General features: G+C 45.5%; 1 protein-coding gene and 1 long non-coding RNA gene across 6 annotated transcripts; one reads left to right on the top strand and one right to left on the bottom strand.

Annotated features, from left to right (window-relative positions):
• Positions 1–4,880: 4,880 nt before the first annotated feature.
• On the bottom strand, positions 4,881–10,656 carry LOC103102120 (uncharacterized). Its single transcript, XR_008911958.1, has 2 exons — positions 5,956–10,656; positions 4,881–5,341 (listed from the first exon to the last, which is right to left on the bottom strand). It is a non-coding gene; the product is annotated as an uncharacterized LOC103102120 (long non-coding RNA).
• Positions 10,657–10,660: 4 nt separating this feature from the next.
• Positions 10,661–58,743, top strand: ZBED4 (zinc finger BED-type containing 4). Of its 5 annotated transcripts, XM_056797596.1 has the most exons (4): positions 10,661–11,331; positions 12,317–12,391; positions 17,392–17,450; positions 53,514–53,854. In XM_056797596.1, the coding sequence occupies exons 1-4, from the start codon at positions 10,676–10,678 to the stop codon at positions 53,579–53,581; spliced, it is 858 nt and encodes a 285-aa protein (XP_056653574.1). In that variant the 5' UTR covers positions 10,661–10,675; the 3' UTR covers positions 53,582–53,854. The 5 variants fall into 5 exon arrangements, with proteins under 5 accessions (XP_056653574.1, XP_056653573.1, XP_056653575.1 ...); XM_056797595.1 differs by lacking the exons at positions 17,392–17,450; positions 53,514–53,854 and adding an exon at positions 13,132–17,369; XM_056797597.1 differs by lacking the exons at positions 17,392–17,450; positions 53,514–53,854 and adding an exon at positions 13,094–17,369.
• Positions 58,744–60,948: the final 2,205 nt, after the last annotated feature.

Raw genomic sequence — 60,948 nt, 5'->3', positions numbered from 1 at the left:
TGGGTAGGAAGAATTATCATGATGAAGAAGGCATTCATGATCTTGAGCTAGAGTTTCCAGCTGATGGAGGTTGGGAGAGAGTAATAATAAGGACAATAATATTCTACCCTTCAATTATCTGTGATTTTTTTTTTCTGGGTGAGAACTCTTATCTCTCCCTCCCTACAGTACACTTCTATGCAGACAATCTTTGACAGTGGTTGCAACCCAACTATTCATTCCCTCTAGTCAATGTGAGTCACATCTTCTCCACTGGCCCAGCTGGACCTCAGAGAGTAGAGATTCAATTTGCTGCTATATTACCCAATTTGGCAAACTGAATCATATGGTCCACTCCCAGGACTCAGGGTCATGTCCATGCCATTCACCTGAAGAGGAATGAATTTATCATTTATCAAGTATTTTCAGGTCTGAATGGAGATAGGAAAATTCAACTTCTACAGGGTCAGGAAGACTTGCTCTTTGTGGGGTGAGAGGGAATACAAATATATTGGGGGGGGAGTGTAGCCCCAGTGTAGAAGAGAAGAATTCCTGGGTTTCATAAAATTACACAAGAGAGGTCTGAGATATAGAGCCAGAAGGGATCTCAAAGACCAACTGGTCCAAAGGTTCTTAACCTTTTGGGGGTCTTAAACTTTGGCTGTCTGATAATACTGAGGGCCCCTTTTCAAATCATGTTTTTAAATTATACAGCAAAATATATAGGGTTACAAAGGAAACATGTTGAAATATAGTTTATTAAAATATTAAAACATATTAAAATATGTGTACCAAGTTCATAGACCCCAGCTAGTACAACCCCTTATTTAAGAAGGGAGAAAAGTGAGGGAGGCCAGGTGACTTGCACAAGGTCATGAGGTTATTGTCAGAGGTGGAATTTGAACTCGGGTCCTTTAATTTCAGAGCTAGTGTTCTCCTTGTGTGAAGATGACCTCACATGGTCAGTGCTTCTGGCTGAGGGCAGCATCTGTATGAAAGATATCTAGATAAGCTGCTGCCATACATGGGATACCCAGGCCCCAGCATCCTTTGGTAAGTGAGTGTAAATACTTACCTTTTTCAGTCCAGAATATGATCTTGGTTCAGTCAGATTCTAGCCATCTGGTCAGTCTATCAATGCTGTGGGATTGATTGGTGGGGAAGTACTGGTGCAGGACAGAAGCCGAGAGTCTGCTAGAAATAAAGTCGGGAACCTGCAGCATCAGAGAGGAGAGGGGACCCTATGAGGATGGCCTGGAGGTGATTCTGTCTGTGGAAAAGGGTGCTGGGTTCTCCCTCCCTGCCCCTTTCTGCCTCTTACTCCCCCCCCCCAGGGCACACCGTATCTGCTAAGGACCACCTGGGGCACTTTGAGCAGCCCTTGGGTGTTCTGCTGCCCAGTCAGTTTGACCTGAGCCACCCCATTCCAGACGACTGAGGAGCAGTCTCAGGGTAGTCCCTGCCACATCACACTGTGCGAGTCTGCATGGTTAAAGGTTGGCAAGACCTGGGGAGACCATGCTTTGATTCCATGTTAGGATTTTTATGTTTCAGCCTCTCGGGAGGCTTCTCTCCCTGACCTGGCTTTTCCAATGCAAATCAGATCCTGCTTGGCACATAAAGTTCAGGGTTGGAGGTTGGATGTGTCCCAGGAACGACCTGAACCCAGAATGTCTTCCTGCCTCTGAGACTAGCTCTCTATTGGCTGCCCCTTCTACCACCTGGATGGCACTAGAAGTTCATGGGAATCAGTTGTGCTAATATCTAGGTCCCAGCCTGGGTAGTTTGTCATGAATATGAATGAGCTCCTTAGAAGGAGTGATGGAAGGCCTTGTAATCTTATGAAAGGCTTGTCTGGGAAAGAGGGGGAAAAGGGAATTGGCATGTTTCTTCCACCTAACCATGGCCCCTGCAACTAGGTTTTTAATAATACTGGTATTTCTATAGTGCTTTAAAGTTTGCAAAATACTTTGCATAGCTCACTTGACCCTTTGGGATAGATGCTATTATTATCCCTATTTTACAGATGGGGAAACTGAGACACGCAATGGTTAAATGACTTGCCCAGGGTCACACTGCTAGTAAGTATCTGAAGCAAGATTTGAGCTCTGATCCTCATTTGGGGTCCAGCACTGTATCCAGTAAGCACCTAGCTGCTTCTAAAATGGGAAAAAAAAAGAGTAAGGGAAGAAGACAAAAGTGAAAGAAGATAGGAGGAGGGGGATGAGGAGAGGACATTGAAGAGAAATGGAGGGGTAGTCTTGGCTCACCTTCTGAGGGGCACTGGATCCTGCCTGCCCCACTGCCTCCCTCCCAGGAATGCTGGCCTTATTGACATGTCCCCTTACCATCATTGCTGGTACAATGGGGATCACCTAAGTGGGAGATGCCAGGGACCTGCTTCAGAGCAGTCACTGACACTGAAATGACTAGTGTGAATTTTAGATTTACTCCACCCTGCTTAGTCTTCAGAATTTTAGCAACAAGGAATGTAGACACCCCCACTTAAGGATTAAGTGTGGGGGAGGAAGATCTATGACCCCTGTGTGCTAGCAAGTGGCAAATCAAAAACAACTGACTGACCCCCTGGGCTGTCTAAAGCCAAGTTTAAGCCACCATTGGTACATGTAAGGCACAGGAAGTGATGTAAAGAACTGCCTTTATATTTTGTGCCACTTCCTGTGAGAGGGAAATTGGGCAGTGGAACTTGACTTGGAGGAGCTCTAGCATGAGGCCTGAGATTGCTTCCCTGAGACAATCACATGGTGAGTGTTAAGGCTGACTCCCCCTTTCCTTGACCTTTCTGGAGGCACCAGCCTCCAAGGAGGCCCCTCATCTTGGAGGAGGCCTCACGGCTGGAAGCCGAGCTAGATTTAATCTTCTGGGAAGGCCTTTTGGCTGAGGCCTCTGAACTCCCCCTGGCTCAGGCAGGGTCAGAGCAGATCTTCTTCCCCTTTCCCTCTCTCTCCCTCATTCTTAATTTCTTCCTTCTATTATAAATAAACCACCATAAAATTCCATTCTGACTTGAGTATTTCATTGGGATTTAAATCCCTGGTGACCAACTAAAAAATATATTCAGTCTCAACCCTAAATTTTACCCTTTTACACTAGGGATCATCAGCAATCGTTTGGGATCTCAGAAGGGCAATGGGAGCACCGAGGGTGAGGAGCAAGAGCCAGAGACATCAGAAAAATCATTGTCCAGGCTGTGTGATGGGGAAATCTTATGCTGGTAATTAGGTGAGAGATGAGCAGTCCAAGTGTCAAACTAGCAGCAAGACATTAGGAGCAGCAAGGAAGGACCCTAATGTGTGAATTCTCTGTGGATTTATGGAAGCCTGAGGCCCTCCCCATTGAGCCTGTCCTCATGACAAGTAGGGTTCAATAAAACAATAACCACCATTGCTCCACCTGTGTAAGTCCAGGCCCACCTGCTCTGCACCCAATCCTTTGGAGAGGTGTCAGGGCATCTGGCCAAGATTTGTCTGCTAGAGGCAAAACTTGAACTTTGGTTTTCCTGACTCGGAGACCAACTCTTTTATTGCTTCCATGGGCCAGTTGATAGCAAACCCTCCTCCTCCCCCAAATGTGGGACTTACTCTCCCACAGATAGACACAGCTTTCATGAGAAGCTCCATCCTTTATAGGGCAATTATCAGCACTTCCCTACCCAAATGACCTTGTATTGATTCTGCCCGTGCTTCTTAGGTAACATGGGTCCTGTCCTGAGAAAATGTAGATAAGACGTGCTCCTTAGAGCCCAGTGGTAAGTCTGAGCTGCCTTTCCCCATTGGCCCTCTAGCTATTTGTGAGAGTGGGCTTGGGGATGGAATGTTTCTACCATTCCACCTTAGTAAACACCTTTGCTATGAGCTAAGTATGCTGTTAATAGGGACAGCTACTCTCTGAGGACCCAACCTGCAAGTTTGGGTGTAAAGTTGGGGGAGTAGCCCAGAAGGATGCCTACCAGGGGTCTGGCACCCTTTGGTGGTGGGCATAACACTATAGAAAAGACAGAATCAAACCCCTCTCTGGAGCTTTCTGTCAATGACACCATCATTGTCACCTTTTCCCAGCTAGGGCTGAAGTGCTTCTCCTGAATGCCATGCAAGAGCCCCTGGATAGTCTACATCTACTATACCTGCTAAAGGCAGGGTGCTACCCCCCTCACATGCCCAAGGGGGGAAGCCCAAGCAAAGGCATGGAACTGAGAGATGAGAGGATGATAGTCTAGTTTGGCTGGCACCCAGACTGAGTGAACCCTGCTGTGTGATGAGGCTGGCAAGGTTGGGAGGAGGGAGATTGCTACAAGTTCTCTAGATTTGTTGGAAATCTATAGAGATGCTGATGATTTATGTGGGTTTATTTTGTATCCTCTCACTTTGCTAAAGTTATGGCCATTAGCTTTATAGATGATTTTCTATGATTCTCTAAGTATTCCATCCTGAAAGAGTGAGTTGTTTCCTTATTGCCTTCTTTAATTCCTTCAATCTCTTTTTCTTCTCTAATTGCTAAAGCTAGCATTTCTAGTACAATGTCAAATAGTAGAGGTGATAATGGGCATCCTTGCTTCACTCCTGGTCTTACTGGGAAGGCTTCTAACTTATCCCCATTGCAGATGGTACTTGCTGATGTTTTTAGATAAATACTACTTATTATTTTGAGTAAAGGCCCTTTTATTCCTATGCTTTCTAGTGTTTTCAATAGGAATGAGTGTTGTGTTATATTTTGTCAAAGACTTTTTCTGCATCTATTGAGATAATCATATGATTTCTGTTAGCTTGGTTGTTGATATGGTTAATTATGCAGATGGTTTTCCTAATATTAAATCAGCTTTGCATTCCTACTATAAATCCCACCTGGTCATTGTGGATAATCCTTGTCATATATTGCTGTAGTCTCTTTGCTGGTATTTTATTTAAGATTTTTGCATCTATGTACATTAAAGAAATTGGACTATAATTTTCTGTTTTTAGTCTTCCTGGCTTAGGTATCAGTACCATATTTGTGTCATAAAAAGAATTTGGTAAAACTCCTTCATTTCTTACTTTGTCAAATAGCTTGTACAGTATTGGGATTAATTATTCTTTAAAAGTTTGAAAGAATTCACTTGTGAATCTGTCTGGCCCTTGCTGAAAGTTCACGATACTGTAATCAGCAGTTGTTTGGTTCAGGAAGCCATGGGGAACCAGAAGGTTTTCCAGGAACACAAAGATGTATTCAGAGCTGTGGAAGATTGTATGTAGAATTGGAGCCAATGATGACAGAGCTACAAGGTCAGTCATCAGAGGCTGCTCATCTAGTCCAAGTCCCTTGGTTTTACAGAGGAGAAATTTGGGGCCTGCAGACTTTTTCGTACCTGCAAAGGACAAAGCAAAGATAGTTTGAGTAGCTCACACTTAAGATATGTAAGGGTCTTTGGTGTAGTCAGACATGTAGGAGAACTATGATGGAGCAGTGTCCCAAAAAACCCAAGGAGGAGAGATTCCAGAAGGACGGAAGCGCCAGTGTCAAAGGCTGCAGAGGAATCTGCCAATAGGGGCCTGAGGTGATCAACAAGTGATCTCAGAGGGGATAATTTCAGTCTAGGGGTAACAAGTAGAACCCCATGGGAGGTGTGTGTGTGTATGTGTGTATGTGTGTGTGTGTAAATGCAGGAAACAGAAGCACCAACAGAGTTTTTCTCATGATTTTAGATGTGGAAGGGAGGAGCTGGAGCTGGAGAGGACCATAAGATCTGCTTCCCAAGTGGCCTGGTTCTAAGTTTCTCCCTTCCCTAATCCATCCTTTACAGGAAAACCAAACTAACCTTTCTTATCCAGAGACTCAAACTGTCCATTGCCTCCTGTAGTTTACAGGACAAAATATGAACTCCCCTTTGCACAATCCACATTCCTGTCAAACAGGACTGCAGGCTGTCCCTTGATTTCCCCTCCAACTCCACTGCCTCCCTACATTCCTCTAGGGCCTTACCTAGGCTGGAGATTTGGCATCCCAGGCTGTCCAGATAGTCCTTTGCCTTGAAAGTCCACATCAGGATATCTCCAGGAAACCTTCCGCTCTTGCCTTTCTGCTACCTCTCCCTCCTGGAGTTTTCTCATCTATCTAGTTGCCCCATCACTTTCTGCCTAGGATCCTGAGTGGGTTCCATCCATATCCCTAGTGCCTAAGATACGGACCAACCCTGTGTTAGTGAACCTATGGCACACGTGGTGGAGGAGGCTGCTCCCCTCCCCCTTTCCACACTCAGCTTGACGACATTTCTCCCATCACCCACCCCTCTGCCTAGAAACCCAATAAGAATGCTTCTTCACCACTCTTCTGCCTTGGCTCCAAGACAGAAGGTAAGGGTTTTATTTAAAAAAAAAAAAAGAATGCTTCTTCCCTCCCCTGTCTGAGGCAAGACAGGGGACTCAGATGCAGTGTTAAGTTTGCAGTTTGGGTACTTGGACTCTAAAAGGTTTGCCATCACTGGTCTAGCCCATAGTAGACATTTAATTAAGCTTTCTGTTATTTAAATCCTTTGATATTTGAAATGACTGGGCTATAGAATAGGCCTGGACAATTCTGTTACTGTATAGGAAACTTTTTCCTTTCATAGTACTGGAGTTGAATTATTAGGTGAAAGTCAGAGAATTTTAGGGGCGAAGGGCCCTTTTCATCCCCCCATTCCTGGTACAAAGCGTGCTCTAGAAAGGGGACACTCAAATATTATGAAGTGACAGATACATTCATGCATGAAGTCTTTATTGAGCACCTAGAGGGTACACGACCTGTTCTTAATGCCCTATGGAGTAGGGAGTTCTAGGGAGGCAGAAAACATGGCAGAATTTGGGGCCTTCTCCCCAGTGGTGGGGGGCATCCATGGAAAGATGTTTCTCTGTTTAACTGGTCAGAGGTCAGGGTCCTTGCCTGTAAGAGCCTACAAAGGATGTGTGAGGAGTCGTCCCTTTCTTCTCAATCTCCTAGGTTGATATCTTGCAAAGAGATATGCCATCCAGCTTAATTTCTGTCACTCTCCATGCACTTTCCACCCTGGGCTGAACTGTTCTGCACTCTCAGCCCTCCAGGTTCCCAGACAGACAAGGTCCCCTTGTATGGAGTTAGGTGGCCAAGAGAGTCAAGCTTGAGGAAATGTGCATCAACATGGTTGTGTAAGGCCCCCTGCATAGCTGCATTAGATGGCATGTTGGTTTGCAAAGGAATTGTTCTGGGTCTACAAGAACATCCCTTAGAGCAACTCAAGAAGGCTAAGCTTGAAATCAAAACAACTGAGGTATCACCTCACACCCAGAAGATTGGCTAATGTGACAGCAAAGGAAAGTAATGAATGCTGGAGGGGATGTGGCAAAGTTGGGACATTAATGCACTGCTGGTGGAGTTGTGAATTGATCCAACCATTCTGGAGGGCAATCTGGAACTATGCACAAAGGGCAATAAAAGACTATCTGCCCTTTGATCCAGCCATAACACTGCTGGGTTTGTACCCCAAAGAAATGAGAAAGACTTGTACAAGAATATTCACAGCTGCGCTCTTTGTGGTGGCCAAAAATTGGACAATGAGGGGATGCCCTTCAGTTGGGGAATGGCTGAACAAATTGTGGTGGTATATGTTGGTGATGGGATACTATTGTGCTCAAAGGAATAATAAAGTGGAGGAATTCCATGAAGACTGGAACAACCTCCAGGAAGTGATACAGAGTGAGAGGAGCAGAACTACACTGTGGTACAATCGAACGTAATGGACTTCTCCATTAGTGGCAATGCAGTGATCCAAACAACTTGGAGGGATCTACGAGATCACTATCCACATTCAGAGGAAAAACTGTGGGAGTAGAAACACAGAAGAAAAACAACTGCTTGAATACATGTGTTGAAGGCATATTATTGGGGATGTAGATTCTAAATGAACATCTTGGTGTAAACAACAACATGGAGATGGGTTCTGATCAAGGACACATGTAATACCCAATGAAATTGTGTTTTGGCTGTGGGAAGAGTGGGTGGAGGGGAAGGAGGGAAATAATGTGATTATTGTAACCAAGGAATAATGTTCTAAATTGACTAAATAAACTTATTCAAATGGGAAAAAAATAAACCTTAAAAAAAAAAGGCTAAGCTTGACTGAGGCTTTGAGGGGCATCTTAAAGAGGGCCAGGAGGACTTTCTTCCCCCAAAAGGACCTTCCACTGGTTTTGTAGAGGTGTGTTACAATCCTCCAGGTGTTAGAATACACAAACTCATTAGTTTGAACTACATTCACACAAGCCAATAACCTCTTCTCTGAAACACAGTTTATTAAGAGTTGTTATCAGAGATTTGATTAGTTTTTTAAAAAGACTTCTTTTCCCTCCTTAAAATCTAGACATAAATGAACACTTCCTTGCACCATCATTGCCTATTCTGACTATTCCAGGATATCTATCCTTCTATGAAGGAAGGTATGTTGATGCACTTTGAGGACACCTAGGATCTAATAGGAAAGTTTACTTTTTTCAGTTCTCTCCTCAAAATTCATCAAATATCTCCCCAATAAAAAAGTTGGCAAATCAAAGGGAGAGTTTCAAGATATTTCTTAGACTTCTCTTCATTATCCACTTTTTCTTCTAGTGCCCTTCTTGGCCAATGACAGGGGCCCAGAGGTTTCCTCCTCTGAGGGTACTCTTTAAATCAATGGTTCATTTTGTGGCCATTCTTATGGCACTCTCTCCTCCAGTGGCCTTCTTGACCACACATTAGACAAGGGCCCAGAAGATTCCTCTTTTGTGGGCACTCTTCAAACCAATGACATTTAAAGCAGAAGCCCCCCTTTTGGGCATTAGATATGAGGGTAGCCAAAATTTAAGCCTGTTCTCTGTTCCTTGCTCTACTAAGGTTCAGCCCCTGTTATTAAACACCCTGAAAGTGGTCTCTAAAAGTTGAAATTGTAGAATCTGAGGTCCCATAGGCAATTTTCAAGTTATTTTCTGATATCTGGGGCAAATTGGCCAATTAAGCACATGCCCAGGATGGTGGCACCTTCAGGGGATTTGAGATCTAAGTTAGAACATCTTTTAATTTTTTTAACTAGTCTTCTTTGGAAAAGGGCAGAATTTTCTTGTTCGGGCAGTAAGCTCTTTAAGTTTTTCTTGTTTCTTCACTCCTTTTTCATTTCCTCCATGAGACAGGTAAGCCAATGATTTCTTTTGCCCCTGCCATGGTGGTTTCCCACAGACTAATTCTGGATTAGCCACAAAATCCCTACTGCCTCAGGCAGGTATAGACCAGCTTGATGGTCTCGGCCATGTCAATCCCAATTTTTTGAACCAAGACCTATATCTTTTTTCTTCTTCTTCTCTATAGTACCACAGGATGAAAGAATGTTAACATTGCCCCAAGGTTGGTCAAATTATAAGACCACCCATCACCTTAAAATTCTCAACAAATTTAGTGGAGTTCTCTGAATATCTCCCCAATTTCTCTTTGATTTGGGAGAGGTTGGTCATGGAGAAAGGAACTTGTACTTCTAATTCCATGGTTCTGAGGAAGGTTAAGGGCTTCTACTTCTATTCCAGGGGCTCAAAATTGGGCCTAGATAGGAAGAACAGGGCAGCAGTGGGTTCACTAAGATATAACAGGCTCCAGCCTCAGATACGAGTGATAGGGTTGGAGGGGCCATGGGAGCGCTAGGCTGGTTAGAAAGGAATCAGTCATCAAGTAAGTGAGGAGCCTCATCAGGCTCAAATTTCACCAAACACATGCAGAAATAACCCAAAAGGAATTCCCAGGGAATTGAGGGATACTGACCTATAGAAAAGCCAATAAAGCCTAGTTCCTATGTCTTTCCTCCCAGCTCTTCTCCCAACCTTCCTGGGTACTGGGAGGCACCAGTCACAAGAAAGAACAAGGAAGGCTTACCTTTCCTTTTCCTTCCTCAGGACTAACTCTAGCACAGGGTCCCGTGGCAAAACACACAGAATGTCCTCTGGCTCGAGCAACTTACCAGTCGTAGAGGCCAGTGAAGAACTTGCCAGCCATAGAGGCCAAATCCTCCCCACCCCTCCCCCAAGAGTGCGCGGTATTGGAAGGTGGCAGGCATGAGAGGAAAGAAAGGGGGTCAGAAGGAAATGGATTAAGTCTGAGCCGAAAACAGTGTCCTTATGGGCCACCAAATAAATGATGTGGGATAATAGTTGATCCTGGGTCGTTCTCGGAAGACTCAGCCTCAGATCTTCTGTAAAATGGGGTTTTATTGTGGGTCTGGGGGCAACACACCGCATGGGCTCCTCTAGGGTGTAAATGTGTGCTGGGAGTGTGCCCCGTCCCCTAAAGCTAACCCGCCGGGGCGTGGGGAGGTAATTAGGAGAAGACGGCGGTGAAGCGGTCTGGACTTTGACAGCTAAACCCATTTCCGGGATGGAGAAGCTGAGGATCCGATGGAGAACCGCTCCGGACTCAGGAATTTGCGTGTATGCCCACATCTTCCCCAACCAATCATGGCCCTGGGTGGGGCAGCTATCCCATGACGTCACGCGACGGCCGTTTCTAACCCTTCTCCCGCCCCTACGCGAGGATGAGAAATGCGCATGCGCACGTCGTAGGTCCTGGGCGTCGCATGACGACACGCCGGCCCTCTCCAGACGCCTCTTCCCGTCATTCTCCGCCACAGAAAGGGCGGGGGGAAGGGGGGGTAAGCGTGGGGCGGCCTGACGACATGTACGTCATTTACGTCACGTTAGCGTTTCTTGACGGTCCCCAAAGCTGCTGTGACCCTCACCTAAGCAGCCTTTGGGTCTGTGGCTGGCTTCACGTCTCCCCGTGTTTCTCCCGCCCTTGCCATGGCAGAGAGTTATGGAGGAGGACGGGCCGAGCTGAGCCCCGCAGCAGGCCCCGGCAGAGGCTGCTAGCGGCCATCTTGAGGCGGCCGGAGCCCTGCGCGCGCTCCTGCCCGAGCTCCCATCTCGGGCCCCGCCCCCTAACCCCTCCCCCGAGGCCAGGCGTGCGCGCCCCTACTATGGCCTTTTCCGCCTCGGCCCAATCGTGCGCGCCCCCGAAGACGGCCGGCTCCTGGCCCCGGCTGGACGCGGCCGGGCGTGCGCGTTCCCGGGCCTCCTCCCCCGCCCTCCCCCACCGTGGTTGGCCGCCGGAGCTGGAGCCGCGGGCGCCCCGCGCGCTGTGGGAGCGGAGCGGGAGGGGCGGGGGAGGAGGCGGAGGAGGGAGGGAGGGAGCGGGGAGGGAGGGGGAGGGGGCCGAGACAAAGCGGCCGCTAATGAATGGGGACCGGGATCCGGATCCGGCTGCTCCTCCTCCTCCTCCGCCTCCTGCAGCCGGGCCGCCGGGCCGAGGCCGGGGCCGGAGACCGCCGCGGAGGTGAGTGGGGGAGGGGCGGGGGGTGGGGGGGGCTTCCAACCCCCCTCCCCCGGGGCCCCGGGCCCCCATTGTTTGCGGCTTCGACCCGGCCCGGCCCGGCCGCCACGCGGCCCGGCGCCTTGACAGCTGCCCTGGGCCGCGGGGAGGTGGCGCCCGCTGGGGGGGGTGGGTCGGGACCCCGTGGGCAGTCCCCCACCGAGCCCGCTCGGACCCAGACTCGGCCCGACCCGTTCGGCGTCCGGGGTAGGGGTGGGGGAGGGGGCGTCCTTCCGTCGGTCGGTCCGGCAGTCCGACGGTGCCGGGCACCCCGCAGTGGGCCCCAGGGCAGCCGGCAGGGGTTGGTGCATCCCTTGGGGTCCCCTGCCCCGGGGGAGCTCGCCCGCCTGGGCCAGGCTGGGGTCCGGGGGCCCGGGAGAAAGGAAGTGAGTGAGTGTGGTGAATGGGGGCAGCAAGTGGAGTTCTCTCTGGTCGCTTCTACTCGGGAAATACAGAAATACTGGTCCTTGGGTGGGGGGCGGGGGGGGGTTCCTGAGCCGGGCTTCGTGACCCGGGCATGTCCTGGAGTCTTTAACCACCCCCAACGCCCCCCCCCCCCAAACAATCTCCCATCCGGAACAAACTTCAGCGACATTGATCGCTGCCTCTTGTGGAAAGAGAAGAGGCTGGGCACGCTCTGCTGGTCCCCGGGGGGCAGGTGCATGGGGATGAGGCGGGGCGAGCGCCATAAAGACCCAAGAGCGGGGCTCTCCTGTGGGGGGAGAAAGTGTCCGCCGGGCTGCGAGGCAGTGGGACTGACCCCAGTCTCAACTAGTTGGGTCTGGGCTTGGGGGTGGGGCCTCGCCCACCCGAGGGAGGAAGTTAGCTGCCACCGGAGGGATGGTCCCCCGAAGGGCACAGAGGATTCCCAGGCGGCTGGAGCCTGCGCTCCCCTGCCCGCAGGCCTGACTTCCCCTGCTAACACCGCCGTCCCGTCTCGGTGTTTCAGATCCTGTGCGGACATATGGTCGGGAAAGTGGAGAAGTGTGGGCGATGAAGCCGAGGCACCGGGAGAAGATGCTGAGTAAGTGTTCCTGCCCTTTGTTTGGGGAGCCGCCGGGCATCGCCAGGTGGGAAGGCCCAGAGCTGCCCAAGTTTTGTAATGGCCTAGACTCTGACCCCTGAAGCTGGCGAGCCCACGTGCTTCCTGGCTGCCCTGCCCGGACCCCTGTGCCAGTGAAGCGCATGCGCTCTCGTGTTGTCCCAGGCCTCTCCGGGTAGGATCCTTCTCCCAGAATGGTGCCCAGTATGCAGTGTTCTGCCCCAGGAGGCCCCCACCTGTGCAGCCAGGAGGGCGTGGCGGTTCTCAGACCATTCCTGCTTCTTCCCTGGGAGGTCCTGGCCCCTTCATGCCTCTTCATTGGCCCCGCCAGAGTCTGGTTTTTGCGCAGTTGTGTTTTAGGAGGCTCCACTTGGGGACTCTCCTTGGTGAAGGCGGCTAAACAAAGCACAGAATCTTCTAACGTTTGGTGGCCATGCCTGCCAAACACTATAGAACAGGCTGGAAAAACCTGTTGGTGTGGCCACCTATAGAAACCGTTGATAGAGCATCCACACTTGATTCTCACGCTTTTGAACCTGTGCAGCTCGGTTCCCCTTCTTTGTCCCCCTTTCTGGTGCTCCCCTCGGAAGGGCCGGGGTCCCTGGCTTAGTTCCAGGCCTGCTCTGGGCCGCTCCCCTTGGGGGGAGAGGACTCCAAGAAAACCTCCCTCTCCTGCCTCCACAGCCGCTGCGCTGACATTGCTCCCTGCGCCTGTCCCTTAGGTGGACCCTCTTTTTCGCTGCTATTCCGTCTAAATCCACAGAATTGGGTTTGAAGCCTTCTGACCAGGCGAGAGAGGATTTGAGTCTGTCTTTGTTTGGCTGGGACTGGGAGCGGGTGTGCTCCGATAGACGGTCACTTATTCTACCAGCCAGTTTGGATGGCTGAAATGGAAAAACCTGGGCCCAGCTTCCCGCGCAGGGGGAGGAGAGGGCCCGGGAACACCTTTCTGGCCCCTCTTGGCCCGACGCCGTCCCTGGGGGAGTGGAGGCCTGCCTCGATTTGGGGAACAAGAAGAAAAATGGACGGCACCATCCCGAGGCCTGGTATTTGACCCAGAACATGCCCAGGGCAGAACAGGGACCGAATGACCTTCCCTGGGCACTGTTTGCTTGCTTTGGAATGCACTTTGTTACTAAGGTAGCCTTATCAGACTCTGAACGAGCTCCTCTCCTCTCCTGTTCCAGAAGGCCGGGCTTGCATTGGGTCCTCACTGCTCTGAGGGCTCGGGCTAGCGGACCTCGGGTTGGGCTCCTTCCTGGCTCTGGCCCTGGGCCGACCCTCCCTCACCAGGGAAGATAGGAAGGGGCAGCGGTCAGCTCGTTGACTTCTCTGCCCGTAAACAAGGCCTGAGTTTGCGTTCACCTCACTAGGAAAGAATGTGATCTACCAGTTTGAACCAGGCTGGCCAGGGGCAGGCAAACTCAGCCGGGTTTGTGTCAGAAGGCTCTCATTTGCTGGGCGCTTGGACCGAGGCAGCCCAGGCTTGGATGCTCCGGCTGCGAAGTGGACCAGAAAAGGAAACTGCCAGAAAGTGTGTTTGGGGAGATTCGTTTAACATTCCTAAAGTATTTTGGTTGGGAAAAAACATGGAAAGAAAACTTTTTTACCCAGGATCTCTTGAGAGAAGATAAACCTTGAGGGAGCAGAAGGGATTTCATTGGTTGTTGGTGCAGGGAAACTTCTTCTATAGGGCTAGTCTGGACTGGACTCCTTTTGACTCCTGATTGCATGGCGTTCCCTGGGCACAAGCTCTTCAGCAGCAAGGCTACAGGTCTGAGGCTGCAGAGGCCGATAGGAATTAAAGGCCTGCGTGCGTGGTCTCTGCTCAGGAGAATGCTGGCTTTGGGACTTCCACGGGGGAATTATTTGGAACGCGCATTCTTAAGACCAATGTGTGAAAAGGTACATTCTCCTCCACCAATGTGCATACAGCCTGGGGCCCCCAGTGCCACGGTCCCTGTGGCTGGCCAGAGGCTGCAATCTGGGCTGTCTACGACATGGACCCGTAAAGGGGCGGCAGGCTCCTGGTCCACTTGGGCTGGGACAGGTGGAAGGAACACTTCATGAAATACGAATGCCTGAGACTTCCCTTTCCCCAGGATGCAAGGATTTTGTTGGCTTCTTCAACTTGGAATTTTAAAAAGTTATTGATGACTTTTTGTGCTTGGGATCAAGTTTGATAGACTTTATTTCATTTTTTGTGGTTTCAGTTTGCCCCCTTTTTGTCCCCTTGGCCGTCATTGAAGAGCAGAAAATGATCTGAGGGTGTCTGGTCTGGTTTATGTGTTTAATGCTTCCCTCCCCCTGCTTTAGGAAGGCTATCCCAGGGATTATATCCCCGAGCAGGCCCGGCTGATGACCTGTAAACGGGGTCACACTGTGTTTGAGGGGGCTCTTCATCTTGATTTTTTCCCCTTTGTTTACTGATACGTGTTATTCCAAGGAGATCCCTTTACCAGCTCCCGGCACTGACCCCAACAAAACAGACCTGGTCTTGGGGGCCGGGGGGAGAGGGGGGGCTTGGAATAGTGAGAGAATGGGAATTCTCAGTCTAAGCTCCAGGCCCTGGAAAGCAGGTGTCCTTTTGTGCCAGGACAGTCTTGCAAACCCTTTCCAGAATTAGGGTTTGTTTTGTTTTAGTAAATACAGGAAATGTTACATTTCAGGGAGAGTTTGATGAAAACAAAGATATAATCTGCCCTTCCAAGCCCACAAGCCCCTAGTCTCCAGAAGTCCAGGTAACCCTAACCCATCCCCAGCAGCCCTGATGGGTTTGAGGATATCATGGCCCTCTTTGAGACTAACAGTGCTGAATACTTCACAAGTATTCTCTCATTGGACCCTTACCACAACCTTGCAAGGGAGGGGCTCTTAGGAACCCCATTGTTTAGTTAAGGAAACTGAGGCAAATAGCCCCTGGACCTGGCACTGAAGGAGGAGAGATTGGTGTCCATCAGCTGGGACGTGCCAACCCAGATGATATGCTGAGTGCCTTGTGGACATGGCCATGAACTGTGGTCCCTGTTCTAAGGATAGAGCATTCGTGGTGATGCTGTGGAGGGACTGACAGGAAGTGCTCCAGGAATCCAGAGTAGGGATGAGTGGGCATCCCTGAGATCAGAGCACAGGGGACCCCAAGGGTCTCCACTCAACACTCAGTACCCTGCTTCCTGCCTGGCTCCGGAGTCTCTGAAATACCTTTCCTTTCTGCTTGGAGACACTTAAATGAACCATCCTTGTAGTTCATGACCACAGTCTTCAGGGAAACTCTAGAGGGAGCTCCCCACCTTTTATTTTTATTTATTTATTTTTTTTGCAGACTCTTTTTTTTTTGTCATTTCCAAACATTATTCATTGGAAACAAAGATCATTTTCTTTTCTTCCCTCCCCTCCCTCCCACCACCTCTCCCATAGCCGAAGCGCAATTCCACTGGGTATCACATGTGTTCTTGATTCAAACCCATTTCCATGTTTTTGGTATTTGCATTAGAGTGTTCATTTAGAGTCTCTCCTCAGTTGTATCCCCTCCACCTCTGTAGTCAAGCAGTTGCTTTTCATCGGTGTTTTTACTCCCACAGTTTTTCTTCTGCTTGTGGATAGTGTTTTTTAGATCCCTGCAGATTGTTCAGGGACATTGAATTGCCACTAATGGAGAAGTCCATCACCTTCGATTGTACCACAATGTATCAGTCTCTGTGTACAATGTTTTCCTGGTTCTGCTCCTTTTGGTCTGCATCACTTCCTGGAGGTTGTTCCAGTTCCCATGGAATTCCTCCACTTTATTATTCCTTTTAGCACAATAGTATTCCATCACCAACATATACCACAATTTGTTCAGCCATTCTCCAATTGAAGGGCATCCCCTCATTTTCCAATTTTTGGCCACCACAAAGAGTGCAGCTATGAATATTCTTGTACAGGTCTTTTTCCTTATTATCTCTTTGGGGTACAAGCCCAGCAGTGCTATGGCTGGATCAAAGGGCAGACATTCTTTTATCGCCCTTTGGGCATAGTTCCAAATTGCCCTCCAGAATGGTTGGATTAATTCACAACTCCACCAGCAATTAATTAGTGTCCCTACTTTGCCACATCCCCTCCAGCATTCATTACTTTCCATAGCTGTTATGTTAGCCAATCTGCTAGGTGTGAGGTGATACTTCAGAGTTGTTTTGATTTGCATCTCTCTGATTATAAGAGATTTAGAACACTTCTTCATGTGCTTATTAATAGTTTTGATTTCTTTGGCTGAGAACTGCCTGTTCATGTCCCTTGCCCATTTATCAATTGGAGAATGGCTTGATTTTTTGTACAATTGATTTAGCTCTTTGTAAATTTGAGTAATTAAACCTTTGTCAGAGGTTTTTATGAAGATTGTTTCCCAATTTGTTGCTACCCTTCTGATTTTAGTTACATTGGTTTGTTTGTACAAAAACTTTTTAATTTGATGTAGTCAAAATTATTTATTTTACATTTTGTGACTCTTTCTAAGTCTTGCTTGGTTTTAAAATCTTTCCCTTCTGAAAGGTCTAACAGGTATACTATTCTGTATTCACCTAATTTACTTATAGTTTCCTTCTTTATGTTCAAGTCATTCACCCATTCTGAATTTATCTTGGTGTAGGGTGTGAGGTGTTGATCCAAACCTAATCTCTCCCACACTGTCTTCCAATTTTCCCAGCAGTTTTTATCAAATAATGGATTTTTGTCCCAAAAGCTGGGGTCTTTGGGTTTGTCATAAATTGTCTTGCTGAGATCATTTACGCCAAGTCTATTCCACTGATCCTCCTTTCTGTCTCTTAGCCAGTACCAAATTGTTTTGATAACCACTGCTTTATAGTATAGTTTGAGATCTGGGACTGCAAGTCCTCTTTCCTTTGCATTTTTTCCTTCTTTTTGTCAGTTGATGCCCAATAGATTTGGCTCCACCCTCTTACTTTCACCCTATGTGTATCTACCTTTCTCATATGTGTTTCTTGTAGGCAGCATATGGTGGGGTTTTGGACTCTAATCCACTCTGCTATTCGCTTGCGTTTTATGGGTGAGTTCATTCCATTCACATTCAGAGTTATGATTACTAGCTGTGTATTTCCCAGCATTTTGATTTCTGCTCCTTTTCCTGCCTTTTCTTCTTTCACTATTTCCTTCTACACCAATGTTTGCTTTTGAACAGTCCCCCTTGTTCCCACCCTTATTTTACTTCCCTTTCTACCCCCCTCCCTATTTATCCCCCCTTATTTTCCCTGTAGTCTTTCTAAAATTAACCCCCCCCCCCCCGCTCCGTCCCTCTCTTGTACTGCTTCCCTTCCCACCAGACCGTTTGTTACCCTTCTACTCCCCTATAGGGTGCAAATCTATTCTCTGTCCCCAATGGATTGGATTGTTTTTCCCTCTTTGAGTCACTTTCAAAGCACGTAAAAGTTGAGTATTTTCTGTCTCTGACCTCTTTACCCTTCCAGTGTATTGATGTTCTCCCCCCTCTCACCATGAGCTTCTTTATGACATATAAATTTACCCCCATTTGTTTCTTTTCCCATTTCTTTTAATATTAATCTATTTTTAAGCTCTAGTTATATATATATGCATACTCATACATATGTATTTTTGCATGCATATATCTATATACCTATTTATGTCTTGTCCTTTCATCCTATAGTTTGTTGCTGTTCCCTCTAAGTATACTTCTTTTTGCTGCCCAGCTAATAACAACAGTTTTTAAGAGTTACCAATGACCTCTTTTCTTATAGGGATACATATCATTTTAACTTATTGAGTCTCTTAAAATTTTTTTTTGTTTTTCTTTTTTCCCCCTCTTTTTTAATTACCTTTTGATGATTCTCTTGAGTTCTGTGCTTGGACATCAAATTTTCTGTTCAGGTCTGGTCTTTTCTTTACGAATTCTTGAAATTCTTCTATTTTGTTGAATGACCATACTTTCCCCTGTAAAAATATAGTCAGTTTTGCTGGGTAGTTGATTCTTGGTTGTAGACCTAGTTCCCTTGCTTTCCGGAATATCGTATTCCATGCCTTTCTTTTTTTCAGTGTGGATGCAGCCAGATCCTGAGTTATCCTCACTGTGGTTCCTTGGTATCTGAATGACTTCTTCTTGGCACCTTGTAATATCTTTTCTGTGGTCTTATAGTTCTTGAATTTGGCTATAACATTCCTGGGTGTGGTCAGTTGGGGACTAAGTACAGGAGGTGATCTGTGGATTCTATCAATCTCCACTTTTCCCTCTTGTTCAAGGATTTCGGGGCAGTTTTCTTTAATAATGTCTAGGCTTTTTCTTTTGTCATGGTCTTCTGGTAGGCCAATAATTCTTTTTTTTTTTTTAAATATATTTTATTTGATCATTTCCAAGCATTATTCGTTAAAGACATAGATAATTTTCTTTTCCTCCCCCCCCCCCCCACCCCCCATAGCCAACGCATAAGTCCACTGGGCATTAGATGTTTTCTTGATTTGAACCCATTGCTTTGTTGATAGTATTTGCATTAGAGTGTTCATTTAGAGTCTATCCTCTGTCATGTCCCCTTAACCTCTGTATTCAGGCAGTTGCTTTTTCTCGGTGTTTCCACTCCCATAGTTTATCCTTTGCTTATGAATGGTGTTTTTTTCTCCTGGATCCCTACAAGTTGTTCAGGGACATTACACCGCCACTAATGGAGAAGTCCATTACGTTCGATTATACCACAGTGTATTAGTCTCTGTGTACAATGTTCTCCTGGTTCTGCTCCTCTCGCTCTGCATCACTTCCTGGAGGTTGTTCCAGTCTCCATGGAACTTCTCCACTTTATTATTCCATAGGCCAATAATTCTTAAATTGTCTCTCCTTGAATGATTTTCTAAATTCTCTGTTTTGTGAATGAGATGCTTCACGTTTTCCTCAATTTTTTCATTCTTTTGGTTTTGTTTTATAGTGTCCTGCTGCCTTGTGAGGTCGCTCGATTCAAGTTGTTGTATTCTGGTTCTTAAAGACAGGATTTCATCCTTAGTTTTTTGGTCGTCCTTTTCCTTTTGGTTGGATTTTCTTTGGAGGTCATCTTTCATCTTCTTCACCTCATCTTTCATCTGCTTTGCCTCATCTTTCATCTCCTTTGCCTCATTTTCCAGCTGGTTGATTTTGGCTTTCAAGACACTATTTTCTGTTTCCAGATGACTTATCTTAGTTTTTAAGTTCTTTTCCCAATTGTCTTCAGCCTCTCTTAATTGTGTTTTGAATTGCATTTTGAGTTCTTCCAAAGCCTGTATCCAATTCGCTGGGACTTCTGATTTTTCCTTTGCTGGGTCCTCCCCCTCTGTTTCATTCGCTCTTTGCTCATTACCTGTGCAGAAGCTGTCTATTATAATTTCTTTCTTTTTCTGTTGTTTGCTCGAGTTTACCCCTTCTTTGCTCCCCGTATTTGGCTGTGCTCTTGTTCCTCTCATTTTGTTTTGGTTTTGGGGCTGTCAGTCTCCCCTCTGGTTGCTTTGTCAGATTTCTTGGTACAGTCTCTAGGGGAGGAATGTTAGCCTCCCTGTCCTCTGGAGGCTTTTGATTGAATTGAGTTCAATTGGGTTGGGCTGTATGTGGTATGAAGCTCTGAGGCTCTGAAGACTCCTGGAAGGTTGGGCCGCCCAGGCTCTCTCCAGTTCTCTCCAGCTGCTTCTCAGCTGTCTGCAAGTGCCTTTGCCGGCCTCCCTAAACTCTGAGGAGTTCTGATGGGATTAGGTTCAACTGGATTGGTCTGGATGTGCCCCGAGGCAACGGTGAGACTGGAGCCCGATGGAGGGACCCAGCCACCCAGCCACTGCCTGTTTCTTCCTGGCTTCCTCCCCGCTGTCCAAGCTGGATGCTCCGAGCCTGGCGCCCCGCTGCTCCCAAGGTAGACCCTGCAAACCAGCACCTTTGCCCGCTCAGAGGTTCCCGCTGCTGCTGGGGGCTCAGCTCTCTGGGTTGTGGGGGAGGGGTTCTGGGACCTTCGCTCTGCCTTCCCCTTAGCCCTGAGTATTCTCAGATTCCGGCTTTGGGGGGCGTACCTTTTGATTTGAGTCCAGAAGGAGGGTTCCCCGCTTCTGTCCTGTTGTTCAGCTTGAATTTTGGTTCCCTAGGAGCATTCAGTCTATCAGTAAGGAACGGTCTTCCATGAGGTCTCCCCACCTTTTAAAAGCCTGCTTAATTAGGGCTTTTTGGTTTCTGCACCAGGCATTTCCCAAGGTGCTGTTGTGGTGGGACTGGGGATGGAGGGTGGGGGGAGAATCAAACTCCTTTGAATGAAAGACTGAAAGCTCTGTATGCAGCACTGCAACCCAAGAGCCCCCAACCTCCCTGACCAGAGAGCCCAGCTTAAGTTTGAGGATGGCCATCTCCTTTATTTTTAGGGTTCTTGTTTCCATTGCTGTAGTCACTGGAATGATAGTCCTTATCTCTGGCACCTGCACCCCTTTAGATGTCTCACCATGACTCTAAATTTCTCATTTATTGCTTTAGGCCCCAAGGGGGTCTCCTCCCTTCAGTAATCAAGCACTAGCTAAGCTCCCTGCTCTCAGGACCTTCTGTGCAGTTTGATCAGCAAGAACATTTTTAGTATCTGTGGCTTCTTTCTATCTTCCATCTCTTTAGGGATTATGCCCAGGAGTGGGATCACTGGGTCAGCAGGTAGAGAGAGTTCAGTCTGGTGCCTTTTTTAGCTCTTCCCTGGCAACTGCCAGGTGCCTGTCTGGCCTGGCTTGGTACTTGTTCAAAGTCCGAGACTTCCAGGCACATTTGATATGGGTTGATAAGGCTGCTTGGGGTTCTTTGTTCCCTTTAGAACCTGCTCCCTAAGTGACGACACGGATCTTCAGGTCTCGGGCCCTTGCTTTGGGGAGGCCACTTGTCTCTTGGCCCCAGTGCTGACCTCGTGGGCCTTCTCCTATAGGTTTTACTGGGGCTTGGCTCTGTCCTCATTCTTCTCTGTCCTGATTGGTTTGACCCAAGTAAATTCATAAGCTGATTAAGAATGGTCTTATCCTTAGGAAAATGAGGTTCTAACTTTAGGACTAATGTTCTAGGCATGAAATGGTCACTTTTCAGCCCTATATGCAAATAAAAATTACTAAATTGTGCAGCGTACAATTAGAGACCAGAACCGTGTATAATAATGTTCTAATTGTGTGGAACAGACAGCTAATTCTAAAGGAGTTCAAGAAGTGGGGCTCAGGCAGCGTGGAATTGCTGTGATTAGCTAAAGCTCCACGAGAGCCTAAAGGAGGGGTGGGATGGACTGAGAGAAAGGGTCAGGGATTTGGGAGGGAAAGCCTGGGCGAGTGAGTCAAGTCTGGTGGGAGAGAGCAGTATGGAAAGCTGCCTTCCTCGAGGGCCAGGTTTTTCAGGGTTTAGAACAGGCTTGCTCCAAGGCTGCCCCTTGCCTGGTGCAAACCCTTCCCATCCTCCATTCACCCACCAAAGTGATCGTCCTAAAGTTCAGGCCTGAACCCCTAATCAGAAAACTCCAAGGGCAAACATAAAATCCTGTTTGGTCCTTTATGACCTGCTCCCTCTTACCTTTTTGATCTGGTGGCCCTGGCTTCCTGACTATTTCCTATGCCCGGAATGCTCCACTCTGGCCACTTCCCTTTATGTCCTCCTACTTTTTACAGGAAGCTTGCCTCAAACCACTTAATTCCAGTGCCTTCCCTCTCTCCATTATTTCCTATTTATCTTGTGTACGACTCACTTTGAATTTATGTGTTTGCATGCTGTCTCCCTTATTAGATCATAAGCTTCCTGAGGGCAGAGACTAGCTTTTGCCTATTATGTCCCCAGTGCTTAGGACAGTGCCCAACACACAGTAGGCACGTAAATGCTTGTGGAGTGAATGGATTGAATGATTGGGGATAATTTGTTAGCTTCCCTGAGTCTAAATTCCCTCACCCATAAAATGGTGATAACACTACATACCTTATGGAGTTGATGTGAGAAAAAAGCACTATATAGCATAAGTTATTTTTATTATCAGTCTTTTGTTGATCTTTTTTTTAAAAAAATACATTTCTTTTTTCATCCCTTTATAATCTGCCCTTCCCGCTGCTCCTCTCCCCAACAACAACAAAAAGCCCCCTGAAAAAGAAAGCCTAAGTCATCAGCATACACAGGCCTGACGGTGTAAGTCTGTGTCTGCAGTGTGTGCTCAGCCTCCTGTGGCAGGAGGTATGGGGAGCCTCTGGATGCCTGCTTTATCATTGCACTCCTTAGTCAGAGTTTCTTTTCTCTCTCATGTTGTCCTGTTTCTGCTCACTTTTCTCTGGTCCATAGAATCCTTCCCAGCTTCCTCTCATTTCCTATGGCAAAATAATAAGCCATTACATTCTTATACCCTAGTGTGTTTAGCTATTCCCCAATGGAGGAGACTCCATGAGTTTCTAGGTTTGGGAGTCCTGTGAAAAAAGCTGCTATAAATACTTTGGTACATAGAAGTCCTTTTTGTGTTTCTTTGATTAGTTTAGAGCAGGGGTCCCCAAACTTTACACAGGGAGCCAGTTCACTGCCCCTCAGACTGTTGGAGGACCAGACTATAAAAAAAACTATGAGCAAATCTGTATACGGCTGTCTGGGATAGCGGAGGCTGCAGCGCTGGCTGTCATGGGCCTGTCCCACCTTGCAAAGGCCCATCACCACCACCACTATGCCAGGCAGCAGTATACACCGTGTGGAATCCCCTCCTCCAGATCCCTGCTCACCATGCTGATGTCTTCCATTGTGCAGCCACATGATCCTTTGCGTGGTGCCTCGTTCTCATTCAGTTACTCTCAGAACAAGGCACCATGCAAAGGATGACGTCACTGGAAGTAGTGCTGTACGTGAGTGACGCTGCACTTTGCAGCGCTGCCACATACAGTACTCCAGGAGCCCAGGACAGGGAGCACAGAGGCTACAACAGTGTTTTAGGTGCCAAGAAGTCAAAAGGGAATTGCGGGTTGGCTACGGGAAAGGTGGGTGGAGGGGAGGGAGGGAAAGAATGATTCTTGTAACCAAAGAATAATGTTCTAAATTGAGAAATAAAATTAAAATTTTAAATTTAAAAAAAAGTCAAAGAGGAGGTGGTTGGAGGCTGGAGTACTGCCAGTGACGTTCCCCAGGGCCATTTGGAGATGAATGGAGGCAGTGCCTTGAGATCTTGTTTCTCAAGAAGGTCCTGCAGGGCCATTCGGAAGCCTTTAAGAGCCTGGCCCAAGTGTCTTTTATTTAAAATGGTAGATGGAAGGAAATCATTGGTGAGAGAAAGGTAGAAGGGGCCCTGGGGTAGGGGATGGATGGATGGATAGATGGATGGATGGATGGATGGTTGGATGGATGGATGGATGGATGGATGGAAGGGTGGAAGGAAAGTCTTTGGAGGAGTTGGCACTCTTAGTGGATGTGGCCCCGTCTGCTCCTCACAGAACTCCTCTTCTTCCCCATGTGGCCTCCTTAAGCACCACTTGTTAGGGCTGGAAGCCTCCCGATTCCCCCAGCTGCGGTTCTCTCCTTCCTTCCCTAGCATACATTTAACTGCTTCCTACATATATTGGTGTTTATTCACTCGATATTCATGCTGGAAGTGTTTCTGCATGTGAGCCCCTGGAGACTAGGGGTCCCTTTACTCTTGTACCCCAGCCCCTAGGGCAGGGCCCAGCACCCCAGAGGGTCAGATGAGTGAAGGGTCTGGCCTGGATAGGGACCGTGGACAGATGTGCTCACTCCACGTGGGGCTCTTTCTTTCCTAGAAAGAGGAGTTGGAGGGGACGGAGCCCAGTTCACTTTGAGTTACTCTTATGGATACACTCAAGTGAGCTGCTGGCTAGCGTGAGCCTGCATCTTCTGTGGCCACCGTCAGAACTGTGGCGGATGGACAGGGCCTGGTCCTAAATCTGCAGGCCGCATCGGACGAGTTGGGGCTGCTCAGGCTTTCAGAGCCATTCTGTTGTGCTGATCTGCTGTCGAACATGGGGAAGTTAACAGCTCCATTGGGGGAGTCACATCTTTTATAATCGTATCTTCTACCCAGAGAGCTATGGTGAGGGGAGCAGGGGCAGACAGGGAAAATGCGGAAGGGTCTCAGCACCGGTCCTGATCAGGATCCCGGACACCAGGCTCTTCTTCAGGAGCTTTCACACTCGGAAGTGCTCTTCATGGCTTGTGGAGGGGTCAGTGTCATGGTGGAGGAGCCTTAGGCCCTTGGCTCAGGGGCCCCAAGCCTTCCGAAGGTTTAGGGGAAGAGGCTGAGAGGTCTGAGCAGCCTCAGGGGCTCTGCTCCCAGTGAGCTTGTGTGGCCGAGGAGGTGGGGAAAGTGAAAAATGTGATACCTGCTGACAAACCTTAAGCGCCTACTGTTGGCATGTGGGCTAAACTTTGAAGGAAATGAGGGGTTCTAAGCATCCAAGGAGAGGGTGCATTCCAGGCCTGAGGCAGTGGCTCTTCAAGGGCATTGAGGCCAGAGATGGAGTCTGTGCCCCTGAGCATCGGGCAGGAAGGCTGGGTGGTGACACCCCGAGTGGGGGCCAGACCTGAGCTTTGGAGGTCCCCGTGGCCGGTGGGTGGAGGAGGGCTCTGAGGGAAGGTAATGAGCTGTGTCTGTGTGACCTGGGGCTCTAGGGCCCCCAGACAGGAAACAGATGGAGTGGAGTCTCCCTAACCTCTTCTGGTTGTGATGGAAGTCCTGCAAAATATGGAGGGGTCGCCTTTAGGTGCTTCTCAAGGGGTGACCCATGTGTGAGGGCCTGGCTCATACACCTCCCATGCTTTCTTTGAAATAATTGTGGGGTTTCTGTTTAAAGGTTAGGTTAGGCAGCTAGGGAGTGAGTCCACCAGTCTGAGAAGTACAGCCAGAGTCAGGTGCCCAGAATGAGACCACCTCTTGATTTTTCTTTCTCTTTCTCTTTCTGTAAGGTGTGTTGGTTGGTTTGGGGAAAGCTGAGTAAGAACAGCAATGTTTGCAAACTCTGATCTGTAGGTGTGTTATCCTTCCCATTTTACAGCTGAGAAAACTAAGGCTGAGAGAGATGAATTTGCCTAGGTTCACCCTGCTAGTGTGGGTCTTTATCTTCTGGACTCACCCGCTGGCCTCTCTCTTCTGTATAGCTGTAGACTTGCTGCTGTGGACCACAGAGTGTTTGTTTGAAACCGAAGAGATTCTGTTTTGTTTGTAATTCATAGAAAACCAGCCATTCTGATGGTGAAAATGTGTTTTACATTTCAAGAGCTCACCTAAGTGAGGCTGAAGTCTGGTGGAGTATCTGTGGGTGAGGGAAAGGCCTGGTTAGAAAAGTGGTGGCCCTTTTTGGTTACTAACCACTTGTTTCCTTTTTGTTTTTGAAAATAAAATGTTATTGCCATCTATTTAAAAAAAAAACATTCTTTTTTATTTGATCTCCTCCCCACCTCTTGAGAAGGCCAGAAAAACAAAACTTCTTACAGAGGGATATGCGAATAGCTTTATTGGGAGGTTTAAAAAAAAAAAGGCAAGAAATCTGCCTCAATGCCCCCCATTTCAGCTTTCTCTCTGGAGATGGAGAGCGTTTTTTCATCATGAGTCCTTCAAAGCGGATTGTCTTGGGACTCTGTATTGCTGGTGTTGGGTCCTGTGGGCTTCTGCTTGCTTCCCTCTGCATCTCTTTCCATCATTTCTTGGGGGCACCAAGCTATTCCATCTGAGACGCAGCTGGCTGTCCTTGTGTCTGTGTCTCCCCAGATGTGATGGGCATCCCCCTAACCCCGCCACCTCTGATGCAGAGAACGGGGTGCCCCCTCCCATCTTGGCCTCATGGCCTTGGACAGCTCCAAGCTCAGGCACAACTAGACAGTTTTCAGGCTGAAAAGTTTTGTGGTTCTTTCAGAAAGAGGACTCCTGGTTGTGGCTAGGGCCTGGGGTTCCTGGTGGGTGAGTGAGCATTCACTAAGACAAAAGAACATCCCTGCCCTGGAGGAGCTCCCCCCTGGCAGACCAGTGGGAGGGGCCAGGATTCCTCCTTCATTCATAATCACTAAAATTCTCCAGAAGTGAAATGAGTCTCCTTGGCAAGAGATGGATGGTTGACTCCTTTTTGAAATTTTATTGATTTTTGATTTTTTTAAACCCTTACCTTCCGTCTTGGAGTCAATACTGTGTATTGGCTCCAAGGCAGAAGAGTGGTAAAGGCTAGGCAAGGGGGGGTCAAGTGACTTGCCCAGGGTCACATAGCTGGGAAGTGTCTGAGGGCAGATTTGAACCTACCTCCACTCTCAGGGCCTGGCTCTCAATCCACTGAGCTACCCAGCTGCCCCCTTATTGATTTTTTAAAAACAAAATTGTCATTATGAGATATCACACCCCCACCCTAGTACTTCACAAAAGGCAGCATGGCCTAGGGGAATTCCCGAAGCCCCTGAGCCTGGTCCAGGTTGAATCAGACCCAGACAGAGCCTTTACCCTTAGTCTGCACCTCCCCCCAAGTCAGGGGGTTGGCTCAGCCCTAGAGGGTCCTGCCCGTCCACCTGCCACTGTGAGCACAGAAGGAAGAGGGTAGTTGGTGGCATGTTCTGCTGACTTCCTCTGGCAGTTCTTTTCTTTCTCTGTTTGTGGTCTCATCTGTTTTTTCTGCTAGGGTCCCAGGACCATAGGGGTCAGCACGTGCACAGACGGCTTCATGGGGTCTTCCTGGGCTTCTCCGTGTTCCTCATGGTCCCCATTTCCTGTGGTCCTGTGATTTCTAGACCCAAATGGGTTGAGCAGTTCCCCAATCCTTGGACAATCTCTTTTCTTTCCAATTCTTTCTCTGGCAGAAAATGTTGCTGTGCGTATTTTAATTCTCCTGGGGCCTCTCTTTATCCTCAGTCTTCTTGGGATTTTGGGCCGGGGGTGTGCATGTCATTTTTACTTCTTTTGCATAATTCTGAATTTCTTGGTTCCCAGCTACTCTGAGCTCTTCTGTTTCTCTTTTCCCCTCTTGCCTCCAAATCCTGCCCCGATTCTTCCTTCTTTTTCTTGCATTTTACCCTCATGTCTCTCCTCCCGCTGCCACTATAGATAGTGGCGCCATTAACAGACCGGCCTGGGTGCCACCCTGCATCCCTCTTTGCTTTGACCGCTTTACAGAAGTTTTTCTGAGAATCTTGTCTAAATTTGTCTCTTGGCCACTCGAGCCCATTGTTTCTAGTTCTGCCCTAGGAGGCCATGCAGAGGCCGTTGAATCTTTCTTGTGCCAGATTTTGCAGAGGCTGAAGTCCATGACTAGCATCATTCTCTGTCTTCTTTCCTGAACTTTCCCACCCTCTGAGGCCAGATTTCTTCAGGGGAAAGAAATGGCATTCAAGGCAAGGCCTGACCAGCGGGGGGGCTTTCCCTTGAACTCGCAGCTTGAAGCCTTTTCTACGGGCTGTCCCTCTGAGCAGCACAGGAGCATCTCCGTCTGCCCGTGGGACCAGCCCTTAGCACAGTGCTTGGCTCAGAGGAAGTGCCCTCTAAGCGCCCCAACGGTCCAGGGAAGCGTGGGGTTCTAGAGCCCGAGCCCCCCGGCCCTTTCTTCATGGTTGGAGTCACTGGTCCTTTGGCTTTGGAGCATGTCTTTCACTTCTCAAATTACTTTTCTTGCTTCCCCGGGAGGCGTCTTGGCAGGAATGCCTTTTTATGAATCAATCAGTGACCAAGCCTCCATGAAGGCTGCTCTCTTAGGCTGGGGAGACCCGAGATCAAAATAAGCCAATCCCTGTTACCCTCAGGGAGCTGACGTTCTCCTGGAGACCACCTGGACAAGAGTAAGCCTCTCTGAGGCTCAATACAAGGTAATTGGGGGTGGGAGTAATCTTGGGCCACTTCCTGGAGAAGGGGGCAGACCAGAGGCACTTCCTAATGCTTTTCTAGAAGGTTAGTGGCACCCACTGTTGCCTTTTCCTGGGCATGATTTTTTAAAACTCTCCTTTTCTTGCCCCTGCTTCTGTCTGAGCTTGGATGACTGCCCCGACTCCCCTTTCCCTAGGGGACCCAGGAGAGCTCTTCCTGAGCTCCCACCCCCAGCTTCTGGGTTTATCTTCAGAATTTAGGTCTCCCTCTCCTGGACTCGTTTTCTTTGTGCAACTGGAGATGAGGGAGTCCCTCCTGGTCTGGGAGCATTCCTTACCCTCCCTGGCTGTCAAGCCTCACTCCCCTCTGCTTCCTTGGGATTCTGCCTCGTCCCCAGCCTTGGCCAGGATGTTGGGAGCGCGCGGTTCTGTCCCTGCCCCTTGTCAGTGTGCCCCTCTGCTTTCGGGATTTCTTCTTGGGAAGAGGCCTCTGCACGGTCAGTCGGCAAACATTTACTAAAAGCTGGCCGTGGGCCAGGCTCGATGCCCTCGGCTCTGTGCTCTCTGCCCTCACGGAGCTGCCGACAGAATTCACGGGCCAGTAGCTTAGAAAGAAGGCTTCCTGGGAGGTCAGCAACGGGTCGGAGGAGGGCACAGAGACAGGGGGGCCTTTGAGGGCCTTTGAAGGGTCCGAAGGCCCTAGGGAGCGACTAGAATGGGGAGAGACTTGGGTTTGAGAGCCCCCAACCCCTAGCGTAGGTCCAAGGGCGAGGGGCTTGTCCCAGGGTGCAGCTGGTCGAAGGAGAGAAGGGAGTTTATCTAGAGATGTTACAGGCCCTGGCACCAGCTCAGATGTGGGGGTGCCCCTCTGACCTTCCTCGCCATTTCTGCTCAGGTTTCAGCTCACTGCTCGGGATTCCTGCCTGTATTCTTTCCCACTTTCATGATGTACTGTGATATTTTCCTAAAGAAATTTTCTCTCTCTGTCTCTGTCTCTCTCCCCTCTTCTCTCTCTCTCCCCCTTCCCTCTTGGAGTTAATACTGTGTATTGGTTCAAAATCGGAAAAGTAGTAAGGGCTAGGCCAGTGGTGATTAAGTGACTTGCCCAGGGTCACACAGCTGGGACGCGTCTGAGGCCAGATTGGAACCCAGGACCTCCCATCTCTAGGCCTGGCTCTCAACCCACTGAGCCACCCAGCTACCTCCTTTTTGGTTATTCTTTGTTCCAGAATGTCTACCTTGGCTTTCTGTTGCCAGTCTGTTCAAGCCCAATTTTTAAAATCAAGTTTTGGTTATATTCTGAGTTCTGAGTTGTCTCCCTCTTCCTCCACCGGCGTTAGAGAAGGCCAACATTTGATGGAGACGTGGAGCCATACAGTATGTGCTTCCAAATCTCATTTCTTTCTCGGGAGGTGGATGGGATCTTCCCTCGAGGCTCATTCGAAGGGTCCCGTTACTCAGACTAGCTCAGCCATCCCCAGTCACTCTTGGTGGCCCTGCTCGGTTCACTCGGCATCATTTCATGCGAGGCTTTCCAGGGTTGTCTAAACCTGCTCATTATTGATCGTTTATCACCGCTTGTTCAGGCACCCCCAGCTGATGGCGAGGCCCTTGCCCCCACCAAGAGAGCTGCTGTCACTACTGTAGAAAAGAAAAGTCCTTTTCCTTTTGCCCTGGTCACTTTGGGAAACAGACCTAAAAGGGGTATTGCTGGGTCAAAGGGTCTACAGTTTTATAACTCTTCGGGCATCGTTCCAGATTGCTTTCCAAAATGGTTGGGTCAGTTCACAGCTCCATCAACCGTGTGTCAGTTGGGGCAGCTGGGTGGCTCAGTGGGTTGAGAGCCAGGCTCAGATCTGGCCTGACACTTCCTACCCTGGGCAAGTCACTTGACCCCATGGCCTAGCCCTGACCACTCTTCTGCCTTGGAACCAATACACAGTAGTGACTCCAAGATGGAAGGTGAGGGTTAAAAAAAAAAAAAGAAGTAGTTACGGGTTTAAAAAAACCCCAAATGAAAAAACGACATTAGGGTCTCCTTTTCCTATATCTCTTCCAGCATTTGTCAGTTTCCCTTTCTATGATGTTAGCCCATCTGATACGTATAAGATGGTACCTCAAAGTTCTTGTAATTTGCATAACTTACTACATACAACTTTGATTCCTTCTTCCAAAAACTACTTGTTCATATTCTTTGACTATTTACAAATTGGAAAATGACTTGTATTCTTACACATTTGACAAAGTTCTCTATATAACAAAATCTATACATAGATTTGAAGCCCTTTTCTGAGAAACTGCCTAAAATGATTTCCTCCATTTTCTGCTTTCCTTCTAATCTTGGCTACATTGGTTTTATTGTACAAATGCTTTTTGATGTAATGTAATAAAAAATTACCCAGTTTACATCCTATGATCCTCTTTCTCTTTTTTATGAATTCTTTTTGTGTCCATAAATCTGATAGGTAATGTGTTCCATGTTCTTATTTACTTATGATATCAACCTTTATTCTAGGTCATGTGTCTAATTTTGTCCTTATCTTGGTAAATGGTGTAAGATATTGGATCTATACCTACTTTTATGAAACTACATTTCAGTTTCCTCAGCAATTTTTACCACAGAGTGAGTTCTTATCCCAAAAGTTTAGATCTTTGGGGCTGCTAGGTGGTTCAGTGGATTGGGAACCAGGCCTAGACATGGGAGGGAGGTCCTTGGTTCAAATGTGGATTCAGACGCTTCCTAACTGGGTGACCCTGGGCAAGTCACTTAACTCCAGCTGCCTAACCCTTACTGCTCTTTTGCTAATACTTAGTATGGATTTTAATATAGAAGGTAAGGGCTTTTAAAAGACAAAAACAGCAAACCTCTCCCCAATCCCAAACTTGGATCTTTGTGTTTAACCCTCATTTTCCAGTTTTTTTACCACCACAAAAAGCTCAGCTATAAATGTTTTTGTACAAACAAGTCCATCTTCATATTTTTTTCTTAAATCTCTTTGGGATACAAACCTAGTCATGGTGTTACTGGATCAAAGGGCATGCATTCTTTTAAAGCCCTTTGGGCATAATTCTAAATTCCCTTCCAGAATGGTTGGATCCATTCACAACTCCACCAGCAATGCATTAGTGTCCCAATTCTGCCATATCCCCTCCAACGCTTATTATTTTCTTTTAGTGTCATACTGACCAATCTGCTAGATGTAAGGTGGTACCTCAGGGTTGTTTTGATTTGCATTTCTCTAATCAGGAGGGATTTAGAACATTTTTTTCATATGATTATTGATGATTTTGATGTCTTCATTTGGAAACTGCCTGTTCATATCCCTTGACCATTTGTCAATTGGGGAATGATTTGATTTCTTACAAATTTAATTTTTCTTTGTATATTTGAGAAATCAGACCTTTTTCAAAGAAATTTGCTATAACACCCCCCCCCCCAAGTTTATTGCTTCCTCCTTGGTTATTTTAAATTAAGTGTCTCATACTACCTCTTCATGCAGGACTTTGTTGATGTTATATAGAAATGCTGATTATTTATGTGGGTTTATTTGTTCTTTTTTACTTAATGTTTCAACTAGTTTTTAGTTGAATTTCTAGGACTTTTAAAGAATATCTTCAATAAAAATAATCTTCAATAATCTCTAAATGCTTACATCAATATACCCTTATATCTTCTGCAAAAAAAAAATAATTTTATTTCCATTATTGCCTATTCTGATTCCTTCAATTTCTTTTTCTTCTCTTATTGCTGTTGCTAGCATTTCTAATACAGTATTAAGCTATTGGTGTTTATGGGCATCCTCATTTCATTCCCGATCTTTTGGGGAAGGCTTCTAGCTTATCCCCATTACAGATAATGCTTGCTGATGGTTTTTAGGTAGATGTTTATCATTTTGAAGAAGAATCCATTTATACCTATGTTTTCTAGTATTTTTAATAGGAATGAGTGTTTTGTCGTCTTTTGTCAAAAGCTTTTTCTGCATCTATTGAAGTAATCAAATTATTTTTGTTGTTTGTGTTATCGATATAATTAATTAAAATAATAGTTTTCCTTATATTGAGCCAACCCTGCAATTCTGGTATAAATCCCTCTTGTTTACAATGTATAATCTTTGTGATATATTGCTGTAGTCTCTTAGCTAGTTTATTATTTAGGATTTTTGCATCTATAATCTTAAATGAAATTGTCTATCAGTTAATCAGCCCCATATTTATTTCACAAAAGGAGTTTGCCTTTTTCTTTGCCACCTTTGCCTATTATTCCAAATTAGTTGATATTGTAAAATTTAAATTATGTCTCTAATAATAAAAATATCATATTTTATGAGGTTTATTAAGGATTATTAGAAATCAAGGAATAAAGAAGACACAAATAAAACCCATGTGCCCATGACTGATTAGCCCATTCAAAATCCCTGAGCTTAGCTTAGTTTACCACTATACTTCCTACATCATTGTAATGGCAGAGAAGAGCTTGGGAGGCATTACTGCCAGTTAAATACTAGTTGTGATCTCGCCCAAGTGGAGACTCAGGTAAGATTATAGGGAATTCTGGGAAATACCAAGGACTTCTGGGGATTGAAGTCTAGGGTTCAAAATCTCCATTTATACACACACACCCCCCCTTGATTTCTAATAATACTTAATAAACCTCATAAAATATAATATTTTTATTATTAGAGACATAATTTAAATTTTACAATATACAAATTAGCTGATTTTTAAATGTTTGATAGAATTTACTTGTAAATTCGTTGCTGATACTTTTTTCTTAGGAAGCTTATTTAAGGCCTTTCTAAGATAGGTTTATTTAGATATTCTGTTTCTTCTGTTAATCTGGGCAATTAATTTTTTATATTTTAAAACCTTTGCTTTCTGGATTAGCAATAGCTATAAGACAGAAGGGCAAAGGTGAGGCAAATGGGATTAAGTGACTTGCTCAAGGTCACATAGCTAGGAAGTATCTGAAGCCACATTTGAATCTTAGGTCCTTCCAATTCCAGGCCTAATGCTCTAATCCACTATGCCACCTAACTGCCCTTGGCAGTTTATATTTTTGTAAGTATTCTTCCATTTCACTTAAATTGATGCAGAGTGAGAGGAGCAGAACCAGGAGAACATTGTACATAGAGACTGATACGTTGTGGGGCAACCGAATGTAATGGACTTCTCCATTAGTGGCAATGCAGTGATCCTGAACAACTTGGAGGGATCTACAAGAAAAAACACTTTCCACATCCAGAGGAAATACTGTGGGAGTAAAAACACAGAAGAAAAACAATTGCTTGATTACGTGGGTCATGGGGATATGGCTGGGGATGGAGACTCTAAGCGATCACCCTAGTGTGAACATCAGCAACATGGAAATAGGTTCTGATCAAGGACACAAGTAATACCCAGTAGAATTGCATGTTGGCTACAGGAAGGGGTGGGGGAGGGGAGGGAAAGAACATGATTCTTGTAATCAAGGAATAATGTTCTAAATTGACTATAAATAAAATTTCCAAAAAAGAAATAAAAAAAGAAAAAAGTGATTGGCATATATTTTGGCAGAAGAATTCTTCATAATTGCTCCAATTTCATCTTCATGAATGGTATTTTCACTCTTTAGTTTTGATCCTACAATGGTTTGGTTTTCTCTTTTAAAAATCATTTTAATCAATGGTTTATCCATTTTATTCCCCTCCCCCCCATAAAATGAGCTCCTAGTTTCATTTATTTATTTATTTGCATTCAGTTTTATTAATTACATCTTTAATTTCCAAGATTTCCAATTTGGTGTTCAATTGGGAATTTTTTTTTTAAACCCTCACCTTCCATCTTAGAATAAATACTGTGTATTGGTTCCAAGGTAGAAGAGTGGTAAGGGCTAGGCCATGGGGGTTAAGCCCAGTCACACATCTGGGAAGTGTCTGAGGCCAGATTTGAACCTAGGACCTCCCGTTTCTAGACCTGGCTCTCCATCCACTGAGCTACCCAGCTGCCCCCTAGATTGGGAATTTTTAACTTGTTCTTTTTCTATTTTAAAAAAATTGTATACCTAATTCATTGATCTGCTCTTTTTCCATTTTACTGATGTAAACATTTGGAGATATACAATTTCCTTTGATTATAGTTTTTGCCACATCCCATAAGTTTTGATATGTTGTCTTATACTTATTATTCTTTTTAATATTTAAATAATTTGTTCTTTAACCCAATTCTAAAGTTCCCTCTGCAAGTTTTAGAAGACATTCTACAAGCCAAGTCCAAAGTTGCCCATGGAATCTCATTCTGTGCATATTCTTGATGCTTTTCAACATTGTTATCTCTTCCAGCACACACTCCACCTCCAAATACATACATAGAATAGAGCTTTTCCCTGTCACCTGGGCCTCACTTCTCACTTTGACTGCTGCCTTTCAGAAAGAAAAGACTGATGATCCATGTGGTGTTAGTGGCCTGATTGTGTGCGTGCATGCGTGCGCCTGTGTCTCTGCCTACATTTGTGAGCACCTGCGTGTTCTCCTGGGTCTCTGCTCTCTCTGTTCCTCATCTATTTATGTAGGTTCTCCCCTGTTACTCAGAATTGCCCCTGGAACCTGCCAATATGCCATCATGTCCAATTCCAAGTTAGCTTTCCAAATTGTTGGCAAGTCCATAGTTCTCCCACCAGTGTTTTGGATCTATACGCACCTGTTAGCTTTAGCAGGAGGAAAATAGTCTTTGCTAATGGTGTTTTCTCCATTTGGATTGTCCCCTTCCTTTCTCTGAACTTATCCAAGTCTAGCCTGAGCTCCCTCTTCTCCCTGAAGCCCTTCTAAGCCATCCTCAGCCATGGTCTTTCCTTTTGACCAGATTCTCAAGCCTTTCTAACTCATGCTATTGTTTTATGAATGATCCTTTTTGAGAGATAGGATTATTCAGACTAGAGATGATTACTCTCATTTTACAGGTCAGGAAACCAAGGCTTAGAGAGTGGGGTGACTTGTGGGGGAGTAAGTCCTAAAGTAGTTTCCCTGAGCACCTGATGATTGACCCAAGGAGTCATATGGCAGAGTTAGGGTCAGCCCAGGCCCGGAGGCCCACACCTTGATGCTGTTTGCACTGTTAGTGGTTCAGCCTTTTGTCCTTTGCTGGGCATTGAGCCTTCCCTTTGGGACTCAATCTAATGGTGTCTCCAAAGCGAGACTCAAACCCTTTGTCCTCGGGGTCTTCAGAATCATTTCTTGACTCTCAGATTCCTATTTAATGTCTTGATTAGACACTTTAAAGGCTCCCAAAGGTATTTATTGTTACTCTGTCCATAGGAAGTGATACAGAACTGTGGGCCAAGAAGAGGCAGAAATTCTTAGGTGTTGGAGGAGTGAGATGGGATCAGATTGGCATGTCTGAGTTTTCTAAGTAGCTGAGCTGGGCCCCTCAAACCTTTTTTCCCCTCTAAATAATTCAGCATCTTCTCAGCAATGGCCTCTGATGCCTGACAATCATTAGTTTTTGTTAGAAGTCTTTGGAAGTAGATTTCATGTATCTCCCTGTCTTTTCTTTAAAAAAATATTGGGATGAATAGTTTTTATTCTTGCATTATTTTCATTTTGGAATCTCTTCTCACACCTAGCAAGTTTTCTTATGTGGAATAAGAAAGAAAACAAAACAAGTTTCAGCAAAACAAACAAACAAACAAAACACCACCCATTCTGACAGTGTATGAAGTCCTGTGCACCCATACTCCGCTTTTGCAAAGGTCATTGGGGGGGGGGGCTTCATTAGCTCTCCTCCAGGAGCCAGTCTTTACCTTTATTCAAGTGTTCAGTTTCATTTTTTTTGTAAAAACATAACTTTTTTTACAGGCATTTATAGTCCCTCTCCCTCCCACCCCCAATTAAACAACTGTAAAGACCCTAAAAGTAAAACCCAGTAGAAACATTTAGAGGTCAGCAAGACATATTCCCATATTGATCATGCCCCCAAATGTATGTCTCATCATTTTAAGTTCATCATCTCTGTAGTGGGAGAAGTGTGGAGCTGTCATGCTTTATCTTTATGTTGATCAAATTTCTAAAGTCATTCAGTCATTTTTCTCTCGTTTGTTATTGTATAAATTATTCTCCTATTTCTATCAGTTCATAGGGTTCCTCTCTCCCAGCTTCCTCTGAAATGGTCCATTTCATCATTTCTCATAGCACAGTAATATTCCATTATTATGCCACATTTTTTTTAGCCATTCCCCAAAAGGATACCCCCTTAGTTTCCAATGTGGGGCTACTATGAAGAACTATAATTTTTGTACTTATGGATTTTTTACTTCTTTCTCTTTGGTAGTATAGCCTAGTAGAGACCCTGGGTCAGAGATTATACACAACTTACTAACTTTGGGGTCATAGTTCTTAAAGGCTTGACAGAATGTCTGAACAATTTACAACTCCACCAACAATGTGCTAGAGCTCGCATTTTCCCACAAACTCTAGCATTTTTCTTTTACCTCTTGTGTGTTTGTTTGTCTTTATCAATATGATGGATCTGGAATGATTTGCATTTCTCTTAATAATTAGCAATTGGAGCATTTTTTTCCTGCCCATAATAGATGTTCTAATAAATTGGATCAGTGGACTCTATCCAATTCCATATCATAATCTGGGCAATCTGTGAGATTCACCAGCCATTGTGGCTTGCCAAGCCAATTTCCTAAGGGGTTTTGGCTTTGGTAAATCTAAGCCACTGAATGGGCATCACTATCTTGTTGTGGATGTCTCTCATAACAGTATTGAAAATCCTTTGAGCATAGATTTCATTAGATACTTGTGATCTGAGGTTTATTGAACCCATTATCTTTGTGGTTATCTTCTGCATGCTTGACCAGAGCCAGTAGTCCTGAGAAGCTCCACTCCCACCCTTCCTTCTCCCAGTAGCCCACCCTGTAACAACCCCAAAGGGCAGGAGCCATTGGCCACTCTTAGGAGGAGCCAAGGAGGTACTCCCCTAACTGGTCTTGTCCTGAGGTCATATTGGTAAACCTAGGTGTAGGTGCTTGTCATGAGGGCCTTCCCCCCTGCCCACTAACTAGTTAGATTGAATTTAATCCAAATTAAGCTGCTTTCTTGTAGAGGATGCTGATCATTGGGCTTTGTCATTCTGCTCTATTTGATTCAATATCCATTTGAAATAGTTTTCTGACAAATTTCTGGATTCCTCCTGTTTTTCTTGTCTTGGGTTGCAGTGATAACTCTCTTTATGAACCATCATTTGTTTAGCTCTTCTCTCAATAAAGAGATCTTGTGATATCTTAATGGATGCCCAGGAGACCCCTTGTGGGAAGAGCACTTTGAAGGCTCTCCTGGGCTCTACTAGGTCAAGTGCTTTTTGATGCTAAAACAGTCAGCCGGAGCTTGTGTCCTCTCAGCTTCTAGGACCTTCGGGGCCAGAGACTTGTCACAGAGAGGTGAGAAAGGAGGTGTGCTGATTAGCTACGGACAGCTTGTCACACGTGCCTTTTTGGATAGCGAAAAGTCTGTGACCTCATCCATCTTTCAGAATCTCAGAACTCAATCTCTGATCATCTGAATGTAATGCGGGTTTTTCTGGACAATTCCTAGCATCACACCTAGCAACATAGCTAATTCTATTCTTTTGTAATGGAGTGAGAGCCTTGAAGGCTCGAGGGCTATTTATTCCTGTATCACACAACTCTAGGCTGCCATACATCCCCAAGGCTGCTGTTATCTTCTGTAAGGTTTTGGCTCCTTCTTGCTTTTGTCCTTAGTTAACTTGCCTGTGGGAAGGTTCTTTTACTCTCTACTCTTTCTTATTTTTACTTCTAAAGCACTCTGGATAGAGAAACCAGATAAGCATCCTTATTATAATTATATCTAAAATAAGAGTAAGCTTATAGAACTCATTTCAGGAAAGTGAATATATGTGTGGATCTTTCTGACCTATTTTGGTTCTTTTTGTTTTCCCCACCAGTAGTTCCATTTGTCTTCTGAATAGGCAAGGTGGTCATTGCCATAAATGACTTCTGTATAGAAATTAATTGGAATAAAAATTAGAAATTGTGTTCAAATGCATTCTTACTTTTGGCCGTTTTAACTTCTATAAAACACTTTTCATAATGTTATTAGTTTAGCAAACTTAAAATTACTTAATCAGTACTTTTCCAAATTTAAGCTACTCTATAATGTTATTGAATTATGGAATAATAATTTTTCAAGACTTTGATATAATGGGTAGATGATTTAAATGACTTAAGTCTAGAAGCATTTTTAGAAGTATTCTTGGGGTTTTCAGAAAAATTTCAAAGAATTTTACTATTATGGAGATAGCAAATGCTAATCTAGCCAGTTAAGTTTTTATCAATATTTCTTGTTTTTGTATCACTTAGATTTCCCCTGTATCCTTCCCCTTTCATCCCTTAAAACAACAACAAATATTTTTATAAAGAAAAAATAACTAAACTGATAGATACATCAAAAAATCCAATGTAGCTGGTGTCTTGGAGCCCCCACTTCTGTAGAAATGTGTAGCTCTTCTTTGGGGCCAACTTGTTCTTTGTAGTTTGTAATCAGAGTTATTATTTCCACATAAGCTTAGCTCTTCTTTCTTGACACTCTAAAGAATCCATGATTCTTAATTCTTCAAGTGCCAGCTGCTCATTTTCAGATATAATTCTAGAGTCTTTCTTGAAAGCCATTCAGAATTAGACAAAGTGGTTAAAACAAGGAGCAATGGACTCCCTGACCCAGAGATTCCATTACTAGGCAGAAGGGCTGAGGCAGACAATGGACAAGAGAGGACAAGAGACAAAGACCTGGAAACAAAGTGAAAGTCATACACTGAGGGATGACTAGACAAACCATGGTATAGGAAACATGCCATGTCAAAGGTGATGAGCACAGAGAAACATGGGAAGATTTACATGAACCAATGCAAAGTGAAGGAATCAGAGCCAGGAAAACAATAGACACTGCAACAATGGAAACAGGAAGGACAACCACAAAACAATAGAAATAATAAAAATAAAATGGATGCCTGTTTTCCTCTGCTAAAACTGAAGCATCACTGTGTGAGAGCAACAGGGGAGAGAGAAGAGAAACCAACCAATGGGGAGAGACAGACAGACAGACAGACAGACAGAGGAGGGGAGGGGGGGGGAAGAGAGCTGCCTGCCTGCCTGCCTGCCTGCCTGCCTGCCTGCCTGCCTGCCTGCCTGCCTGAAGGCGGGGTTGTCTCAGCATGAGGCTGCCTCCAGAAGTCTGGAAGTCTGCTGTCAAAGATGAGGGAGGCTAGAATCCCCCTACCCAAAGTCAGGACCTCCATGATGTTTTCAGTCCTGCATTTAAGGATGAGTATCCTGCCAGTTCAGTCTCCTGAAGAGCTGTGTGTTCCACAGAAAAGAGGAACTCTGGAGATGTTGCTCTGGACTTCAGAATTGATAGCCTGGCCTCTAGGGTCCGGGGACACAAAATGACCCAGGTCTTTGCATTCTCAGAGATCACCTCTTTCTGCACCTTCATTTTTCAGATGAAGAAACCAAGACTCAGAGAAATAGTAACGTGTCCAAGTTCACACAGGTGCTGACTAATAACAAATCTTGAATCTAAGTCTCCTTATTCCAGATTCGTTGATCATTATCTTTTTTTTAAACTCTTACCTTCTTTCTTAGAATCAATACTGTTGACTCCAATTAATTATTGGATTAATAATATTGTTATTGTTAACAACAATTAATATTGACATCAGGGCAGATGAGTGGTAAGGATTAGGGAATGGGGATTAAGTGACTTGCCCAGGGTCACACAGCTGGGAAGTGTCTGAAGTCAGAGTTGAACCTAGGACCTCCTGTCTCTAGGCCTGGCTCTCAATCCACTGAGCTACCCAGCTGCTCTCTGGTCATTATCTTTAAATAATTGAAAGGCCTTTACGTGGAAGAGTGATTAGAATGATCCTGTTTGGCTCAAGAGGGAAGAACAGGGGGGCAGATTTCAGCTGAACATTAGAAAAAAATCTTCCTAACTCAACTCTAAAAACTGTCCAAAAGAGAAAGGCCCTGTCTTGGGCCATCATGAGCCTTCAAGCCAGGGCAGGAGGTAGAGGACTTCTGAGATGATGTGATTCTCTACTTTGACGTTAATATTGTTCTTGTTTTTGAATTGAAAAATGACTGCCAAGTTGGGGGCTCAGTGTTTACTCAGTTTCTTCTCCTTATTTCATTGAATTTCAGTGGTCATTTCTGAAGTGAATCATTACTCCTTGTGAGATCCTAGTGTCATACATAGGAAGGAGCTTGTGTCCTCCTGGAGCTTCTGGTTACAAAGAGCTGGAATCCAAATAGGCAGGGGGGACTCCTGCCTTTATTGCCTGAGAAATTCCAGAATGCAGAGAGACCCGTGATGGCTAATCATAGGGGATTAGGAAACTCAATTTGAACCTTGAAGAAGTGGAGAAGGGGGTCTAGAAAGACTCCAAGAAAGGTGGTCCATGATGGTCCATGAGGCTAAATGCAATTTTTAGCTTGGGTAGCTTTGGGGCCTCCTTCTTTTTAGTTGTTAGAACAAAGACAGGATTCATCTAAGAAAATGCTTTTGCATCAGAACAACTTGGGATCTTTGACCGTCTGACTGTCCTCAAGATATGGGACAACCTTCTCTTCATTTCCAGTGAACACCTTAGGGTGGTAATGGGATTGGCCCTGGGTGCCAAGCAGTGAGGAAGGATTTGAATTCACGTCTCACTTGACCCCAGATTCATTCTTTCAGAAGAGTGATGAGATTCCATTCTCCCCACTCTTAAAAGGCTGCCTATGTCAAGGATGGTTTGACCCAAGGCCCAGCATCGACCAAGCTGGTCATCAGAGGGGGGGTCACAGGACCCAAGAATGTGGACTCTGTGACTCAGGAAAACTGAGACGCGATCTGTACCTGGAGAGGGGGCCATAGGGCCTTGAGACATGGGGTCTGAATTGAATCTAGCATCTCCAGATGTGGAATGGGAGGGAGCAGTTTGTTCCAACTGCCAGGAACATGTGGAAGCAGGCGTGGGGGGGGCCAAGGTCATCCCCCCTCTTGACTTTCATCTTGTCGCTGGACTTGGATGACTCTGGAAGAGAGTTGAGGCAAAAACATCTCCAGTGAGCACAAAGGACACAGCCAGCCAGCCAGGACCTCTAGTAACAGGAAAATTAAGAAGTGATTGGCATTTATTTAGAGTGATTGCTAAGTGAAACAGCAATTTCTGTTTCATTTTTTTACATATGCCCCAAACACTTTACTCGCTGAGAGGGCAGCATGGCTCGGTAGCTAAGGAATCTAGGTTCAAGTTTGGTCTCTGACCCGTCCCCGTTCTGGAACCCCGAGTCTACCTCAGGGGCTTTTGTAATAGCTCAGGCATGGCAAGCACAAGAGGAGGGTTACCCCAAACCACAAGGAGGCCTAGAGGGGAGGCTTGGGGTACGAGATGTGGCAGCACACCCCTCTCTGCATTGGACAGCTGCAGACAGTTTTTAAATTAGTAGCTTCTTCTTAGGCTGGAGACAGAGCTTGATACCATGTGAGAGAGTGGAGGTTTTTTCCCCCTCCACTGCCTGAAAATTAACTTAAAATGGTCCACTAGGATTTACAGCACTGTGAATGCGACTGGGCAGGCCTCCTGTCTTATTTTTCTTTTCTAAACATTTCCTCATGCCTTTGCAGATGTTTCTATGAGTTAGGTTAGATAAACTGACATCTGGCCTCTACTCAAAGGTTTACAGCCTGGAAAAATATGCTGGGGGCAGGCAGGTGGCTTAGTAGATAGAAAGCCAGGCCAAAAGATAGGAGGTCTTTGGTGTAAAAATGGCCTTAGACACTGCCCAGCTGTGTGACCCTGGGCAAGTCACTTACCCCTCATTGCCTAGCCCTTACCGCTCCTTTGCCGCAGAACCAATACACAGTATTGATTCTAAGACATAAAGTAAGGCTTATTAGAAAGGAGGGAGAGAAAATGCTCTGACCTGTGCTATCGGCAAAGCCTATGAGTATATATACGGTTTGGCTTGTCTGCCACAGGAAGGCATCAGAACTGGGAACGCTTTATGTCTGGATGGAATTTTGTGTGAAATGAAATAGTTATTTGAGCTGTGGCCATGGAGGAGATACTGCATAAATTCTTGCTGTTGGATCGATGCAGTGTCCTGGCGCCTGGGAGGGGAAGGCTTGGAGGAGGGGTCCTTTGCACTGACTCCTCCCTGCTGTTATAACCATTCTCAGGCCTTTCCTATCCTGTTGCCCCCATATCCAGTGTCTTCTCATTTTGTGGCCAGGCTCTTGGGAAAGGCTGATTTTTATGCATTTCCTTCACTTCCTCTCTCGTCCCTTTGCAGTTTGGCATTAGACCTCACTAAAGTTGCCTTTTTTGGTTCTCATCCTGTTGGACCTCTCTGTGGCCTTTGTGGACTACTATCTCATGAGTTCTTTTTTCTTGCTAGGTTTTTTTTTTTTAACCTGTACTTCCATCTTAGAATCAATAATGTATATTGGTTCTAAGGCAGAAGAGCAGTAAGGGATAGGCAAGTTAAGTGACTTACCCAGGGTCACAAGCTGGGAAATGTTTAGGCCTGGCTCTCAATCCACTGAGCCATCTTGCTGCCCCACTCCTTGCTAGGTTTTTTGATGCTACCCACTTAGTTCTTTTCCTTTCCTTTGCCTTAACTGTATATAACTCAAGACTCTGGCCTGTGCTCTCTTTTCTCCCTACATTCTCTTGGCAATCTCATTAATCTTCATGGAAATGATTCCCAAATGTCTATTTTCTGTCTTCAGCCTTTGCTTTACTCCAGTCCCCTGTCACCAGCTGCCTTTTGGACTCTTCAGACCCATGTCCCATAGACATCTCAGATTCAGCGTGTGCCAAACAGAGCTCGTTATTTTACCCCCTCCCCTCCTTTCAGCTTTCCCATTTGGGAGGCTATCCTTGTCCTTCCTGACTGTCCTCAGCTTCCCTGCCTCAAGCCTTCCTTGACATTCCCCTCCTCCCCCTGCCTGTCCATTCGTGCCCAGTGTGGCTTGTTGCCATCTCCACAGCCTCTCTCACATTCGTTTTCTCTCCCCCTGTAGTGCCACTTCCCTATATCACTCCTCTCACTTTGCTTTGGATCATGAAGATCTTCGCAATTTTCTCCAAAACTGTCCCTGTCATCATTTCTTAGGGCACAATATTCCTTTCCTCTTTTCCCACAGTTTAAGTCGTTCTCCATTAAATGGATGTCCTTTTGGGTTCTAAATTTTGACTTCTATGAAAAAACGAATACAAAACCTTTTGCTTCTCTGGCTCTATTACCTCATTCTTTGCTCTTTTGGGGGTATAAGTCTCATAGTTGTTAGGTCAAAGGCCACACGCAGCCTGCTGACTTGGGACCCTGTTTGAAATTGCTTTCTAAAATGACTGAACGGTTCCCAGCTCCACCAGCAGTCCATGAGTTCCTCTTTTCCTGAAGCCTTTCCACCATTTGTTATTTTCCCTTTTTTGTCATCCTTGAAGATAACTTGGATTTCTTCCTTTGAAAACTCTGTTCCTCTTATGCCATTTGTCTGTTGTGGAATAATTACTAGTCTCAGACTTTTGAATTTATTCCTCTTCTATCTTGAATAAGAGACCTTTTCAGAGAAACTTTACTATTGAGGGTTTCCCCATAAGTTACCAGTTTCCCATTCCATTAGATTTATTTGGGCAAAAACTCGACTGTTTCATAGAATTAACATTTTGCATTTTTGTTTGTTTGCCCATGATGCTGCCTATCACTTCTTTGGCCTTGAGCTCTTTCCCTGCCCCTCAGTCTGACAGGTAGCTCCTTCCTGCATTTCTCATTTCTTATGGTATCACCTTAAATGAGTCTTTGTCCATTTTTTTTTAAATTTAAACCCTTACCTCCCATCAAAGAATCAATACTGTGTATTGGTTCCAAAGCAGAAGAGCAGTAAGGGCTAGGCAATGGGGGTGAAGTGACTTGCCCAGGGTCATACAGCTAAGAAGTGTCTGAGGCCAGATTGGAACACAGGACTTCCTTACTCTGGGCTTGGCTCTCCATCTACTGAGCTACCCAGCTGTCCCCTCTTAGTCCATTTCTTATCAACCCCCCCCCCCAATCCTTTCCCACTTGCCTCTTTGTCTCTCTCCCCTTGGGTTTTCCACCCAATTTTTATCCCTCAACACCCGCAGACTGACTGGCCAGAACTCCTGTTCTTCATCCCCCAGAAGCCAGGCTCATCCTGAGAAGGCCTCTGCCTTGAAGCCAGGCAGAGCCACCTGTCTCCAGGACTGCGGCGGACTGGGGGCGGGGCACTTGGTCCCTCCTCTTGTCAATGTCGGCCCCTTTACCTGCTGGATTTCCACTTGCCCTTCTGGTTGCTTCCTGCCACCCCCCAGATTCTTCTCTGGACTTCTTGGTGCCAGACTCCTGGGTTTTCTCCCTCCCACCATGCTGGCCCCCTCTAGCAGCCCAGTGAGCCCCCCCCCCACACCCTTCCATGGTGTTCTCCTTCAGTGACAGCAGCCTCCCCTGCACCGCATCGCCTCCTGCACACCATCTCTCTACTCTGTGCTCAGCTCTGCCCTTTATCATTGTACTGGTACCTACCTGAGAATCTTTGGTCTCCCTGGCCTTTCCCTGGTCTTAATCAGCTCCTCCTCCTCCTCCTCCCTGGGGAAATGCCTTCACCTCAGTGCCTCCTTCCTGCTCTCTGACTCCGGAACATTGCTGGAGGCTGGCCATTCAGGGATGCCCTCTGGAATGGCTGAGGCTGGCCAAGAGGATTGGGGGCCTGTGCCGAGCCCCTGGGCTCCCTCTGGAGGGGGATAGGCTCGGCTAGTGGTGCATGTGCTCGCCCACGCTGATGCCAGTCGCTGAAGCCTCCCCCTTGGGGATTTGCTGTTCTTGGCCCTTTCTTCCTTCTCCCTACCCAATTGATGGTTGGCATTGCAGGTCCCAGGGGGGTGGGTGTTAGCCTTTGCTTTCCAGGCTTTCTTTTAGCTTTTTCTTTCCTTAATCCTCCAGAAAGAAAGTCTTCAGATCTCACCACATTGCCTCTTGTAGGGAACCAGCTAACCCCTAAGAGGGCAGTGTTGGACAGCAGAAGAACCTGGTTCTTGGCCCTGACCTTTCAGATATCGGGAGGGACTGGGCACAAGATGGCCTCTCATCTTCCTCTCCCAGTTGTTGGTCCTGCTGATAAGAAGTATTGGGGGCCGAGGGGGAGCTTACACAGAAACATGGCTCGATGCCTGAGCCTTCGGAGCCGGAGTGAGGTGAGGAAGGACCAGGTGGGAAAACGTCAACCACGGCGGATTAAAGCGGCCATAATCCTGGCCTCCTGCAGCCTGGATGTGACCCGACAGCACGGATAATGGCTCTGTAAAGTGGAGTAGCCTTAGAAGCTGCCGGCGACCTTCATACAGCTCTTCTGGACTCCACACCAGCTTTTGTACCGGCTTTCCCAAAGCCCCTTCAGCTCTCTCCATGAACAGGCGCACCACCAGCTGCATTTCCACAACTATTTTCAGGAGCCTTCCACAGAGGATATCTGGGAAAGTAGCCACTTCCTGAAGCTAATGCTGGGAAGCAGGGTAGCTTCTGGAGGCAGAAGCTCGCCGTAGATTAGCTGAATGGCACTATGACAAGCCCTACCTGTTAGCACCACCTTTGGAATCGTCCCTGTCTCTATTGCTTTGCCTCCCTCCCCCCTCATTTTCAATACATCTGGGCACATATAATCAAATAAGAAATCTATTTTAATACTAGTACTAGCACCAAAGACCTCCCAGAAATCCCCAGTGGGGCTTTCTGAACAACCTAAGAGTTTGAGCTGAGATTCATAAGTACACATTCAAATCTGGTTCACTCTGATCAAAACGGCCTGCTCAGCCAGCTTTTCCCACGTGGGAAGAGCTTCCCATTGAATGGCCCTTGGTTTACTTTCTTCCTTTCAAAACCATAAGTGGGTCATCAAGCAGCACAAAATTTTAAAGTGTTACCATTTGGTTTTTATTGGGAAAACAAAGATGAAGCCTCGAACTGGATCCCACTTGCCTCCTAGTTCAAAACGCTTATGTGCCTTAATGGCCAGCATTGGCTCCAATTTGCATTCAGGCTCCCCAGGATTCCTTGTGAATGTGACCTTTTTCTAGGAAATTGGCAGGTTGTTGGTTTGAAGGGAGGCAACCCCCTCCCCCCCATCTTGCCTTGGGGGAACCAGTTAAAGAAGTGCCATCTGTACCCATGAAAGGAGAATACATGGCAGTTCCTTGTGCCAAATGAGCGTGTTGTAAGTTTGCTGATCTGCTTTAACAGTTTCTCTGTTATAAACTTAATAACATACAACAAAAATAATCAAAATATCATACCGGAGACATAATCTGACCCAGATCCTTCTTCTCTGCCTGCTGCTTAGGAACTCCTCACTAAAGACCCAGTCACATCTAAAGATTGATACAAGGAGGTTTCTCACAATTATAATCTCAAGCCTGTATTTCTTAAATGAAAACTGGCTCTCTGCTGGTCAGTTAGCTACGTTAGCTACAGTTTCCTTATCTCTTTGATTGAATACAGATACTTGGTGGGGAAAGGGTCCTTGTTTTTTCCAATTTCAGGGACTTGTATCTGTTTGCTCACTCCCTCCCAGCTTGGAAAGTCCCTAATTTTTTGTCCAATTAGAAATCAGATTATCTAATTTTGTATCCTGGTTTTTATCCTGTTAATTATTTTTTTAAATTAGTATTATTTGGTTAATTGTTTTTCAAATGTAAAATTCTGCCTCAGTCTGTATTCAAGTTCTTTGGAGTTACTGGGAAATCCATTATTTATTTATAAGCCTGTTTTGCTAATAAATCACTTAGCTAGAATTGTTTCCTCAGTTATTAATAATCTACCACAGTTGTGAATAGGTTGCAGTTCTTTTGAGAACTGTTTATTCATATCCTTTGATCATTTATCTGTCAGGGAATGACAATTAGTCATTTATTTATTGTTTGTCTATCTTGGGTACCCAATCCAATCAGGAATTTGATAAAAGATTTTTTTTTCCCCATTTGGCCACTTTTCTTACTCTAGATGCTTTAATGTCTGTGCAGAAGTTTTGAAGTTTCAACTTCCCTCTTCCGCTGCAAACACAATATTATGTTCCTTTTGTTGTTTTGCCTTCATTTGGCTCTCTTTTCTTCATCCCTGGTCCTCTCTTCTCTTTTACTAATCCTCCTTTATTTCCTTCCCTTCAACTGTTCCTTCATTTTAAAATTGCCTTTTTTTTCTGATCCAACCATTCTGGAGGGCAATTTGGAACTATGCCCAAAGGGTGATAAAAGACTGTCTGCCCTTTGATCCAGCCATAGCCCTGCTGGGTTTGTACCCCAAAGAGATAATGGACAAAAAGACTTGTACAAGAATATTCATAGCTGCGCTCTTTGTGGTGGCCAAAAATTGGAAAATGAGGGGCTGCCCTTCCATTGGGGAATGGCTGAACAAATTGTGGTCTATGTTGGTGGAATACTATTGTGCTCAAAGGAATAATAAAGTGGAGGATTTCCATGGGAACTGGAACAACCTCCAGGAAGTGATGCAGAGCGAGAGGAGCAGAACCAGGAGAACATTGTACACAGAGACTAATACACTGTGGTATAATCGAACGTAACGGACTTCTCCATTAGTGGCAATGCAGTGACCCTGAACAACTTGGAGGGATCTATGAGAAAGACCACTATCCACATCCAGAGGAAGAACTGTGGGAGCAAAAACACAGAAGAAAAACAACTGCTTGAATATACATGGGTTGAGGGGATATGACTGGGGATGTAAACTCTAAATGAACATCCAAGTGCTAATACCAACAACATGGAAATGGGTTCTGAACAAGGACACATGTAATACTCAATGAAATTGGGTGTTGGCTATGGTAGGGGGAGGGGAGGGAAGGAAATAATGTGATTCTTGTAACCAAGGAATAATGTTCTAAATTGACTAAATAAATTAATTTTTTAAGAAAGAAATACTTTATTGCTTAAAAAACTGCTAACCATCATCTGAGCCTTCAGCAAATCATAATTTTTTTGTTGATGGCTTCTTTTTTATCATGTAAAAGAGTTATACATGTATTGTCATGCAAAACGTTTCCATATTGTTCATTTTTGTAAGTGAGAGTAATCTCACAAAACTAAAACTAAAACAAACCCAAATAAAACAAGTGAAAAATCACATGCTTTCATCTACATTCTGACTTCAACAGTTCTTTCTCTGAAAGTAAATAGCATTCTGTCACAAGTTCCTCAGAATTTATCCTGGATCATTGTATTGCCAATAATAGCTAACACAGTAGATCATTCCTTTTTTCTTTTTTTTTTTAACTTTACCTTCCGTCTTGGAGTCAATACTGTGTATTGGCTCCAAGGCAGAAGAATGGTAAGGGCTAGGCAATGGGGGTTAAGTGATTTGCCCAGGGTCACACATCTGGGAAGTGTCTGAGGTCAGATTTGAACCCAGGACCTCCTGTCTCTAGACCTGGCTTTCAAGCCACTGAGCCACCCAGCTGCCCCCATCATTCCATAAATCTTGCTGTTATTGTATCCAATGTTTTCCGATTGTCCTTATTTCATTTTGCATCAGTCCATGAAGGTCTTTCCAGCTCTTTCTGAAATCATGTTCTATTACCATCATATACCACAATTTGTTCAGCCATTCCCCAATTGATGGACAACCCTTTATTTAATCTCTTTGGTACAGACCTAGTAAGGGTATTACTGGATCAAAAGGTATGCATTGTTTTATAAATCCTCTAATGCTGTAATGTAGTCCCACAAGAGAAGCATTCCGCCTGTTGTTAGGTTCTTTCCATAATATTCCCTGCGTATTTCTACCCCCACCCCCAACTTGTGTACGTTTAGAAACAAGTATTTAAGCGGCCTCTCTTTTGACCTACTGTTGCTCTTATTGTATTTGTTGCATTCATTCACTCCTTCTGCATTTGTACTGTTTGGGGCGTTTGGGGGGGGCGGCAAATCATCTCTTCAGTTCTGATTTTCTCTCTAAAAATGTTTCAAATGCTTCCTTATTATTAAACATCCTTGTTTTGTCCTGTGTAGTTAAGCTCAGATTTGCAGAAGGGGTCACCCTGGGCTTTGTTCCGAGTTCTAGTGCTCTTTGAGACACACCATTCCATTCCCTCCTCCTTTTTTTTTGTGGGTGTGGAGTAGTCTTGTGTTATTCCCCTGTCTTTCTCCGAATGGCTTGCAGTACTGCTTATTTCTAAATTGAATTGTAAGATTTAACCATTGTGTATCTTGGAGTTTGCAGCCTCAGATTTTTTTCTGGAGGTGATCTGTGAATTCTTTCTATTGGAATTCCATTTTCTGTGTTCTGAGGTTCTGGACATTCTTCATTATGATGTTGAGGTTTTTGGTCTCACTGTGCTCTTTTGGGAGATCTAGAATGCTCTTTTCAGCATGTGTACATTTTGTTTGCACAGTGCTCATGTTTTCTTTTAATGTTCTTGTTTTTGCTTCTCTTGTAAGTTGTCCTTCATCTATGTATGTTTGCATTCCCCGTCTAGTATTCTCTTTTTTGTTTCTTTGGTGAGACTTGCCACTGCAGATTTCAGTTTTTCATTCTAGTCATTATTTTTGCTGTGCAGGCCATAAATTCTGCCCTCATAATTCTCCTTTCTTTTTTAAATCACCCAGGAGCATGTTGTGGTTTCTTTCCCTCCTCACATTCCACAGGGTCCTTTGTCAAGTGCTAGATCATTTTCTTTTGGATGCCCGAACTTGTTTACTAGATCCAAAGGCCATATTTCCATCTGTTGTTCCTATTTTTGCTGCTGATTTATGTTTTTGTTAAAGTCTTGGTCTTTTTTCCTCATTATTTTCCTTGTTGCTCCCTTCTGACTCCTTCCCCTCTCATTGCAGTTTCCTTTAGGGACAGATCTCAAAGTGTCTCAGCCTCCTCCAACACTGGGCACTGGGCAAGTCACATTCCAGCACCTAGATATATGCCCCAAATAATGTCTGGGTGGTCAGAACTGCTCCAGCTTGTTCTTCCTTCAGGCATGGTGGAGGGCTACAGAGCTCCTGGCAGGGCTTGTGCCACCTGCCCCTTAGTTCTGTGGCCTGGCACCGGAAGCTTAGAGCCGCTTTCCTGGCACCAGCAGATGTACCTCTGGTGCTTCCCAGGAGACTTTGGTGAGTGGCCAACCCGGCTGTCAAGGCCTGAGGAAATTTCTGAAACCTCGAGCTGGGACTCCCCCATCCCCCTCCAAGGCATTGAGTGGAAGGAGGGAGGAGAGAGCAGGCTACTAGAGTGTTAGGCTAACATAGAAGTGGGGGAGGTCACAGCCTCAGTCTATGTGGTGGGGATTTTTTTTTACCTTGTATTGGATTCTGGGTGTTCTAGACCATGGAAACAGCTTCGTCCTCAGTGAATAATTCCTCTGCTGGAGAGGTTCGAGATGTCACGGGATCAGAGAGAATGCCCGGGCCGCCATCTTGTTGCTCAAGTTAGTGACCCGGCAGTTAACTCACTGAACTTTTATGTTCACATCTCTTTTTCCTTCTTTAGTAAAGAAGTGCGTCGTTAGTTAAAAGCTGTGAAAAGTCACTGATCCGACTCTTACTGACTTTTCACTGTCACAGTCTGGGGGCGTGTGTGTCCTTTCTAATAATGGCCAGGAGTGTGGTGTGTAGAGGCTTGAAGTCGGGACTTCCAAGGAGCCAGGCCTGCATTAGACACGTCATTGGTGTGTGACAGTGGACACACCTCTGAGCCTTCACGTCCACAAGGAGGGACACCCGCTAGTAGCGTCTGAGGGCCCTTTCGGCTCGCAGGGCCGTGACTCGGCACTTCACGACTTCCATCGACTTCTGGCTTTCTTTACCTTTTGATTCCTCCAAGACTCCATAGGGTGGGTGGTTAGAACATTTTCTAAAGCAAATTAGATGAAGTGCGTTTTAACCCTAGTCTGTGTTCTCCGCAGCCCCCTTCTTTAACTCACTATTAGGGTACAGTTGTCAAAACATCATCTAAGGGGCGGGGCAAGACAGGTGCTAGCTGTTGTCCTCGCTGGTCAGAGCACATTTGGAATATTCTGATTATTTTTGAGCATCTGATTTCAAGATGATAACTGAAGCCTGCAGGGTGTCCAGACATGAAGCGTTCTGAGTGATGAAGGGATTACAACCCATGAAAATACTGGGCACACTTAGCCAAGAAGAGATTTCTGGAAGTATAGGATAATATGCCAGAGAGACCGTGGACTTTATCTCATCCAGCACTCTCATTTAATGAGGAAACTGAGGCCTGTCACGTTTTCATTGCTATTTGTCAGCCATTTGAAGGACCGTTACCGTGTAGGAGAGGAGTTTAGGTGACAGAACTGAGACATTTTGATTTGAATAGAGGAAGAAATTATATGGATGTTGGAGCTTAAAAACAAATGCTTCATGAGGTAGTGAGCTCTTCAGGGAGAAGCCCAGGTGGCCATTTTGGTGTGTAATTTGTGGGTGGACGGGACTGGGCATTCCTTTCCTCTCTAAAAAATGTTAGGCCATTCCCTCTCTTCTTTCCCAATCCATTCTCCCTGGTTTCCCTGTTTCTGTAATGACATCCTTGACATCTAGGCTTGATAGTGGCTGTGTCTTCATAGCCTCCCCTCCTTCGATCCTTCCTCCCTGATCCAGATATGGAGACCACATCATCCCATCAGTTCTTCCTCACCAGTGATGCTTCTCTATCAGCCATCCACTTTCTCCTAGGAAATCCTGCCTGATTTTTTTCTCCTGACTCCAGAATAAATGATTTCTTCTTCCTGTGAACATCCATTATACTTGAAGGAGGGGTTGGGGGTGGCAGGGAGGCTATCACTTTTATGATGCTTTTTGGCTACCTTCAGTTAGGATTGTTTGTGCACATATCTCATGCTGGAATTTTCTTGAGGACAGGAGCAGCATTTTCTTAATCTTTGTGTTCTATACTTCTGTTTAATCAATATTTGTTGAGTAACAGTAGTTGACATTTATCACTTTGAGGTTTACCAGGTGCTTTTCTCCCAAAAAATCTTCAGAGGCAGGTAATGCAAATCTTACCACTATTTTACAGATGAGGGAATGGAGAGGCAAAAAGGTAAAGGTCACACAGGTAGCCAGTGCTGGGATTTGAACCTAAGCCTCTCCTGAGCCCAATATGTATATCAGAATGATGTTCTGAGGATGGTTTGTTTGGCGCAGATGCTGCCTGCCACTAGTTTTACAATTTCTCATTTTCACTGTTATTTTAGACATCAAAGAGATGCCTTTTGGTCTTTTCACAGAAGAGAGATTAGAGATCTTAGCACGTTAAATAAAAGTATTTTAATGAGGTCATTAGATGGAGAAAATGCTTTTTCTAAATGATGAGAGTGAAGTTATGATATGAGTAAACTCAGTACAAATTAATGCATTCTATTACTGTAAAATTTTCAGGAGTTAAAATGTTGGTATGTTGGAATGGGAATCAATTTGGTTTGCTCTAATGGTGAATTATTGCACCCTGATTGGATGGGATTGAGTCTCCTACACTAAAGTCTCAGTCTAGGGTTCACATTTTTTTTTAGACTTTTAATTTTACAGTTTTGGCTTATTTTAGTCTATTAATAATTATAGTAAGTTAAGGAAAAAAGTTACATTGAAGTTCATTTTATTACATTTTATTTCAGTTTTTGTTTATACCCTGGTCAAATTTGTGTAGACTGAGGACCTAAACTCTTGGTCAGGTGATACATTTTGGAGTTGTGTGTATCTTGGGTTTTTTCCCTTCCTTTAAATAGTGAATTTTGTAGTATTTAGCATGTTATTTAGAGGTTTATTCCTTATCTTTTACACCCACACTTAAAAAAAAAAAAGAAAGTTAAGCCCCTTTGCCTAATGATATCATTATGACTGATACTGCCCATCAATTGGTTGTTTGTCCTTTTGTTTTAGTCATTTGAATCAACATATTTCTATTGTCTTTTGACTTGAATTTGAGTTTTACTCTTCTTTCCCTAGATATCATTGTAGTTCTTATGTTTGTATATTGTTCTTCTGGTTCTGTTTTTTTTTTACTCTGCATCAGTTCACATACATCTTCCAAGATTTCAACCATGAAGTTTAAGTTTAAAGAATCTCTTTTATTAGGGGAATTCATGACATATTAGATCAGTGTTGTTTTTTTAATGGATTTTAGTTAATAGTATGCAAAAAATTACAGTGGAAGACCATTTCACCTGGTTTATTATTCTTAGTTTTCGGGGGAATTATGTAAGAATTATGTCTTTTACATTTGTTGTGGAATAGAGATATTAATGTTTGTTTCAATTTTAATTTGATTTCATTTTTTATTCACAGGTGATGTAAAAGGATCGTGTTTACATTTTCAAGATGGATGGAATGCTGACTTTGAGAAGAGAAGCTGAACCGTCTCTGGTGTTCACAACATGGAGCGTCTCCTACTCAAGAGGCTGGAGCATGGCAACTTAGGCCCTGGGACGATCTGCTTCTGAGGAGATGCAGAGGCTTTTGTGAGTTGTGTCTACAAGTTCTCAGTAAGAACTGGCAATGAATCCTGTTTGCAGAAATGGCCACATGAAAGAAGACTGAAGATTGGGTGTCTGTGCTTTTTCCCAGACTCAGTTATCTGGATCAAACTGTACACAATGATGCAGCCAGAATAATCACCATCAATCATGGATAAGAATCAAGAAACATGTTCCAAAATGGATAATAGTTTTGTGTTAGATAAAATAAATTTTAAAGTAGAACCTGAAGATAACACAACTAACCACAGTGTGGAAAGAATGGATTTTAAGAGTGAGCAAGAGGACGTGAGACAGACAGATAGCAGTGATGAACAAGCAGAATTCAAAGGTAAAACCTGTAGTGGTCGTCACCCTGGGAAATGCTCATCTGCTGACCATGAGGAGGATTATGGCACTTTGTTTTCCCAATATGGCAGCACACTGTATGACGTGGCGATGGAAGCTGTGGCTCAGAGCCTCCTCTCCAGCAGAAATATAAGCTCCAGGAAAAAATCTCCAGCTTGGAATCACTTCTTTATTTCTCCTCGGGATAGCACTAAAGCAATATGCATGTACTGTATGAAGGAGTTCAGTCGGGGCAAGAACGAAAAGGATCTAAGTACGAGCTGTCTGATGAGACACGTGAGGAGGGCCCACCCTACTGTGCTCATTCAGGAAAATGGAAGCATGCCCAGCATATCCTCCTTTCCCTCTCCATCTCTGCTCCTCCCTCCACAGCCCGCCGACGTCAGCGACCTAAGCACCGTATTGTCCCCCATAAAGCTGGTCAAAAAGATGGCTTCCAAGATACCCTCCCCAGACCGTGGGATTGAGGAGTCTGGCTCTGTCGTTTCTTCTGAAGAAATGTCATCTGACTTGTCCATTTCTGAGAAATACAACAAAGAAGAAGCACTGGTGGTGTCCTCTCCACACCTGCCCAGCGCCCAGTATGATGAAGTTGTGGAGAACGTAGCAGAAAAGACTGTTCCTGTCCCAAAGAGCACATCAGGTTCCAGGAGGAGGTCTGCTGTCTGGAAACATTTTTATTTGTCTCCTTTAGATAATTCTAAAGCTGTTTGCATACACTGCATGAATGAATTTAGTCGAGGGAAAAATGGGAAAGATCTTGGAACGAGTTGTTTAATCAGGCACATGTGGAGAGCCCATCGTTCAATTGTTTTACAGGAGAATGGAGGGGGGACAAGTATCCCACCTCTTTATTCCGCTCCTCCTACTCTGTTGCCTTCTTTACTGCCCTCGGAGGGAGATTTGAATTCAGTGTCCTCATCTCCAGGAAAGCTAGTTAAAGAGTCCCCTTCAGCCTCCTCTTCTCCTGATAGGCTCACGGAAGAAATCCATGCTCATCTCAATCCTGGAGATGCTCTAATGGAAGACGTGTCCGTTCTGTCGTCTTCCGATGACATCGGTGAAGCTTCCTTGGTATCTTCTCCCGAGAAGCAGGGGGACGGATTGAGTACCTTAATCTTTGAGCCGGGCACTGTTTTTCAACAAAATAAAAAGATAATGAAAAGACTGAAGTCAGAAGTTTGGCATCATTTTTCACTGTCTCCCACAGACAATTTAAAAGCAGTCTGCAGATACTGTAGTTGCATGATCAGTCGTGGGAAAAAGGGGGATGTTGGTACCAGTTGTTTGATGAGACATTTGTACAGGCGTCACCCGGAAGTGATCGGGAACCAGAAAAGCTTTATCGATGCTAGTTTGGCAAATTCTCCTTATGCCACTTTGGCTTCTGCGGAATGTTCCTCCTCTAAATTGACTGACTTGCCAACGATGGTTTCGAATGATAATCAAGTGATATTTCCTGTTAGTAGCAAAAAGACCTCAAAACTGTGGAATCATTTTTCAATTTGTTCAGCAGACTCCACAAAAGTAGTCTGTTTGCACTGTGGACGTACAATAAGCAGGGGGAAGAAGCCAACCAATTTGGGTACCAGTTGCCTTCTCAGACATTTACAACGGTTTCATAGCAACGTGCTGAAAAATGATGCCTCAGAGACGGTGTTGCCCTCCACTGCAGAGATACGTGTGCCCCTGAGCACAGAGTTACTAGCATCATCATCCTTCGATGAAACCAATGAAAAGTTTTGTGACTCTCACCCAGTTGCCAAAAAAATCACAAGTCTTGTAGCAGAAATGATTGCACTTGACCTTCAGCCATATTCTTTTGTAGACAATATTGGCTTTAACAGGCTGCTTGAATACTTGCAACCTCAATATTCTTTACCTTCACCGTCTTACTTTTCTAGGACAGCCATCCCAGACATGTACGATAATGTGAAGCAGATCATCGTTTCCCATCTTAAGGAAGCCGAAAGCGGCGTGATCCATTTCACCTCTGGGATCTGGATGAGTAGCCAGACTCGAGAGTATCTCACCCTCACCGCACACTGGGTCACGTTCGAGTCGTCCGTCCGGCCCCACTGTGAGGACTACCACTGCTCCGCCCTGTTAAATGTGTCCCAGGTGGATTGTGACTACAGTGGAGTGAGTGTTCAGAAGCAGCTGGAGTATTGGTGGGAAGCCTGGGTCACTTCCGTTGGCCTTCAGATTGGGATTACTGTGACTGATAATCAAAGCATCGGGAAGACATTAAATGAAGGGGAACACTCCAGCGTGCCGTGCTTTGGTCACACGATTAATCTGATTGTCAATGAGGCCATTAAAAGTCAGAGGATGGTTCAGAACTTACTTAGCATCGCTAGGAAAATCTGTGAGCGGGTCCATCGGTCAGCCAAGGCAAAGGAGAAACTCGCCGAACTGCAGAAGGAGTATGAGCTGCCTCAGCACCATCTCATTCAAGATGTTCCATCCAAATGGAGCACGTCCTTTCACATGCTCGAGCGCCTCATCGAGCAGAAGAGGGCAATCGATGAAATGTCCATCGAATGTAGCTTCAGAGAGCAGATTAGCTGTGATCAGTGGGAAGTCATGCAGTCTGTGTGCCATGCACTGAAGCCCTTTGAGGCAGCCAGTCGAGAGATGAGCACGCACGTGTCCACGCTGAGCCAAGTCATTCCAATGATCCACATTCTCAATAGGAAAATAGAAATGTTATTTGAGGAAACGATGGGCATTGACACCATGTTGAAGTCTCTGAAAGAAGCGATGGTAAGTAGATTGTCCTCTACCCTTCACGATCCAAGGTACATTTTTGCTACACTTTTGGACCCTCGTTATAAAGCTTCCTTATTTACAGAAGAGGAGGCTGAACAATACAAGCAAGATTTAATCAGGGAACTAGAAATATTGAGTTCTACCTCAGATGATAAACCTGTTTCCAATGGGTGTGATATAGGTTCACCGTCTACAAACTCTGTTGCAGAGGACAGCCTCTGGTCACTTATGGCCAAGCTTAAAAAAAAAGATCTGAAAGACAAGACAAAGCTGCCAGAAGAAATGGTGCTCGCCTACTTGGAGGAGGAGGTGCTCGAACACAACTGTGACCCCCTAACTTACTGGAATTTAAAGAGATCCGCCTGGCCGGTGCTGGCCAAGCTGGCTGTCAGGTTCTTGGGCTGTCCCCCAAGCATCGTCCCTTCAGAAAGACTGTTTAGCAGTACATCCAGTGAAAACAGCAGCTTTGGCCAGTCCAGACTAATGATGGAACACTTTGAGAAACTGATCTTTTTGAAAGTCAATCTTCCCTTAATATACTTTCAGTATTGAAACGAATGAACAAGCTGCCAGATTCACACGATTGTCGCCTACTGGATATTCACTGTCTTTGTAACTGGGATTGTTGAGTTGCTCCACTTAGGGGCCATGTATGACATCTAATCAGTGACCCTGATTCCAAGGTTCGCTCCACTCTTCAGCTTTCAATATAATGTCTACATGTGCCTTATCCATAGTTCTTCAGGCCAGATGGTGTATATATGTTTTTTAAGACGTCCACACTAGATAGTCTGTCTTGTCAAATTATAAAATGATTATTAGGTTTTAATCCATAACTGTAAACTTTTAAAGGGGGGTTGTCAGTCATTTGTTTTAATAGAATGGCAAAAAAAAAGATGTACACAGTTTGACTCTGTAGGGTTTTTTTTTATTCAAATTATGTAAAAACCATGAACCAGGTACTGTATTTTAGTTAAACTTTGCTTTAATGGCAGCAGAGCAGCTTTTGTCGCTGTCCAGTGAAAGCTGTGTTTCAAAGGTGGAGGTCAAGCCATCCTTTCCTCAGCGGTCATTGACCGCACACTCTTAGAGGGTAAAAACAAACCATACGGGAGAGAAAGCCGCTTACTAGAACAGGAATTTTTTAATATTCGAACACAGGACTAAAGTATTATGGAATATCTGTTATACAGGGATCTCTAAAGAAACTTCCCATTGATTTTTGTGGGGTTTTTTCGGTGTTTGTTTTTTATTCAGGTTTTACATTGTCCTTGAGCTTCAGAAATATTCTGAGTATTTATATAAGCTGCTTGGTATTGACCAAGGTCTGTGAGTTTATGCTTATGTTATTTAAACACAGTGCAGAAGATGGCAAGAAACCTACAGCCGCAGTTCAGTTAACGGGTTGTGAAGCCTCGAAAACCAGCTTTGGGTCTCTGAGCTCCGAGACTGCCAGTGTCAAACCAGGCGTTGGTTCCCGGGTCATTTGAGCATGTGCATACGAATCTGTTGTCGAAAACTCATGACTGTTTGACATTCACGAGAATAGCCTTATAGACGGGCCACCCGCAGTCTTTGGAAACAGGCCTGGGAGGTCCGGCGGGCGGGCGGGCGGGAGACTTTAGAACCCTAAGACATCAGAAGAAAGGAAAAGTCGTCAGGTTTTCTTTGGACAGTATGTTCTCGATAATGTTTTTGTTTTAACACCTAGAAAAGGGGTCAATTTCTCATTTCAGTTTTTAGATGAAATACTTGGGGGGTAATAAGTCACTCATTTGCCTATGAACTTTTAGAGAAGTTGTAGTTTTGTTAAAATACTGTACCTTTGCCTAATCTAATTTTTGCATTTACTATGTTTTAGTGTATTTATAAATGGTGAACTCAGTTTCTGAAATTAAACATTTTATTTGCAGTTTTCTAGTGCTGGTGGCCCCCGACTTTTTATTTTGAAATGCAAACAATCGATGTTACCAAAACGTGACACCCCATCCGTGCAGCACCATATTCCAGACTAAAACTGGGTACTCTGCAGCCAGGCAGTCTGCTCGACTCCGGGCGCGGCGGGCGCGATGGCCTTCTGTAAACACAAAACCAGGGAGGGCTTCCTGGGTCAGGACCCTCCATGGCATGAAGGGCTTTGGCGAAGTTCCTTTCCAGCTTTCACAGATGCCTTGTTTGCTGGCTGGCCTCATCCCTCTTGTAAGAAACCTTGTAGCTTCACCTTTGGGGAGCAGAAGGGGAAGCCTAGAAAGGAGGCAGCAGGGATCCTCAGCCCCGCTCTCAGGGCCTCCATTCTTCCTCTCTCCCTCCCTCAGCTTCCTTGCCCGCTTTTACCTTCCCACTCAGAAACACGGTGATTCGGGGCTGTGGGCCAGGCCGGCAGCCCAAGGCCCACTCGGGCCTGGTGCTTCGTGGAGTTGCGCCCCACTGTGGAAAGGTTCAGCTATGTTCTGAGTTCTTGACAAGCAGATGCCAAGTTTGGCCCAGCTGCCACAGGCCTCCCATGAGAGGCACCTTCTGCCCTGCCACCCATGACTCGGCTCTCCCCCCGGGGCCAAAGAGCTAATCCAGCCCTCCTTCCCTTCCTAGCCTGACAGCCATCATCTTGAGCACAGGACTGCAGAGGGACCAGGACGGGAGACCCAGAGGGGAAGCCGTGCCAACAAGGCGCGTGAGCACCTCTGGGCGCTGGCACACCACGGCGCCAACTCCTTGGTCTTGCAGCCCCCCCAAAACTCCTTTTCCAGAAAAACGCAAGTGTCTCCCCTGTCTTACTATGCTTGGAAAGAGGGTTTTCTGAACTCTAATATTTAACCCCTATTGAAATTTATCTTAGAACAATAGCCAGGGGGCTCTGGATGGAGGTCCTGGGTTCCAATCCGGCCTCGGACCCGTCCTAGCTGGGTGACCCTGAGCAAGTCCCTTAATCCCCACAGTCCAGCCCTTGCTACTCTTCGGCCTCGGTTAAAAAACGGAGAAAAGCGTCTCGTGTCTGCTCTAAAGACAGGCTTGTCCATGATGGGGCAGCATCCCATCGGGATGGTTTCTTCCATTTGTTCTGCTATCGTTGCAGTTTCCTGGTTCTCACTTCCCTTTGGATCCGTCTGCCTGTCTGTCATTTCTTCCCGCACATTCGCGTACCGTCATTTGTTTAGCCGACCCTGCTTAGTTCGGCACCTTCCTCTTCGCTTCTGATGGCTCCGCCTCTTCGTCTTAGTCGCCCTTCTTTAAGCTCTGCACCCACCTTGGTCTCTTTAGACGACTCATTTTTCCTCTTCCTCAGGACCATTTCCTAGTGCTTTGGGATCCGAATCTTGGGTTTCTTGTTTCTTCTGGACGAACTTCCCCTATAGACGTCTAATGTTCAGGGTCTCACCTATCTTTCTCCCTGGTCTTGAGGGAGCAAACTGCCAAGCAAAGTCGTTCTGAGGATGAGTCAACTAGAGGGGCAGCTGGGTGGCTCAGTGGATGGAGCCAGGCCTAGTGCTGGGAGGTCCTCGATTCAGATCTGGCCTCAGACACTTCCCAGATGAGTGACCCTGGGTGAGTCATTTCATCCCCATGGCCTAGCCCTGGCCGCTCTTCTGCCTTGGAACCAATACACAGTATGGATTCTGAGACGGAAGGTGAGGGTTTAAGAAAACAAAAACTAGAAGACAACAGATGGGAAACCCATCTATAAACACTTTCTAACATTCTTTTTACTAGGGACGATGGAAAGACCCTACATGCCTAGATGAGGGCTGTGCCAGGGGAGACGACTGGGGGCATGAGGAGAACGCTGAAGGCTTGGGGGAAATCAGGTAGCTTCCTTTTAAAGAGACAGAGAAGGAATCCTTTCATGCGGGAGCCCCTAAAAGGAAAGTGGGTAAAGGGTTAGAGATTAGAGGGAACATGAGGAAGAGACAGATGATGATGGCTCCATGGCATGGACCCATCTGTGTGCTCCTCTGAGGGTGGAGAAAGAGATAGAGAAGAGGGGAGAGAGAAGAGGAGCAAGAGAGGGAGAGAGGAGAGAGGAGACAGAGAAGAGAAAGGAGACAGAAAGAAGAGGGGAGAGAGAGAGAGAGAGAAGAGGGGAGAGAGGAGTAGAGAGAGGATAGAGGGAGAGAGGAGAGAGAAAGAAG

Source organism: Monodelphis domestica, chromosome 5, assembly GCF_027887165.1.
Source record: "Monodelphis domestica isolate mMonDom1 chromosome 5, mMonDom1.pri, whole genome shotgun sequence".
Lineage (NCBI taxonomy): Eukaryota > Metazoa > Chordata > Mammalia > Didelphimorphia > Didelphidae > Monodelphis > Monodelphis domestica.
The sequence above is the reverse complement of the archived record's forward strand: the minus strand, read 5'-3'. Positions and strand labels throughout refer to the sequence as shown.

Excerpts from the sequence above, each read along its gene's own strand:
- ZBED4 (XM_001376024.4), top strand. The coding sequence starts at position 53,852 with ATGGATAAGAATCAAGAAACATGTTCCAAAATGGATAATAGTTTTGTG.